Source organism: Eleutherodactylus coqui, chromosome 13 (genome assembly GCF_035609145.1).
Source record: "Eleutherodactylus coqui strain aEleCoq1 chromosome 13, aEleCoq1.hap1, whole genome shotgun sequence".
Lineage (NCBI taxonomy): Eukaryota > Metazoa > Chordata > Amphibia > Anura > Eleutherodactylidae > Eleutherodactylus > Eleutherodactylus coqui.
The window spans coordinates 117,373,843-117,445,931 of NC_089849.1; the positions used below are offsets into that span (position 1 = coordinate 117,373,843).

The 72,089-nt window shown below is 48.4% G+C and overlaps 2 protein-coding genes across 2 annotated transcripts; one reads left to right on the forward strand and one right to left on the reverse strand.

The window, feature by feature from the left end:
* Positions 1 to 20,443: 20,443 nt before the first annotated feature.
* LOC136587438 (adhesive plaque matrix protein-like) lies at positions 20,444 to 27,567 on the reverse strand. The gene is made up of 4 exons (XM_066586006.1): positions 27,383 to 27,567; positions 25,497 to 25,596; positions 22,929 to 25,391; positions 20,444 to 20,548 (listed from the first exon to the last, which is right to left on the reverse strand). Exons 1-4 carry the CDS (start codon positions 27,565 to 27,567, stop codon positions 20,444 to 20,446), a joined length of 2,853 nt encoding a protein of 950 aa, XP_066442103.1.
* Positions 27,568 to 50,976: 23,409 nt separating this feature from the next.
* On the forward strand, positions 50,977 to 55,683 carry ACTG1 (actin gamma 1). The gene is made up of 6 exons (XM_066587159.1): positions 50,977 to 51,120; positions 53,110 to 53,240; positions 53,341 to 53,580; positions 53,900 to 54,338; positions 54,423 to 54,604; positions 54,692 to 55,683. The coding sequence occupies exons 2-6, from the start codon at positions 53,115 to 53,117 to the stop codon at positions 54,833 to 54,835; spliced, it is 1,131 nt and encodes a 376-aa protein (XP_066443256.1). The 5' UTR covers positions 50,977 to 51,120; positions 53,110 to 53,114; the 3' UTR covers positions 54,836 to 55,683.
* The last annotated feature ends 16,406 nt before the right edge of the window (positions 55,684 to 72,089 follow it).

Below are 72,089 nucleotides of genomic sequence, written 5' to 3' on the forward strand. Positions count from 1 at the left end.
GGCTTTGTTCTTTTCTAGATTTAACCTCATAGTGATGTATCTCCCGGAGGCTAAGAATGTCAAGGCTGATGCCCTGTCGCGGAGTTTTGGGGTGCCAGAATGTGAGTCGCTGCCTCCCGAAAATATCCTGGAACCTGGGGTTGTGGTTGCGGCTGTAAACTCTGGTCTCATTCCCCGCCTTCAGAGTGCTCAGCAGGACGCTGCACCAGGGGTGCCAGAGGGCAGATGGTTTGTGCCAGAATCTTTACGCCTCACGGTTATTGAAGAGTCCCACTCGTCAGTTTTCGCGGGTCATCCGGGAGTGCAAGGGACTCTGAATCTTTGCTCCAGGCTCTACTGGTGGCCTGGTATGTCTCGTCAGATACGTGACTTCGCAAGGTGGTGCTCAATTTGCGCTCACGGCAAGAATCGCCGGCACGTCCGGAGGGGCCTCTGAGACCGTTGCCTGTGCCGTTTCGCCCCTGGTCGCACCTTTCGGTAGATTTTGTTACTGACTTGCCAGAGTCACAAGGGTTCACCACCGTTCTGGTGGTGGTGGACCGTTTCTCTAAGATGGCCCATTTTGTGGCGTTGGAGAAACTCCCTTCGGCGATTGAATTTGCCCAGGTCTTCGTTAAAGAAATTGTTCACCTCCATGGAGTTCCTGAGAACATTGTGTCCGATCGTGGGGTTCAGTTCGTGGCGCAGTTTTGGCGGGCCTTCTGCAGAAATCTGGGAACTTCGCTTTCATTTTCTTCAGCATTCCACCCACAGACTAATGGTCAAACTGAGCGGAAGAACCAGGATTTGGTGCAATACTTAAAGGGGTGGTCTCGCGAAACAAAGTGGGGTTATACACTTCCGTATGGCCATATTAATGCACTTTGTAATATACATCGTGCATTAAATATGAGCCATACAGAAGTTATTCCACTTACCTGCTCCGTTGCTAGCGTCCTCGTCTCCATGGTTCCGTCTAAATTCGCCGGCAGCTTGCTTTTTTAGACGCACTTGCACAGTCCGGTCTTCTCCATTCAGCACGAGCCGCTTCAGTGTGCTCCCCGCTACAGCTCTTCTGCGCATGCGCAGACGAGCTGTCACTGCTCGGGAGCGCGCTGGAGCGGCCATTCTGTACCTTCCTCTGTTAGAGGAAGGTGCAGAGCTGCCGAGCTGTCCGGAGAAGCCGCCCAGCTGTCCTGGTAAGTGATGGGTCGGGGGGGCTGCCGCTGCGCCGGGCTGCGCCGGGGGGGGGGGGGGGGCTGCCGCTGCGCCGGGGGAACTAGCGCTGGGCCGGGGGGGGGGGGCTGCCGCTGCGTCGGGGGAACTAGCGCTGGGCCGGGGGGGGGGCTGTCGCTAGGCTGGGGGGGCTGTCGCTGCGCCGGGGGAACTAGCGCTGGGCCGGGGGGGGCTGTCGCTAGGCCGGGGGGGCTGCCGCTGCCCTGGGGGAACTAGCGCTGGGCCGGGGGGGGCTGCCGCTGCGCCGGGGGAACTAGCGCTGGGCCGGGGGGGGCTGTCGCTAGGCCGGGGGGGCTGCCGCTGCGCCGGGGGAACTAGCGCTGGGCCGGGGGGGGCTGTCGCTAGGCCGAGGGGGCTGCCGCTGTGATGGGGGAACTAGCGCTGGGCCGGGGGAACTAGCGCTGGGCCGGGGGGGGGGGGGGCTGTCGCTAGGCCGGGGGGGCTGCCGCTGTGATGGGGGGGGGGCTGCGCCGGTTACCTGCTGCCTGGCGGTGGGTGACAGGTCGGCCATGTTCATTCCTGGGGTCCGGTCGGCGGCTGCGGGGCGTCTGGTTGCCATGGAGACACAGCTGGTAGCGTCTCGGGAGCGCGCACGTCGGGCTACAGCAAGCGATGCGAAAAGAGCTGGCGGCCATCTTGGGAAAAAGTTTTATAAGTTGCTGAAACGCTGGAACGGTAAGTAGAAACCAGCTAGGAAAGTAATTTACAGGGGTAATTAGTAATGTATGTTTAATTAGGGGGACTGGGCAAAAAAAAAATTCACTGCTTCCTCGAGACATCTCCTTTAAGGCTGTTTGCCAGCGAGAAGGCTCATCGGTGGGTTGAATTTCTGCCGTTGGCTGAGTTTGCGCTGAACAACCGTACCAGTTCTTCCACTGGGGTTTCTCCGTTTTTGTGCGTTTATGGCCAGCATCCCCATTTCCTGACTTCTCTTCCTACCCCGTCTGCCTGTCCTGCAGCTGATGTCGCCACTGATGTGCTGCAGGGGGTATGGAAGGAAGTGCAAAAGAATCTAGAGGTAGTGGGGTCTCGCATGCAGCTGCGCAGTGGGAGAAGCCTCTCAGTTTCTGAACCTTACAGGGTGGGTCAGTAGGTGTATCTGTCCTCCAGGAACCTAAGATTGAAGGTCCTGTCCTTAAAGCTTGCGCCGCGTTTTGTAGGGCCTTTTACCATTAAGTGGGTAATTAACCCGCTTGCTTACGAACTTGAGTTGCCAGCCACATGGAAAGTGCATAGGGTTTTCCACAAGTCCTTGTTGAAACCCTTTGTCCCTTCAGGGCACCCCACCTGGCGCTCGGGGGGTCAGAGTGCCAAAACATCCACATTATGAATGCTAGATTTGTATCACTGTGCGATGCGTCTTTCATGCTTGTGAACAATATCGCATGCTGTTCTAATAGCTGGAATAGGAAAAAATGCATCACACTGAAAATGCTAATTATAAGGTATGCGAGTGCGATGCAATTTTTTCACACTCCCATAGGAAAGAATGGGTGATTCTCACAGCGGAGTCGCCTACAACAATGATATGCTGCGATGTTCTGACCTTGTACGATCATTGCGAGTGAAAAATCGCTCATGTACATTAACTGATTGAAAACAATAGGTTCTCTCAATGTGCGATTCTGTCTCACGGTCACAAACAGCGCGGGCGTTACTATCGCCCATGTAAATACTGCGTTAGAGGCGGAGCTTCACTTAGTGAGGCACTGGTTAATACACCTGCTACAGGCCATTGCTGTTTTATTGGATGTCCCCTTTGGTCTCCTTCCAGCAACAGCTGGCGAGCGGGAGCAGATTTGGAGGTGCCTCCAGGCTGTCACTGCCCCCTTGTCCTAGACACTTCAAGGAAATATTCCTGTCTTCAGCACAAAGTGACCCTATGGCCACCGCTATACCATGACAAACTCACTAATAGAAGTTTAATATTCCTCAAGATTTTTTTAAGATCCTTCCTTGCTGTCAGTGAATGGAAACGCTTGTATATAAAAACAAACTTGGAATTTCCCATTGTAGTTGTAGGGACATTTGCTAGCAATGTACTTCGGCTGACGCTTTACTCTATTATTACAGAAGCTACTATACTACTCACATACTAATTATTACTTTTGGTTGCATAAAAGAAAGGACACGGCCGGTTTCTGTGCGCCTTGGATGGTGACGTTCATACACCAAGTATTTCAAGAGGATTTCAATACAGAATCTGCATCAAATTTGCGCTCCATCTGCTTCCTATGCAAGTGAATGAGGTCTCCACAACCCCATCGGCACGTGCAGGAAAATGTTCCCAGTCTGTTGTCCGCACGCATAGACACAACAGGGCAGGAGGAAAGGCGGAATCAGACCAACGGGAATTTTTCCCTTTATGCAACATAACGGGGCAAAAACCAAACTACTGATCCCAATGGATTGCAGTGGTTCCATTTTCACTATCGGGATTCTCGCACGTTAATTGTATGGGCGATAAAAGCTAGGACCTGCCCAATCTTCCCTTTGCGTCATAAACACCTTTTGCAGGGGAGATCGGGCGGTACCTATCTTCCTGCATTTTTTTTCCAACTCCTGCACTCTGGCACAGAGTTCGAAAAGCCGGCGAAGAGGTACGTTTTTCCCTCATTCAGGCGCGACTATGCTCAGTACTGCCGAGCGTAGTTGTGCCCACGCTCATCTGAATAAGCCCTCAGAGCCTTTTTAGGCCGCCTGCACACAAACGGAACGGATTCCGCATTTGGGATCCCACAGCGGAATCTGACCCTGTGCCCGGCTGATGACCCCGCGTACCTGTCCAGAATCTTCTTAATCTTTACTGTGGATGGTCTGGTTGTCAGCCTCATCCCCCGGACCCTGGGAACTTTCCAAAGGTTGGGCATCGGTCACGATAAACTCCTCTGGTGGGAGAGGAACCATTGCTGCCCAATCTCGGCAGGGGCCCGAGAACAGTTCCTGGGAGTCTGCCTGCTCCTAAGAATGTGTCATTTTCATGGAGTGAGGAGGCTGGGAGGAAGGAGGAGCAGCAGCCAGAGGATTCAGAGTTGCAGCTGTGGACGGCCTAGAAGACTGTGTGGTCGATAGATTGCTGGATGCACTTTCTGCCATCCACGACAGGAACTGCTCACACTGCTCATTTTCTAATAAAGGTCTATCGGGTGGACCCATTAATTGTGAGATGAATCTGGGGACCCCAGAAACTTGCCTCTCTCCTAATCCCGCAGCAGTCGGCTGCGATACACCTGGACCAGGAGCTCGGCCTGTGCCCACACCCTGACTTGGGCCTCCGCGTCCTTGCCCCCGTTCACGTCCTCTAGGCCTCAGCATGGTGTATTACGAGACAGAACGCTGTAATTAAATGTGCCGCTTATTGGCCTATGGTTGGAGGCTGACTTCGCGTACGTAACGCACTGTAGAGGCAGGAAACAATTATGCGCAAGGCTGGGTATTAATTCACCAACTACTACCCCCAGCAGAGACGCAGTAAACTGAAGGCAGTGACAGGCAGGCCATAATACAGTATTTTTTTGAAGTTTTTGGGAACAACCACACTGCCTGTGATATACACTGTATTTCAATTTCCCTGTTGGAGGCTGACTTCGCAAACGTAACGCACTGCAGAGGCAGGCAACAATTATGCGCAAGGCTGGGTATTAATTCAACAGCTACTACCCCCAGCAGAGACGCAGTAAACTGAAGGCAGTGACAGGCAGGCAAAATATTGTATATTTTTGAACTTTTTGGGAACAACCAAATAACCACTGCCTATAAAGCCAGTATATCTCTTTCACCTTTCCCACTGTCCCTGCCTCACCAGTACTGCCCCTATACTCTGTAAAATGACTGCAGACTGAGGACGCAATGGTCTGCACACCGGATATACAAAAAAAAATTGTGCAACACTGCTAAAAGCAGCCTCAACAGTACTGCACATGGTCAGATGTGGCCCTAAGAAGGACCGTTGGGGTTCTTGAAGACTAAAATAACACCTAACACTCTCCCTATAGCAGCAGCAGCACTGTCCCTGATCTATGTCAGCATTCATCTGTGGTGAGCCGCGAGCGGGGCAGATTTAAATACTCGGGTGTCATCTGATCTCCCCAGCCACTCACTGCAGGGGGTGGTATAGGGCTGGAACGTCACAGGAGGAAGTTGTAATGCCTTCCCTGTCTTTCTATTGGCCAGAAAAGCGCGCAAATTTCTCAGAGATGAAAGTGAAAGTAACTTGAACATCGCGTGGTGCTCGTCTCGAGTAACGAGCATCTCGAACACGCTAATACTCGAACGAGTATCAAGCTCGGACGAGTATGCTCTCTCATCCCTAGACTCTAACTGTGCCTGATCCCTATCAGGAAATCTATTTAGATAAGGTACCATCACTAGAAGCTTCACTGGTTAGTCATCATCCCTCTGGTTAGCATTAGTAGATTCTCTTGCCCTTTCTTTTTCTGTAGCAATGGGATGACCTGTGAGAGGTTCCACTGCAGTGGGAGCAAACATGCTTGAACTTGCTGTTGGCCTCAAACTTGCATTGGCTCTCATTAAACTGCCAAAACAGGCTGACTTTCTGTCCCACCAATTCCCCCAACTGACCAGCACTAGAGCTTTCAGAGGCCCTGGAAAGGGCTGCCACAGGCCGATGCACATGCAGTCCCAACGTATATTTGGCTAAACCGCTTTCTGTTGCCTAAATTGCTTGTCATACCAGATCCATGTTTGATCCCCATAAACCTAGTAAGCCTCTCCTATTGGATCTAGATAGCAATTTTCCGGTGCCTTTTCTCATATCACACTAGCCAAAATAGCAAATGCCTGTAAGAAATTAGTAAAAGTCTGCGGGATCAAACACCATATCTTCTCCTCCTCTTTTCACTCTTGGATCTCTTCTCTTTGTACAAGTTAAACTTTTCCGAAGAGAGGAGCGAAAGAATCTCGACATATTCATCCCGACTATGTATAAGCAGACTTATACCTCGCCCTTTGCTTTGTCATCTAACCCAATCCTGTCACACTCCTTTTCAGTTTGCACTGCAATGGTCAAACTCAACTCACGCATCCCTACTTCTGCTGACTTCTCAAAATAGGTCCGCTATCAGGCACAGATGTCGATGCCTGAGACTTCACCCATTCCGAAAGGGGGCATAAACCTACCAAACCTCCCAATCCCTTTCTCACATTGGGCCAACAATTCCCTCACATTGCTCAACAATTATCGCAAATCTTCCCCATCTTGACAACTGCTGGGCCTGACCGGTACCCGAGGGAACTCCTGATGTAACTGACTCCCTCGCATATGTGTAGCAACTAACAGAGGGAATCAACAACACATAAATACAAGCTGCGGAGAAGCTGTGGGCCCACCAGCTGGAATTCCGGAATTCAGATGTGCTTGTTGACGACCATATTCCTGCTTGTATTCCTGCTGGACCTGCGGAATATCTTTGAACCTTCTTCATCTTCTGGACCTGCGGAATATCTTTCTTCTGCACCTGGATGGTACACGAGAACATAGTAACATAGTATGTTAGGCTGAATGAAGACAATGTCCATCTAGTTCAGCCTGTTTCAACCCTCTTGTTGATCCAGAGGAAGCCAAAAACCCCAAAAGGCAGAAGCCAATTAGCCCTTCAGGGGGAAAATTCCCTCCCGACTCCATAATGGCAGTAAGAATAATCCCTGGATCAACCTTTGATAGTTCCTACCTAAATGTAAAACCCGGGACAACAACCCGCTAACCTAATGTCTATATCCTGTAATATCATAGTACTCTAGAAAGACGTCTAGTCCCCTCTTAAACTCCTCTATGGATTTTGCAATTACCACTTCCGCAGGCAGAGAGTTCCACAGTCTCACTGCTCTTACAGTAAAGAACCTCCTTCTGTGTTGGTGATGAGACCTGCTTTCTTCTAGACGTAGCAGATGCCCTCTTGTCACCGTCGCAGTCCTGGATATAAACAGATCATGAAAGAGATCCTTGTATTGTCCCCTCATGTATTTATACATAGTTATTTGATCGCCCCTTAGCAGTCTCTAGGGTGAATAATCCTAATTTGGATAGCCTCTCTGGGTATTCTAGTCCTCTCATTCCATGTATTAGTTTAGTTGCCCTTCTTTGAACCCCCTCAAGTATTGCTACATCTTTCCTGAGCACCGTGTCCAGAACTGTACACAGTTTTCCATGTGAGGCCTGACAAGTGCCTTATATAGTGGGAGGATAATGTTCTCGTCCTTTGCCCCTATACCTCTTTTAATGCACCCCAAGACTTTATTAGCTTTTGCAGCAGCTGACTGGCATTGGTTACTCCGGTTTAATCTACAATCCACTAGTACCCCCAGGTCTTTTTCCATATCACTTTTCCCTAGCAGTACCCCATTTAGTGTATATTGGTGACATCCGTTTCTCCTGCCCATGTGCATACCCTTACATTTATCAACATTGTACTTCATTTGCCATTTTGCTACCCAAGCCCCCAGTTTATCCAGGTCCTTTTGTAGCCGCACATTGTCCTCTGTTGTATTAATTGTCTTGCATAGTTTTGTATCATCTACAAATATTGATATTTTGCTGTGCAGCCCCTCTATCAGGTCGTTGATACTTATATTGAACAGAATAGCGACCTAATACTGAGCCCTGTGGCACCCCCCTAGCGACGGTGGCCCAATCAGAGTATGAACCATTTATTACTACCCTCTGCTTTCTATCTCGGAGCCAGTTCTTTACCCAGATACACACGTTTTCGCGCAGACCGAGCGGCCTCATTTTATATATCAGCCTATTATGTGCCACGGTGTCAAATGCTTTAGAAAAATCCAGATATACGACAAGGCAGGCAAGGCTGGGTCAGCCTGCTGCATGGGTTCCTCTACATGGGGGAGGGGTGTTGGCATGAAGCTGCCCGTCAATATCAGGCATCTGAACCACTGAGTGGATCGCTGGGGACATACCATGCTGCTCCTCTCCACTGTGATTGGACTGACATTCATGAGCCCTGACTAGGACATCACCAGGGGAGCTCACAGCAGGGCTGGTGATCCACCACTGGGCCTTGTCGTCTGGTAGGATTCCTCCTAGGCGGAGGCTTACAGCCCGAGGGAGTTGATCAAGAGGCCCTGCATGGAGGATCTCTAGTGGGGCTCCTAAGATGTCCCCAGGGTCCAATGTCGGGAATAAGGCAGGTTGAAGGCTAAGCCCGCCTTCGGCCGCACCACTGAGGGCTCCAGAAACTTAAGCCTGTAGCCAGCACGGAGCTGCTCCAGGTTATCCTCAATGTTAGTTTGGGGGGGGGGGGGGATGAGTTCTGTGGGAAGGGTATCATATGTAGCAACACTGTCACTCTCTGTCCCTGCTCTAACTGTTCTCCTGCATGGGGAGCAGGAGTTTTATTAACACTAAAATCCCCAATGCTCTCGAACCAAATCCCTTAGCTTCCAAGTCCTGGCCTATAAACCCCGCCAAGCGGGACTTCTCTTAGAGCTTCTGGCCTCGGGACTGACCCTTCCTTTTTCCTATACACAAATGGTGGCTTATTCTGGCTTCTATATTGAACAGATGATAGTCTTCAATTTATTGACATCTCTTTTAATTTATTGACATTCCCTCATGTGCCCCAAAGTGCATCCCAAAATGACTCCATTTCTTCTATCCAAGAAAAGAGAAGGACGGAGCAACTTCTAGGAACCCGCCATTCCATCTTTCCTAGGTGTATAGGACATGAATATCCAGTAACAAGTCTGTATTCTTTCTGGACATTTCTAAAGAAGGGGCTGTGTCCCCAAAAAGCGTTATTTGTGCTGGCTATCATAAAGAAGAAATTGGGTTAATCCCTTTGCTTTTATCCGCTTTACATTACAAGGGTTGCGCCCACAGTCCATCATTTTCTCCTTTTTGCAATTAAGCATTTCCCTCTGTTCTATGTCACTATACTGCTTACAATATGTCTGTTAACAATAATAATCATGTGGAATGAGTGGATGCCCAGTGGTCTGTCAACTCTTATCTTCCTTGGGTACCTACTGCACCTACTACGTTAATGCAGTAAATGCTTCTAAAGAGGTCTGCCTTGGAATCCAGGCCCGATCTGCATTTTGCTTACAACCTCTATTTGAGATTTGAGGGCTGTCTATTAGTCCGCCAGCGCTCTAGCATTTCTGATAATCCAACACCATGGTGGCGAAAGGGTCATGGAATATTAGAACTTAACTATATACTGTAAATGGCTTATTCTTATAAAGCAACTAAAAACCAAAATACATGAACAGGAAATTCCCCAAACTGTATTAAAGTATACTTGTCTACCTCCCCTCTCCCGCCGTATCTCTGTACATCCCCTTGGGATATCAACTACTGTAACTTGCATTCCGAAGTGAAGTCATCACCACCATGTAAGGATTACATGCATTTTGTGCACACTCATTACCTTTATTCTATATTTTTATGTTTTTTTGTTTTTTTTGTGTGTGTGTGAGGGGGGGGGGTCAGAACAAAAGCGTTCTGAATATTTTTGATAAACATTAACACTTATTTCTTTTTGCAAACAGTAGACCTTGACAGATCCCCCAGATCCAACTCTATCAGATTAAATTGTGCAGATTTTTGTATCTTTTTTAATTAAGTGAGAAAACATACTTTTAGAGCATAAGGGGTGAGGATTTATTTAGCCTGCCGCTTCATACGCCAGCCTTAGGGTACATGCACATGGGCCATTTAAAAGTCGAGATTCTCAGACAGCACTCGGCCATCCCTTTTGTATGCTGTCGGATGTGCTCAACACCGCACACTGACGAGTGCTATTCGCATCCGAAAATTGTACAGGATTAGGACGTGCCGCGAAGATAGGTCATCAATATTGTAGTAGTAGAAAATCCCTTTAATATGGGGTGGGCTGTAGTAGGATACATGAAGTTTATTACGAGGCACAAGCATTTTCAAACCCCAAAAATTAAATAAGATCTTTTAATTAAGTAACAGATGCCCAGATGACCAATGTGGTTGATGTCCCCCAAAACGTCTTTCAAGGACCTGAGTACTATTTCTATTAATTAACTAATAGGATAAATGACAATAGGATTTCTTACCTGGATAACCCTTTACGGTGCTTTTAGACGAGCCGATACATATGGCGCCACCACTAACTTGTTAGCGATCGTGCGATCTGTTTAGGCCGGCTGCGCATCAACGAGTTGGATTCCGCAGCGGCAGCCTGCAGTGGAATCTGACGCCATGCCCGGCCGGCGTCTGCGAGTACCTGTCATTTTTATTCCTTATCAGCACCGCGGATGGCGACAGCAAGCCGCCGTCGGACGTGCGCGGCACAGATTTTTTTCTCAAATCTGCTTAGGGAAGGGCAATTTAAAAAATGTTCAAATCTGTCTTTTTTTCTTGCGACCTTTCCACAATGTCAATTGCGGAAGGGTCACGGGTCGGACATCTTCCATTGACTTCAATGGAAGTTGTCTGTGCGGAATCCGTGCAAAAATAGAGCATGCTGCAATTTATTTTCTGCAAACGGAAATCGCAATCTCTGTGCGCTCATGTGGCGGACATGCGAATGCTCTATTTTTGCTAATGAATGTGGAATGCCGTGGATTGACGATTGCGGATCCAAATCTGTTTGTGTACAGCTGACCTTAGACAGGCAGATGCATTGCTGGCGCGTTTAAATGAGAATCGTTTAGAATAGTTCAGTCCCCGTATAAGTAATGAGAACGACTGAACGAGCGCTGTTTAAACCGAATGATAAGTGAACGGGCCAACATGGCTTTTACGCCTGCAGAACATGAATGCCAAACAAAAAGCGAGTGACTCTTGTTCGTCGCTCAGTCCTTGGCTCGTGTTTAGGGCTTATTCACACGAGTGTTTATCGGATGCCGTTTTCACGGCCGGACGATATATGGTACAAACTGATGCATTAGATTCCAATGCATCAGATCACACAGACATATTGCCGCGGCGTAAAAGCGCCCAGCCGGGCCAATATAGCACCAGGCAGCAAAGATAGTCCTGTAACTATCGTTCCGTCTGGAATGCGTCGGCCACTGCATGGGCTCCTATGGAGCTGGAGAAGGGAGATGGGAGGGAGTTTAGCAGCGTGACTGCTACACTCCCCCCCCTCTCTCCTCCCGTTTGGCTGTTTGCAATGGGAGGGGGCAGGAGGGAGGCGGAGCTAAGTTCCACCCCATCCCCTCCTATTGCTGGCTACAGACAAGGTGCTTAGCACTGCCCCCTGTCCCACGTACTCCCATTGCAAACAGCCAGAGGGAAGGAGAGAGAAGGTAAGCCGGTGAGGGGGAGGGAAGGGGAGGCAACAGTATTGTGGTCTTGGCGTATATGCGCCGGCCCTGTGCCGTTAGATTTGCGTGCCCGTTCACGCTTGTCTACAGAGCCGGCGGGTACGAGTAAAAATGCCTACGCTCGTGGGAAAGAGCCCTTAGACTGAGTGATTATTGTTCACTTTTGCTCGTTTGGATAATTTTTTGAGTGATAATTGTTTTTAGGGCGTCATAGTTACAGATAACAAGCTAGTTCTCAGGTCACAGGTTCATAAGGTGGACAGTTACTTTAGATTTTACATCGGGTGACATTCAAGAGGTTGAGTAATGTCAGAGTTCGCTCGTTTGCACAGGCCGTTAATCGTTGGCTCGTTTACTTGCTGAATCATTCATATTTGCTGTATAAGATACTGAGAACGACTGAGCAATCGGTATTTAAACCGCACGATTAGCGAACGAGTAAACGATGGCTTTGATGCTTGCATGAAATGAACAATGAAGATAAGCAAACGAATTATCTGTTCATCGTTTGATGGTTGGCTGCCTTTACACGGAACGTATCATTCATTTTCGCTTGTTTAAATGATTTTTGTAATAATAATCGTTCTGTGTAAAAGGGCCCTAAGAACCAAGAAGGTAACAGTGAAAGAGTGCAAGCAGTGTGACCATCACACAGTACAAAGTTCCTCACTTTGGTGGAAGTGCTAGTGACCACTTGTCCGTTCATCCGTGTGTGCTGTGTGAGTTACATGCAGAGCCTGACTGCACCTGTGATGATGTCACCATCATGAAATCTTAGCTCTGCCCCCTGATCACATGACGGTGATGTCATCACAGGTTCTTTATTCTTTTGCACTGAATGAGGGATTATGGGCGGACTACATCCCCCACAAACCCCTGTGGCCTCAGTTGCTATGGATACAGCGGTACTCAGTCTGGCAGTTTGTAGCTGGTTGTGAGACTTCTGCACACCTGTGTGGAGACTCCAATAAATGACACCTCACAAATGTCCAAAGGGTTCAACACCACCGTGAAGCTAACGCAGCTAACATTACACAGCGCCAAGCCACGATGTCACCTCAGCTACCAGCTGAAGTTCGTAAAACACGTGTAGCTCATATGCGAAAGCAACGTAGCACAGTTGTGTGTGTTACGTACATGTAGCAGAGCTGTGTGTGTGTGACATGCATGTTACCGCGCTGTGTGTGTGTGACGTCCATGTAGCAGAGCTGTGTGGTGTATTGCACCACCAGAAACACTGGTACTATAATTTCCTAATTACTAGTACTACATAAGGGCAAGACGGAGAGGGCCATGAACATCTAACACCACGCAAAACCTTAAAAGCCAGCGGTGATTGCTGTGGTGTATGTTTTCACACTGGTGGTTCCATGGCTGATAGAACAAAGGTTCTGCTGGGTCAAAAATGTATGTTTTACTCCATAAGGCCAGCTTCAGACAAGCGTATTATAGGGGCACCTTATTATGGAGTGATGACCTTGTAAAAAACACTTGGAGAGATTGGGCTAAGCAGCAGCACATGTGAAAAAGACTTGGGTATACTAATAGATCATAGACTGAACATGAGTCCCCACCACCTCCATACTGGCTTAGGGAAGGAGCAATTGCTAAACGTAGCATTGAAGGTGAAGCCTCCCATGCACAGAGCTTTATCTGTAGGAAGCTGCGTCTGAGAATTTTGGACTTATGTATTGTAAGATATTTTGCTGAAACTTTTCTTGTTTTGCTGGATGTTTAGTAGAGGAGACGGGACACTTCTTGTTGTGTAAGCTCTTGCTTTTCTTGAATTTCCTCATTTTCTCTTTCTCTTCCTCATTTTAGCTGTGGCTTCCTGCTTCATGACAGCGAACAGGTCTCCACCCTCATTGCAGGCCGTGTTCCGTCAGTTCTGTACTTCTCTGTTGTGAACGTTCTAGAAATTCTGTCTCTTTCACAAAAGTCCCGATACAACTTTGTACATTTTACCCAATCAGCTGGCTGACTTACTGGCCACGGCTGTTCCTGGTACATGCATTGTAACTGATGTGCGGAGCTCAACGCTCAGCGAGTGCAAATTGGAAGAGCAGTCCGAGGTTTAAATGGGAACTCGTCCGTAAAAGCCGCGACGGGGAAGTTTTGGGGAAAAAAAGGTCAGATTTCCATGAGCATAAGTGTATTTGCACACATTTTTGCAATGGGCAATTTGCGTATTTGCTCATTGTTCTGCCCCACATAAACCGAAGCTACATAACATTCCATTCTAGGTGTTTAGTGGTTACAGCACCATCTAGCTGTGTTGCAAATGTATTACAACTTGTTTTTCTACCTTAAAGGGGTTGTCTCGTGGCAGCAAGTGGGGTTATACACTTCTGTATGGCCATATTAATGCACTTTGTAATGTACATCGTGCATTAAATATGAGCCATATAGAAGTTATTCACTTACCTGCTCCATTGCTAGTGTCCCCGTCGCCATGGATCCGTCTAATTCTGATGTCTTCCTGCTTTTTTAGACGCGCTTGCGCTGTGCGGTCTTCTTCCTGGTGAATGGGGCCGCTCGTGCCGGAGAGCTGGTCCTCGTAGCTCCGCCCCGTCACGTGTACCGATTCCAGCCAATCAGGAGGCTGGAATCGGCAATGGACCGCACAGAGCCCACGGTGCACCATGGCAGAAAACCCGCGGTGCATCGTGGGTGAAGATCCCGGTGGCCATCTTGGTGAAGGAAGAAGAAGGAAGAAGGAAGACGTCGCAGAGTGGGGATTCGGGTAAGTAATAAAAAATTTTTTTTAACACATCCTTTGGGGTTGTCCTGCGCCGAACGGGGGGCGTATGGAAGAAAAAAAAACGTTTCGGCGCGAGACAACCCCTTTAAAGACTGATGTATTATGGGTAGTTTGCAAGGCATTGTGGGAAGAAGGAACTTCCAGCCAGAGATAGACAGAGTTCAGACTTGCCTTTGCTCCCTCCTCTTCAAAATCCACCATCTTTGTAAAAGCATATCTGGTAAGAAAGCTACCTTTGTTTCAGAGACAGTATGTTATGCAGAGCTGTTTAGTGGTCAGTTGTGTTGTTACTCAGGGAGTTATAACTGTATAGTTAGCCATGCAGCACTATGTGTAGCAGCCATTCTGCCATGTACCTCCATGTTGCTGTTATGTAATGCTATGCATGCCTCATACTTATGTGAATTATCTGTATTCTTATAGTTTTACCATCATTATCATCGATCTGTTAACCAATAAACCTGTCAGATTAAGAAGAACAGTTTGTTTATTTGGAAGACAGAAATGGTTAAGCTGAATGTCGGACGGCACACTGTGTGATTGTGTAAGAAGACAGAACACTCATGCATTGGCATATTTTACTCTACGTTTTGTGCATGCAAAAAAAACACACGCTGATGCCCAGCCAATGAAATGGCCAATAGTTTTAGGAGTTCAAAATGTTCTCAAATTAGAGCATACTGCATATTTTTTTTCGTGACCAAATTGCGCAGGCTAAATACACGCATGTGCATGAACCCATTGCAATCAATGGGTTCTATTTTCTGCATATCGTATGTGCAAATTTTTTTTGCACAAATACGCTTATGTGAATCTGGCCTAAGGCATCTAGGGCGAGCACTATGAAGGGATCTGCCGCAGACACTACATGGGAATCAGACTCAGAGACTATAAGGGCCATCCATGCTGGGTACTACCTAAGAATCAGGCTCAGGCACTATAAGGGGCATCCATGCTGGGTACTACCTGGGAATCAGACTCAGAGACTATAAGGGACATCCATGCTGGGTACTACCTGGGAATCAGACTCAGAGACTATAAGGGCCATCCATGCTGGGTACTACCTAAGAATCAGGCTCAGGCACTATAAGGGGCATCCATGCTGGGTACTACCTGGGAATCAGACTCAGAGACTATAAGGGGCATCCATGCTGGGTACTACCTGGGAATCAGGCTCAGGCACTATAAGGCTATCCATGCTGGGTACTACCTAAGAATCAGGCTCAGCCACTATAAGGGACATCCATGCTGGGTACTACCTGGGAATCAGACTCAGAGACTATAAGGGGCATCCATGCTGGGTACTACCTGGGAATCAGACTCAGAGACTATAAGGGCCATCCATGCTGGGTACTACCTAAGAATCAGGCTCAGGCACTATAAGGGGCATCCATGCTGGGTACTACCTGGGAATCAGACTCAGAGACTATAAGGGACATCCATGCTGGGTACTACCTGGGAATCAGACTCAGAGACTATAAGGGCCATCCATGCTGGGTACTACCTAAGAATCAGGCTCAGGCACTATAAGGGGCATCCATGCTGGGTACTACCTGGGAATCAGACTCAGAGACTATAAGGGGCATCCATGCTGGGTACTACCTGGGAATCAGGCTCAGGCACTATAAGGCTATCCATGCTGGGTACTACCTAAGAATCAGGCTCAGCCACTATAAGGGACATCCATGCTGGGTACTACCTGGGAATCAGACTCAGAGACTATAAGGGGCATCCATGCTGGGTATTACCTGGGAATCAGGCTCAGGCACTATAAAGGCATCCATGCTGGGTACTACCTGGGAATCAGACTCAGGCACTATAAGGGTATCCATGCTGGGTACTACCTGGGAATCAGACTCAGGCACTATAAGGGTATCCATGCTGGGTACTACCTGGGAATCAGGCTCAGGCACTATAAAGGCATCCATGCTGGGTACTACCTGGGAATCAGACTCAGGCACTATAAAGGCATCCATGCTGGGTACTACCTAGGAATCAGGCTCAGGCACTATAAAGGCATCCATGCTGGGTACTACCTGGGAATCAGACTCAGGCACTATAAGGGTATCCATGCTGGGTACTACCTGGGAATCAGACTTAGGCACTATAAAGGCATCCATGCTGGGTACTACCTGGGAATCAGGCTCAGGCACTATAAAGGCATCCATGCTGGGTACTACCTGGGAATCAGACTCAGGCACTATAAGGGGCATCCATGCTGGGTACTACCTGGGAATCAGACTCAGGCTCTATAAGGGTATCCATGCTGGGTACTACCTGGGAATCAGACTCAGGAACTATAAGGGTATCCATGCTGGGTACTACCTGGGAATCAGACTCAGGCACTATAAGGGCATCCATGCTGGGTACTACCTGGGAATCAGACTCAGAGACTATAAGGGGCATCCATGCTGGGTACTACCTGGGAATCAGACTCAGGCACTATAAGGGCATCCATGCTGGGTACTACCTGGGAATCAGACTCAGGCTCTATAAGGGTATCCATGCTGGGTACTACCTGGGAATCAGACTCAGGAACTATAAGGGTATCCATGCTGGGTACTACCTGGGAATCAGACTCAGGCACTATAAGGGGCATCCATGCTGGGTACTACCTGGGAATCAGACTCAGGAACTATAAGGGGCATCCATGCTGGGTACTACCTGGGAATCAGACTCAGGCACTATAAGGGTATCCATGCTGGGTACTACCTGGGAATTAGATTCAGGCACTATAAGGGGCATCCATGCTGGGTACTATCTGGGAATCAGGCTCAGGTACTATAAGGGGCATCCATGCTGGGTACTACCTGGGAATTAGACTCAGGCACTATAAGGGGCATCCATGCTGGGTACTATCTGGGAATCAGGCTCAGGTACTATAAGGGGCATCCATGCTGGGTACTACCTGGGAATCAGGCTCAGACACTATAAGGGGCATCCATGCTGGGTACTACCTGGGAATCAGACTCAGGCACTATAAGGGGCATCCATGCTGGGTACTATCTGGGAATCAGGCTCAGGTACTATAAGGGGCATCCATGCTGGGTACTACCTGGGAATCAGGCTCAGGCACTATAAGGGGCATCCATGCTGGGTACTACCTGGGAATCAGACTCAGGCACTATAAGGGCATCCATGCTGGGTACTACCTGGGAATCAGACTCAGGCACTATAAGGGCATCCATGCTGGGTACTACCTGGGAATCAGACTCAGGAACTATAAGGGTATCCATGCTGGGTACTACCTGGGAATTAGACTCAGGCACTATAAGGGGCATCCATGCTCGGTACTACCTGGGAATCAGACTCAGGCACTATAAGGGTATCCATGCTGGGTACTACCTGGGAATTAGACTCAGGCACTATAAGGGGCATCCATGCTCGGTACTACCTGGGAATCAGACTCAGGCACTATAAGGGTATCCATGCTGGGTACTACCTGGGAATTAGACTCAGGCACTATAAGGAGCATCCATGCTGGGTACTACCTGGGAATCAGGCTCAGGTACTATAAGGGGCATCCATGCTGGGTACTACCTGGGAATCAGACTCAGGCACTATAAGGGGCATCCATGCTGGGTACTATCTGGGAATCAGGCTCAGGTACTATAAGGGGCATCCATGCTGGGTACTACCTGGGAATCAGACTCAGGCACTATAAGGGGCATCCATGCTGGGTACTATCTGGGAATCAGGCTCAGGTACTATAAGGGGCATCCATGCTGGGTACTACCTGGGAATCAGGCTCAGGCACTATAAGGGGCATCCATGCTGGGTACTACCTGGGAATCAGACTCAGGCACTATAAGGGCATCCATGCTGGGTACTACCTGGGAATCAGACTCAGGCACTATAAGGATATCCATGCTGGGTACTACCTGGGAATCAGACTCAGGCACTATAAGGGCATCCATGCTGGGTACTACCTGGGAATCAGACTCAGGAACTATAAGGGTATCCATGCTGGGTACTACCTGGGAATTAGACTCAGGCACTATAAGGGGCATCCATGCTCGGTACTACCTGGGAATCAGACTCAGGCACTATAAGGGTATCCATGCTGGGTACTACCTGGGAATTAGACTCAGGCACTATAAGGGGCATCCATGCTCGGTACTACCTGGGAACCAGACTCAGGCACTATAAGGGCATCCATGCTGGGTACTACCTGGGAATTAGACTCAGGCACTATAAGGGGCATCCATGCTGGGTACTATCTGGGAATCAGGCTCAGGTACTATAAGGGGCATCCATGCTGGGTACTACCTGGGAATCAGGCTCAGGCACTATAAGGGGCATCCATGCTGGGTACTACCTGGGAATCAGACTCAGGCACTATAAGGGCATCCATGCTGGGTACTACCTGGGAACCAGACTCAGGCACGATAAGGGTATCCATGCCTAGCTTCTCACAAGTATAGGCACATTTATATAAAGGTACGTTTAGTGGCTTACTCAGGAAAATTGGTTACAGCAACGATTGACCTGATGGGGTGCAAAGGTAGCAAATGTACCCTGCCCTGGTGCTTAGGAGAGCACAAGGACCCCTCTGCCTCATAGGAAAGCACCAGTAATAAAAATTGTGGGTAGGTGGCCCTATTACTGATTTAGGATTTTGGTCCAGGAGCTTCATATTATGCATCTGGTGCCAATAAAAACAGTATACAAAAAAAGTGAGGCTTATGATGCCAGAAGGATTGAGGTCAGAAAGAGGAAGTTGTGAAAAGAGGAACAGCGAGGAGCAGGTGACTGTAGTAGTTACTCGCACTTTAAAGGGAACCTGCCACATTCCCACAGCACCACAAACTAAGTTACGGTGCCGTTAGGGGAGGTGACAGGGAGGGGGCGAGCATAAAAAATGCCTCCCCCCGTTTCCCCATAACTGAAGAGGCTTGTACACGGAACAATTATCGTTAAAAAACAACAACTGCTGGATTGTTCAAATTTGAATCATTCAGTGTAAACGCCGCCAACGAGGAACGATAATTCGTTTGCAAATCATTCTTTTTCTGCAGGCATAAAAATCATTGTTGGCTCATTCACTTACCGTTTGGGTTAACCAGCGCTTGTCCAGTCATTCTCAGCCACTTACGCAGCGAATGTGTAAGAATGAACGATCCTGTTAAAAACTGTGAAACAGACCATTGGGTCGCAACGTCGCTGTTTTCATGTCATGGGAGAATAAAGTTTATTAAAGGAGATGTCTCGAGGAAGCAGTGAATTTTTTTTTTTTGCCCAGTCCCCCTAATTAAACATACATTACTAATTACCCCTGTAAATGACTTTCCTAGCTGGTTTCTACTTACAGTTCCAGTGTTTCAGCAACTTATAAAAATTTTCCCAAGATGGCCGCCAGCTCTTTTCGCATCGCTTGCTGTAGCCCGACGTGCGCGCTCCCGAGACGCTACCAGCTGTGTCTCCATGGCAACCAGACGCCCCGCAGCCGCCGACCGGACCCCTGGAGTGAACACGGCCGACCAGTCACCCACCGCCAGGCAGAAGGTAACCGGCGCAGCCCCCCCCCCCCCCATCACAGCGACAGCCCCCCCCCCCCCCGGCCCAGCGCTAGTTCCCCCGGCCTAGCGACAGCCCCCCCCGGCCTAGCGACAGTTCCCCCGGCCTAGCGACAGCCCCCCCGGCCTAGCGACAGCCCCCCCCCGGCCCAGCGACAGTTCCCCCGGCCTAGCGACAGCCCCCCCGGCCTAGCGACAGCCCCCCCCCCGGCCCAGCGACAGTTCCCCCGGCCCATCACTTACCTGGACGGCTGGGCGGCTTCTCTGCTGGGCTGGGCTTCTCGGCTGGGCGGCTCTGCACCTTCCTCTAACAGAGGATGGTACAGAATGGCCGCTCCAGCGCGCTCCCGAGCAGTGACAGCTCGTCTGCGCATGCGCAGAAGAGCTGTAGCGGGGAGCACACTGAAGCGGCTCGTGCTGAAAGGAGAAGACCGGACTGCGCAAGCGTGTCTAAAAAAGCAAGCTGCCAGCGAATTTAGACGGAACCATGGAGACGAGGACGCTAGCAACGGAGCAGGTAAGTGGAATAACTTCTGTATGGCTCATAATTAATGCACAATGTACATTACAAAGTGTATTAATATGGCCATACAGAAGTGTATACCCCACTTGATTTCGCGAGACAACCCCTTTAAGTTACTTCTTGCAACCTGGATGCTGCCATATCATATCATCATTTGGACTCTGGGAACGGGTTCAGGTTCCGGACGGCCGTTACATATTTGGTCTGGCCACAGAGTGGTGATGAAAAGTGCTGCTGGGGATCGACTTCATATACCTAGAGAATACAACCCATTGATTTCAGGTAACTGCAGCCATGGCTTGCGTTGTTTTCAATGAGTGCCATGCCTGCAGTTACATGCGCTGGCCACTTCACAGAGGTTGGCGCAGAGACTTCCGCTGTTTCCACTCCAACCCCTGTGTAATTGTGGCGCTGTCAGCGGGCGCACAATCAGCTGATTGGTCAGAGAACGGAGCGACGGACCCCAACTGATCAACTAGTAATGACCTATCTTGAGGATAAGTCATCAATCATATTTTTCCCTAAAACCCCCTTTAAGCTGGTAGTACACTATGGATCCCTTTACACACTGGGGCATATTTGCTGGGAAGAGACATTGATCCCTAATTTGGCACAGATTGCAACAAATGCAGGATAATTGCACCTGCTTTTGATCTCTACTGACATGTTGTAATGTTTTCCCCCCACAGCCCTGAGCTAGGAGGAAACAGATGATGGTACATAGCCCCAAACTACTCCACAACGCTGTTATCACAGCTCCTACCTGATAGAGACCACAACAAAAAATCAGTTTTAATCCCAGGAAAACCCGCAATGTACTGTGTCGGCGGCACGTATTTAAAGGGAAACTCCCCCCCCCCCCTGGCATTACCCTGCCCCCTCTGCCAAAATTTACAAACTATATAGTAGAATTCCCCATAACCAGCATTAATCTGATCATTTGTATCACGTTTTATGGAATCCAGCGATCTGCTAATACGGCATATAATGAGTTCAGTCGATTCCACTTTAAAGATTTAGCATTGCTTAGATACATCGATGGATAAATGAGTTTTTGCCCCGGCACGATGGATGACTAAGACCCAAGTGATGAGATGAGACTGTAGCGAGAAGCTTTGTTTGCTGTAACACAGTTTATTTTTTTTCCTTCTCCTTACACTTTACGAAACAACCAAGAACATGAAGTTCCGTAATTAAGCCCAAACCACAAATTAGGTTGTTGTGCTGACAGTAATTATGGCCGACGCTGGCATTATCTATATATCAGTGCGTGATCTCAGCAAGACACAACTGTCTTTTCTAGAATCCAGCAATTTCCATGTTGCACGGCTGCCACACATTGCTCAACTCCGAGGCACTGAGAACCGGCTTGCTTCATCTTGTGAGGTCTATTGCTTATGGAGGTTACGGGAATTATTTGCACATGTGGTCCCATGTTGTAATATGGGGGAGCACATAACAATATAGAGGTCTGTGCCAGTGGCATCTAATATGTGCAGGCGGCACTGCCACGTTCTCTATGTCCCACCCGCCCGGCCTCTGTCTTTAGCTGGCCGAACACATCTAATGGGGACACGTAGCAAATGTGCCCAGTTATTCAGGGGTCTGTTCCTCAGGTTCAACACTTAAGCACTGTAGCTAGCAGTAGGGGCGTAGCTATAGGGGATACAGTAGCCCCCCGAGCCCATAAGGCCTTACTTAGCGAATTTCATGCCATTCACACGGACAGCTGATGCGTATTGGCAAAAAAATACACTGATGCGACAAAACCATCGATTGGCAAAAATCCTTGGAATGACTACAAATGCGTAAATAGAGCCAGCTGGGTTCTTTTCCCAGCAATGTACGCCGAGTAACTCCCTCCCCCTCCATTTTTTCCTGCTTCCATAAAAGTCTATGGGAGCTTGCAGTGTATTTCAGCAATAGATAGGGCAAGACCTAGCTTTTGGCGCAGCGTATAAAATGTGCTATTTTTCCCGGCACAATTTTTTTACATGCCCAAAAATTGCTCACCTGAATGAATACATTGGAATGAAATGGTTCGGATGGGCGTGATTTTTGGGTGATTTTTTTTGCGTGGCTAAATACCAGTGTAAATTAGGTCGTTTGTATGGAAGAGCCCTGAGGCTGGCTTCACATGGGCACATTTGCTCGCACAATTCGCAGAACATAGAACCCACGGATGTCAATAAGCTTGCTCACATTTCCATCCTGCACGTGCAACCCCCCCCCCCCCCGCAGCTTGCTCTACTTTACTGCGTATTTGCGCACCATCGGTCCCCATAGACGCCTACGGGAGGCGCGCAGATGTGCAATACGATGCACAATTCTGTGGGAAAAATAACACCTGGCACTCATTAAGCTAAATAGCCAATTAAATCGCTTATGTTCAAAAAACCACGTCCTGTGATGCAAAAAAATACAGTAAAATATGCTGTGGCACTTGCAAAAAATACTAATTTACAGTGCAAATACGTTGCACTAAGGCGTGCAGAATTGCACATGCACCTGTGCGAAGCTGCCCTTTTCTCCTGACTTTTGATGCTTGGCCTTTGGGTCACTGTGACATCCTAGAACAATTTCTCTCCATCCCTGAAGGCTGTTTGTACTGATTGCTAAAAAAAAGCTGCAGCACCTTGCTGGCACTAACGAGGGGTCTGTACACTTTACTGGCATTAACGAGGGGTCTGTACACTTTACTGGCATTAACGAGGGGTCTGTACACTTTACTGGCACTAACGCAGGGTCTGTCCACCTTGCTGGCACTAACGAGGGGTCTGTCCACCTTGCTGGCACTAACGAAGGGTCTGTCCACCTTGCTGGCACTAAGGAGGGGTCTGTACACCTTGCTGGCATTAACGAGGGGTCTATACACCTTGCTGGCATTAACGAGGGGTCTATACACCTTGCTGGCAGTAACGTAGAGTCTGTCCACCTTGCTGGCACTAAGTAGGGGTCTGTACACCTTGCCGGCACTGAAGGGTCTGTCCACCTTGCTGGCACTAACGAGGGGTCTGTACACCTTGCTGGCATTAACGAGGGGTCTATACACCTTGCTGGCATTAACGAGGGGTCTATACACCTTGCTGGCAGTAACGTAGAGTCTGTCCACCTTGCTGGCACTAAGTAGGGGTCTGTACACCTTGCTAGCACTAACGAGAAGTCTATACACCCTGCTGGCACTAACATAGAGTCTGTACACCTTGCGGGCACTAAGGAGGGGTCTGTATGCCTTGCTGGCACTAACGAGGGGTCTGTACACCTTGCTAGCACTAACGAGAAGTCTATACACCCTGCTGGCACTAACATAGAGTCTGTACACCTTGCGGGCACTAAGGAGGGGTCTGTATGCCTTGCTGGCACTAACGGGGGGTCTACACACCTTGCTGGCACTAACATAGAGTCTGTCCACCTTGCTGGCACTAACGAGGGGTCTGTACACCTTGCTGGCACTAACACAGGGTCTGTCCACCTTGCTGGCACTAATGAAGGGTCTGTACACCTTGCTGGCACTAGGGAGGGGTTTGTACACCTTGCTGGCACTAACGAGGGGTCGGTACAACTTGCTGGCACTAAAGAGGGGTCTGTACACCTTGCTGGCACTAAGGGGTCTGTCCACCTTGCTGGCACTAACGAGGGGTCTGTACACCTTGCTGGCACTAAAGAGGGGTCTGTACACCTTGCCGGCACTGAAGGGTCTGTCCACCTTGCTGGCACTAACGAGGGGTCTGTACACCTTGCTGGCACTAAGGAGGGGTCTGTCCACCTTGCTGGCAGTAACGTAGAGTCTGTCCACCTTGCTGGCACTAACGAGGGGTCTGTACACCTTGCTAGCACTAACGAGAAGTCTATACACCCTGCTGGCACTAACATAGAGTCTGTACACCTTGCGGGCACTAAGAAGGGGTCTGTATGCCTTGCTGGCACTAACGGGGGGTCTATACACCTTGCTGGCACTAACGTAGAGTCTGTCCACCTTGCTGGCACAAACGAGGGGTCTGTACACCTTGCTGGCACTAACACAGGGTCTGTCCACCTTGCTGGCACTAATGAAGGGTCTGTACACCTTGCTGGCACTAAGGGGTCTGTCCACCTTGCTGGCACTAACGAGGGGTCTGTACACCTTGCTGGCACTAAGGAGGGGTCTATACACCTTGCTGGCATTAACGAGGGGTCTATACACATTGCTGGCAGTAACGTAGAGTCTGTCCACCTTGCTGGCACTAAGTAGGGGTCTGTCCACCTTGCTGGCACTAACGAGGGGTCTGTACACCTTGCTAGCACTAACTAGAAGTCTATACACCCTGCTGGCACTAACATAGAGTCTGTACACCTTGCGGGCACTAAGGAGGGGTCTGTATGCCTTGCTGGCACTAACGGGGGGTCTATACACCTTGCTGGCACTATCATAGAGTCTGTCCACCTTGCTGGCACTAACGAGGGGTCTGTACACCTTGCTGGCACTAACACAGGGTCTGTCCACCTTGCTGGCACTAATGAAGGGTCTGTACACCTTGTTGGCATTAACGAGGGGTTTGTACACCTTGCTGGGACTAACGAGGGGTCTGTCCACCTTGCTGGCACTAACACAGGGTCTGCCCACCTTGCTGGCACTAACACAGGGTCTGTCCACCTTGCTGGCACTAATGAAGGGTCTGTTCACCTTGCTGGCACTAGGGAGGGGTTTGTACACCTTGCTGGCACTGAGGGGTCTGTCCACCTTGCCGGCACTGAAAAGGGGTCTGTCCACCTTGCTGGCACTAAGGAGGGGTCTGTACACCTTGCTGGCACTAAAGAGGGGTCTGTCCACCTTGCCGGCACTAAGGAGGGGTCTGTACACCTTGCTGGCACTAACGAGCGGTCTGTACACCTTGCTGGCACTAATGAGGGGTTTGTACACCTTGTTCGCACTAACGAGGGGTCTGTACACCTTGCTGGCACTAACGAGGGGTTTGTACACCTTGCTGGGACTAACGAGGGCTTTGTACACCTTGCTGGCACTAACGAGGGGTTTGTACGCCTTGCTGGGACTAACGAGGGCTTTGTACACCTTGCTGGCACTAACGAGGGGTCTGTACTGGATGCCAGTAGGTAAGCACTGGGCAGGTAATAGCAGAGGCCTGTAGGGTTAATCCTGAGCTGCTGTCAGCTGTGATTCATGTGCCTGGGGATGAGCGCAGCACTGGAGGTGAGGTGTGGTCACCTGAGCCACCAGCTGCTTCATGTCCTTGTATGGTGCTGACATCCACTGCTTGCCGTCTCCTCCCCGGGTAGGCACACACCTAGCTCCCACAATCCTCTGCCTGAGAAAGCAAACAAACATGTGTTCGGCGGGCTGTAGGCGGGTTGTCATGAGGATTTCTGAACAATTTCTCATGTTGTATTCCTGGAATATAGGCCATGACGATAAGGTGTATTACTGACGGCACTATCAGTGATGGTGCGGCACAATGAGGACACCTAGAATATTCGCATGCCGTGGGATACCGCTCAGACACACATTGCTGCAAAGCTTCCCGAGTTTTAGCATCAATTGATATTAAATATATATCATAATTAGGGTGGTTTCACAGCGGCGCCCCCGGGGTTCTGCTTTCAGGGAGCAGGAAAGGGGAGTTCCCACAGCCAAAAGGAGGGAACTGAAGAGCGCCGAACAGACCCCATGCACTATAATGGGGTCCGTTTGCTTTCCGCTCAGCTGCCCGCCTTTTGGACGGAAGAAAAAGTGTATTTTGATCCGGATCTGCAATGGAACCTCCGCTCGATCCGATGATTATCTGAATGTAAAAGGGCCCTAAGCCATCAGTCCAACTTCACCGACAGTGAGACTGCAGCATCTATATACCGTGATATGCAGAAGCTGCAGAAGACAAACAGTGCAACATTTTTAATAAAACCCTATTGCAAAAATAATTGTCAGCCCAAAATGCAAGCATGAATGAAGAATATGTAATGTAATCCCGATCTTAATTAGCGCTTTATCATCCATTCACACGGGCGGCTGCTTCCTATCGGCAAAAAAATAAGCTGCTGCGCGAAAATCCCACAGCTCCGCAGAAATCATCGGAATGACTACTAATGCTTAAATAGTGAAGTCTGTCTTCTTGGTGATGCAGCTAAACTCTCTCCCCCTCTCTCATAATAGCCTATGGGAGGTTCCGGCGTATCTTGTTAAAAGGTATGGCAAGACCTATCTTTTCACGCGCCGTATGAAATGGGTCACCTTTTTGGGTTGGCGATGTGCTACTCTTCCAGGCGTGATTATTTTACCCACTCATCTGAATGAATACATTGGAATCCAATGCTTCGGGTAGTCGTGGTTTTTGGACGCAGTGCAGTCGTGTGAATAAGGCCTAAAGCTGGCCGTATTACATGTGTAGGATATCCTGGGCGTCCTGCAGGTACAGTAAAGCGGATTTTTGAACCCATTGGGGTTCTGCTGGTGATTTGCATGTGGATCTGCATACAGATTCGGCCCCATTCCACACAGAAACCCTGGTGATTATTTTTTGAAGATATGAACCGCGGCGCCGATTTCCATGGCAATCAGTTGAAGACTAAATGGACGGAATCCTTTCTGAAAACACGCTGTGTGAATGAGGCCTATTTCACACGGAAGACAGCGATATCGCCGAGAGAAAATTGCGTCGATATCGCACCTGCGTTCCCACAGTTTTTGTGCAACAATGAAAACATTGCGGTTGCTCGTGATTTTTTCACGCAACTTTCTAGTGCCATTTTGCTGCAGTGTTTTTATGAGAAAGAGAATAGGAGTTTTTAATATTAAAGTCCCATCGCACGAAAACCGCGATTTCATGCGATTCTATGCAACAAAAATGAAGGTTCCATAGGGAAATATTTGCAATAATTTGCGCACATAAGAAGTACTCTAAAAGTCACATATGCACAAAAATTTGCAACGCACATTGCAAAAATATGCAGGTAGGTGTGCACTAGTATAAGCATATCTCTCACTAGCTCTTCGGCACTCGGGCTAGTGCTGACATCATCACCAGCTCCTCGGCGTTTGGGCCGGTGCTGACATCATCACCAGCTCTTTGATGCTTGGGCCGGAGCTGACGTCATCACCAGCTCTTCAGCGCTTGAGCCGCTGCTGACATCATCACCAGCTCTTCGGCGCTTGGGCCGGTGCTGACATCATCACCAGCTCTTCGGCACTTGGGCCGGTGCTGACGCATCACCAGCTCTTCGGCGTTTGGGCCGGTGCTGACATCATCACCAGCTCTTCGGCACTTGGGCCGGTGCTGACGCATCACCAGCTCTTCGGCGCTTGGGCCGGTGCTGACATCATCACCAGCTCTTCGGCACTTGGGCCGGTGCTGACATCATCACCAGCTCTTCGGCACTTGGGCCGGTGCTGACGCATCACCAGCTCTTCGGCGCTTGAGCCGGTGCTGACATCATCACCAGCTCTCCGGCGCTTGAGACGGTGCTGACATCATCACCAGCTCTTCGGCGCTTGAGACGGTGCTGACATCACCAGCTCCTCGGCGTTTGGGCCGGTGCTGACATCATCACCAGCTCTTCGGCGCTTGGGCCTGTGCTGACATCATCACCAGCTCTCCGGCGCTCGGGCAGCTGATCGTTCAGCATTTTACGTTCTTATGAACGATCAGCGTTTAAACTGCACAAGAAGTGAATGAGCCGGCGATGATCTTTATGCCGTCTGAAACTGAACGACATACAAGAACTGCGCAATTCTTGTTAGTCATTAGCTCACGTTTAAACTGAACGATCACCCAGTTTCGCTCCTTTGAATGATTTTCGGAAAGATAATCATTCCATGTAAACGCAGCACAAGGCCGGCTTCACAGAGGATTATCTAGAGTGGATATAAGGGCTCTTTCACACGGATGCTGCAATATTCAGCCGCCTGCATCACGGCCGAAAATCGCATCAGCGAGAGGCAGCCATGACCAAGTCGTGGCTGCATATCCTGTTTCTCGCCCATTTAGATGGCCGGTATACGCCACACCCGGAATACCGTCGGCCGGGGGGAAAGAGTTCAGCTCTACCAAACTGCCTCCCCCTTTCCACCCCTTGACGGCTGCTGAGCTAATGCGCTAAACTCCCTAGCCCTCTCCATCTCAGCCTATGGGAGCTGCTGGCTAGGTAAGGGGGAGGAACTTCAGCAATGCGGGCCGCTGCTAAACTCCCTCTCCCTCTCCGCCCCAGCCTACGAGAGCTGCCGGCTAGGGTAGGGGGAGGAACTTCAGCAATGCGGGCCGCTGCTAAACTCCCTCTCCCTCTCCGCCCCAGCCCACGAGAGCTGCCGGCTAGGGTAGGGGGAGGAACTTCAGCAATGCGGGCCGCTGCTAAACTCCCTCCCCCTTTCCTTTTCTGACAGCTCCTATGGGAACGGACGGCGTATTCCTGCAAAAGATAGGACAAGTCGTATCTTTCCTGTTTGCACGTAAAAGCAGTCAGCCAGAATGCGCACCGTATGCGCTATCTTTCCTGGACGGTTGATTTTACAAGCTGGAAATTGGCCCGCGTGAACAGAAGCATTAGAATCGGACGCTTCAGATGGTCGTGATTTTTGAGTGGCGTTTTATCACAGCACAATATCCGCGATAAAATGTTGGTGTGAAACTATCCTAATGCCTACAACTGTGAATCCTTCAGGATAATGTGCGCATGAACCAACGGGCAATACGAAATACCTGCACATCCTTGTAAGGCTAATGTCACACGGGCGAGTGCGATATATTTGCCTCATATCGCGTTCACCAACGTGTGATTTCCATGTGGATGCGAGGTGCATTTGGGTAAAAAATGTCTGGCATCACTTCAGGGAGCATCGCAGAGTATTTCCCAATGTTTTCAATGGGAAACATTGCATCGCACTCGCGTGCGCCTCACGCGCCGTACCATGCTTTGCTGGCCCCATTGAAAACAATAGGTAAGGTTTTCCGAGGAAACGCCAAAGATAGGACATCCCGTGATATTTATCCTGCATGGCAATCGCTTAAAGGGGTTGTCTCGTGAAACCAAGTGGGGTTATACACTTCTGTATGGCCATATTAATGCACTTTGTAATATACATCGTGCATTAAATATGAGCCATACAGAAGTTATTCACTTACCTGCTCCGTTGCTAGCGTCCTCGTCTCCATGGTTCCGTCTAAATTCGCTGGCGGCTTGCTTTTTTAGACGCGCTTGCGCAGTCCGGTCTTCTCTTCTCAGCACGAGCCGCTTCAGTGTGCTCGCCGCTACAGCTCTTCTGTGCATGCGCAGACGAGCTGTCACTTCTCGGGAGCGCGCTGGAGCGGCCATTCTGCTACCATCCTCTGTTAGAGGAAGGTGCAGAAACTGGAGCCGCCCAGCTGTGCCGAGAAGCCGCCGAGCCGCCCAGCTGTCCCGAGAAGCCGCCCAGGTAAGTGATGGGTCGGGGGTGATGTGTCACTAACAGGTGAAGGTCCCGGGCCACAGCGGTAGGCCCCGGAGCCCAGCGCTATGTTCCGGAACCTAGCGCTGGGCTCCGGAGCCTAGCGCTGGGCTCCGGAGCCTAGCGCTGGGCTCCGGAACCTAGCGCTGGGCTCCGGAACCTAGCGCTGGGCTCCGGGGCCTACCGCTGGGCCGAGGGGCCTTCGTCTGTTGTCAGGGTCTAACGCGGGGGAGCCGGGGTGTAGCGCGGGGGAGCCGGGGCGTAGCGCGGGGGAGCCGGGGGTTAGCGCCGGTTACCTGCTGCCTGGCGGTGGGTGACTGGTCGGCGGCGTTCAATCCAGGGGTCCGGTCGGCGGCTGCGGGGCGTCTGGTTGTCAGGGAGACACAGCTGGTAGCGTCTCGGGAGCGCGCACGTCGGGCTGCAGCAAGCGAAGGGAAAAGAGCCGGCGGCCATCTTGGGAAAATTTTTATAAGTTGCTGAAACGCTGGAACGGTAAGTAGAAACCAGCTAGAAAAGTCATTTACAGGGGGGCTTAGTAATGTTTGCTTAATTAGGGGGACTGGGCAAAAAAAAAAATCCACTGCTTCCTCGAGACAACCCCTTTAAGTGCAGGACCCTATTCAAAAGAACGGGGTTCATATTTTGCATCTCGCAATGTACAAATCTTGCGCAATTTGACACCCGTGTAAAGTTTTTCCCACAGATCTACAGCTGATCGCTGGGAATCTTGTAGTGCGACAACCTGAGAGCAGCTCATTATTTAACCCCTTCAAGGGATCCTCCAGTCCTTCATTAATAAAGTTGAATCATTGCACAATGAAAAGTTCTGTAACTTTCTAATATACTTTATGTATCAATTACTCAATCCTTTCAAGATCTCTGCTTGCTGTCAGTGAATGTGCATGGGTAGAGGTGCAGGCCTCATTACAAGGGGGAGTTCCAGGCTGTGAAACGTGCTGTTTGGTGCGGTTTTCAATTGATTGTTAGCGGCCGTGTGTTGTTTTTTTTAGGTAAACCACTTCTTACCAAAATCGTGTGCCAGTTAGGGGTCTATTCATTAACCGACACATGATTTTGCGGGTAAGCGAAACTTTACCCGCAAAACTGTGTGACTTCGGCCGGTTTCACACGTGTGTATTTGTATGCAGAGAATAGAAACCATTGATTTCAATGGGTTAATTCACATTTCCAAACTTCGTGTGCGCATTTTGTTTGAACATGTTCTTTCTTTCTGCGTATTTGTACACCAAAGGCCCCCATAGAAGTCAATGAGGGGGTGCACAAATGTGCGCTCAATACGCAAGGAGATTCGTGAAGCACTGCGTAATTACACTTGAAAAAAAGAACACGTCTGGAACTAATGAGCCGTTTCAATTGGTGCGTTTGTTTGCCGTGCGCAAATCTACATGCCTTGTGGGCTAAAAAGCACAGTACACTATGCCAATATGTGCGCAAAAAAGCTTTATTCAATGCACAAACATATTACACTGACACATGCGCAATTGCGCTTACGCTTGTGTGAACTGGGCTCGCGGTGGCATCAAACAACAGTGTTTGATCTCAACAGGCTCGTCCCTTTTAGCGTGTTTTGCAAAAAAAAAAGTAGGACCTGCTCTATTTTCCTGCGTTTTGTGCAGCAAAAAAACCCATAGAAGTCTATGGGATGTGCGTAAATACACAAGGACATACGTTAAACACTGCACAAAACCACGGAAAAAGGAACACATCTCGACCTCATTAGGCTAAATAGCCATTTAATCCATGGAAGCATGTGTTGTGCACATGTGAACTTACCCGGGCTGAGCAAAAAGTACAGTACTATGCGCAGACATGTGCAAATCAGCCTCGTTCGTGCATAAACATGTTGCACTGCGATAAGCGTTTTTGGGCATATGGTCGTCTGATTAACCCTTTCCAATCCAATTTGTATCCTGGTTTTCCTAGGGGGCTTTCTCTTTTTCTGCTGTTATACAACAGCGCTATATGCTGGCTAAAGCCAGTACTGCATGAGGTGACACATTGGATAGGCTCCGACAGCAGAGAGGCTGGCAATATACAGTAAGAGAACCCCGACAAATGTCTTCCAATATCAGAGCTGTACAGCCTTAAATCATAATGTCTTCAGAGGTCAGACAGTGGATTGGAAAGGGTTAAGCCCTAAGATACTGGATATGAATATCCTGTAAGAGATCATTCACACTGGGTGGTTTGGTTGCGGTAAAAAACTCACCAAAAACGGCATCGGCAAAACCATGTGTGTTTCACCGGAGTTCTACTATGTTTGTAGTAAAATGTGGCACAAAAAAAAAAAAACGCGCGCAGCTTTGTACTTTTTGGTGCAGTTTTTCTTGCCCCGTGTGAATGCAGCCTTAGTACAAGAGACGGAGCGTTCTGATGCCACGGTCAGCCGTCACGGTCAGCCGTCACGGTCAGCCGCTGCAGGCAGATTGTCCGGAGAGTTTCCAGCTATATTTTGACACAGATTTGGTTTCCGTCTAGACCGAGTCACCGGCATGACGGCGGCAGTAAATACCTGCAGCACTGGTTTGGCGAGCTCCTCCCGGCAATGCAAGAAACCTCCTGCCCTGCTTTCAGTTGATATGAATCTAGGGACAGAGAATGTCCCTCTTTGTTAGGCCGGCTTCACGTGGGCCAAAATCTCACATTGCGAGACGCGCAAAACTTGTGCGAATATGAACTCCATTCTTTTGAATGAAGTCATACACATGAGTGCTGTTTTCCCTCCGAGGTAAAAAAAACCCCGCGGCATACCCTATTTTTATTGTGTCTCTCAGAACCCCTTGCCTATTGTTTTCAATGGGACCTTAAAGACATTGCGTGTCATGCGATGTGCGTGCGAGGTTACCCACTGAAATCAACGGGAAACACTTCCAGTCTTCTATCGCGTGCGAACCACCCGTGAGACGATCAGAACTACACAGCAACAATGCCAGACGTTTTTGCCTCAAGATCCCCATAGAAGTCTATAGGGGGTGCAATATGCAAGGAGCTGCGTGAAACACTGCGTTATTGTGCAGGAAAAACTATTATACTAATTAGGCATTTTAGTCGGTGCATCTTTGTTTGCCGCGTGGCAATAAACACCCCTTGGGCACAAAAAGTGCAGTAAGATGCAGCCGTGCACGTGCAAGAAAGCATCACTCATTACGGAAGACGCTACGCTCATGTGCGCACAAATACACATACAGCGGCGTGGAGCCGGCCTTAGGCTGCACTCGATAAACTCGGCCCGCCATTGTGAGATTTTCACGGTGAAGCAAAGCATCTTGATTAAAAATTGCATTGCTTCTGTGAAATTGCGATCCTCAGGCGCGTATTTCTCACACATGTTAGGATCGCAAGTATTTGCCATTGACTTTAATGTGAAACCGCATTGCACTTGCATGCAGACCGTATGGTCCCATTGACAACAGGCGAGGTGTTCCTAGGAACGCCCAAAGATAGAACGTGCTCTAATTTTTTTTCCTCGCTCGTGTGAATAAATCCATTCAATAGATTGAATTTCATATTCGTGCGAGTTTTGTGCGCGTCGCATAAAACCTGTACAAGAATATCAAAAAGCCCTTATAGGTACTCTGTTTCCCCTATAATAGGTCTTACCCTGATAATAAACCCTACTCTGGTTTTAGGGGGAGGCGTGAAATATAAGCCCCAGCTAACCTGCATTTAAAAAAGAAAAAAAAATCAATAATCACCTGGTCCGTGGCGTCCCAATGCCTCGTGATGGTTTCCGGTGGCGTTACGCGTCTACAGCGTCCTCCGCGCTGATAGCTCAGCTTCATTCTTGTGATGGGGCTTTGAATACCCCACCTCCAGCAAAGCGAGCGCTGTGATTGGATCGAGCACCAGCCAATCACAGCCGTCGCTCGATCATTCACAGCCATTCAGTGAATGACATCACTGAATGGCTGTGATTGGCTGGCACTCGATCTAATCACAGCGCTCGCTTTGCTGGAGGCCTGGTATCCAAAGCCTCATCACCAGACAGAGCTGCAATACCACACACAACCCTCTTGGCAAGGGTGGCGCTATGGTTGGAAGAAAGCAGCCATATTTTTCAAACCCTAGACAATCCCTTTAAATAGCAGATCTTTGCATTATTCTGTCATATAGACTGCATGTAATTCTGCCTTTATAACAGTGCCATACTGTATGTGCATGTTGTTTCCTCATACAAGGTGTAGTCAGAAAGTCGGATCCAGCTGTATCTCAGTACTGGTGTCTTATATTGAAATCACAATAGTGTACATGAATAGGAAGTCATAAATGTGCTACACATGACACATGGATCCCTAGGGGCCCCGGAACATGGATTTCAATTTTGTGTTGTGGCACCTGTAAGAGTAAGACCCAATTGCAAAGTTGAAGAGTAGCGAGTCTTATGTGGTCTATGCACCAAAGATCAGTATTTCGTGGACACTGTACGGTATTGTATTTATTGTGCCACATCACGGTATTATATATGCACCATCCAGTATTTGGGCACTTTACAGCACTGTGGAGTAATATTGCATAAGTACACTATGGCAGTATTGTGTTGGCACTGCACGGTACATTTCTTGCCACTGTCTAACACTATTATATTGGTACCACATGACAGCATTATTCTGCTCAGTCTGCAATATATCACACATTATGGTACTGTCTTGGATTTCTGTCTGCTTGCTGGGCCTTGTTGTCCTCCCCGATTCTGCTTTGTGCCTGATTTTTTTGCTCTGAAGATCCTTGGCTTTGGCGCTTTCCTCGGAGCACTCGGCACTAACCCCTGCCTTGTTCACTTGCATCCTCCTGGTCCACGCTCTTCCCATCTGAAGTTACTCTGTGGACATAACCAGGGGGTTCATTTCAGCTACCGTGTTTTCCCGAAAATAAGACCCTGTCATATTAATTTTTGCCCTAAAGAGGCACAGGGTCTTATTCACCTAGCAGGCACCGTCCGGGTCCCTCCCGCTGCTCTCCGGTGTTCCTGCAGGCATCCGTGCAGTTGTCAACCTCCAACAGAAAAACTCTTGCTGGTAACAGGGTATGAAGAGATTGCTCTGATTGGCTCTCAAGCGCCGCAGCTCATCCAATCAGAGCCAGCGCTTGATGCACCAATCACAACCATTCATTGGGACCCAGACTGCGCCTGCTAGGTGAGTATCGCTTTTTTATGTAGTGCAGCTAGGGCTTATATTTCAAGCAACCCACCTTCCCAAAAATCAGTGTAGGGCTTATTATCGGGGTAGGTCTGATTTTCGGGAAAATACAGTAAATCCAACTCCCCATGAGGGGGCAAGGGAGAAGACCAGGAGCCACAAAGACTCTACTAATCAGGGTGACTTGTCAGACTACTGTGGCCTATTTCAGCAGACAGACTGGATCTATCACATTACACATGGATCCCCACCAATCTATACTTCTGACTGGATGACTCAGGGGAGAAAAAAGTAAATGTGTCCTAAACTTACATTGTGTTTTTAATTACTGAGGAAGGCGGGTGTTGACCAGCTGAGTCATATTTGCACCATTCTCCTGGGGCTGGTCTCCTGCTATTGCCATGTAACAGGTATATCGCCTAAGACAACTACAACAGAAAGTCACTCTCATGAACATGGGCGGAAGTGATGACGGCGGATCTGTTATGCAGATTCATGAATGGTTTCGACATTCACAGGAAGCACTGTTGGCACACAGCAAGAGCCTCTCTAGATCTTTTGTACGTGTGTAGAAGCTCTATAAATGTCATATTACCTGCTGGACAAGCAGGGTGCACCGGGTCTCCAAGCAATCTAGCAGTGCCTGAGGGCCTGGATACTGAAAGCCCCATACTGGTCGATCCCTGTCTATAGCAGTCAGTGGAGCCAAATACGTAAGGCTGAATGCAACTTTCAGGCTTATAATAGGACTTTATACTTATTGTAGGACTCTAATAGATTTTACCATACAGCGTGAAAAATGTAGAAAAGGGAAGAATCAGGCCCAAGCTGCAATAATAATGTCATTCCAGAATCTAAGGGGTCTTTCCGCATCTCAATCTACTCAGAAGTAAATATAAAAGTATCAACTGTCTAATTAAAGGAGATTCAATAAGACATGTCAACCTCAATCGATCTAGAAAACCAGAGGGTTACGGTCTTATTTGAAGTTATAGTGATCAATGAGTGTGTACTGGCACTAGATGTGGATCTGCTGTTCCTCAGAACTGATTTGACTTTGGGCTAGATCCAGGGGCAGCACTGGGGTTGTCCAGTTTTTACCCTCTCGCCCCACCAATCGAGATATGGTCTTTGCTGTGGAGACCCCCTGTCCGTTACCTTAGAAATAGTCTCAGTTAAGAGGCAGCTGATGCACTTGGTCAGGCTTTCCATAATGCGGTACCAGAGGGTGTAGACAGGGACATAGTTATAGAAGAGAGCTGGAGTCAGGGTAAGCGGAATACTTTCACAACCTAGATCAGGCCAATGGTCAGGACAAGAAGTAGACAAGGAAAGCGTAGTCAAGTAGTGAGCTAGGGTCAGGATTGGAGAGGTCAGAAAAGCTGGGTGATTTAGACAGATCAATTACCAGGAGATCAGACAAAAACAACCTTCACACAGTATGGAGACTTGTTACTCAGGTACCTGTCGATGAGCAAAGGAACCCAGAACCTATCAATATTGGTTGAGGACTGGAAAGTTGGGTGTGCATGCTGGCCCTTTGACAGGTGGGGGACCAAAAAACTGCCAGGAGATGCGGTGTCTGCCATAGACAACACGGGGGACATGGCGCTGTCCATGCTTTACGACTAGAACAGCCTCACCATTATCAGTAAATGTTTCTCAAACCCCTCAGTCAACAAACCACTTATGGTCTTCATGCTGGACCTGATTCTGTACATTAGGCTGTACACATCCATGCTGCAAACTCTACTTTTGGTGCTGATTATAGTTAGAAAACTCTATAAGTGAATTATAGGCCTGTGGCCAAATGAGAGTGACAAGGCCAAAGCATTGCTCAAGCTGTAGATCTAAAAGGGTCATGACTGGTGAACAACATACTTCAGACTTCCGAGATTCTTGAGTACACCTCTTAAGAGTGATAATCCAACAACCTTTGAGAAGATGTATGAGTCATAACTGTTATCTTTGAGAATTAGGGAGCACTAAAGAATTCCAGCTCGATGTATATATCCATCTGAATATTGCCTACACGTATTCATGTAACCATTTGAATTATGCTGACCATGATTTCCATCTACGATTGCCTTATTTAGCTCTATGTATCACACATCCACTTTTCATTATCATATATACTCACTGCTGAATCTTCCAAGTGACAGTAAAAGTGTGAGTCAGTAAATAACTTGTGGCATAGAAGGTATATGACCTGTAAGCTACTAGTGCCAAGCCTCAGTTTTGGATTTCATATCTGTATACTAGACTAACGAGAATCATGTCTACCATTGAGCAACAGGGCAATATTGTTTTCATCTCCCATGGCTGAATGTCATTTCTAGTAGCGAGGCAGACAGGAAGATGCTTCGATGCACATGCAGTGCTGCCCTGAGTATTGCAGGCACACTGATGTGCAGATTAGTGGGTGGAATCAAGGCAGGGTGCAGCTCAGTGATTACAAGAAAAAATGGTCCTCTGATAATGCTGATGTGAAACCAGATTTGTCTGGGTGCCAGGTAGGGCGTAGGCCTGGCTCTATTTGCGCATTCTGATGAGTTTCTACAAAGTGCTTGTGTAGTCATGAATGTGCTATGGAAACTGCCTCTAGAGGTGTACTCCGGAAACGTGATTATTCACCAGGTCTATCCAAGAACATATGTATCACTGGAGAGTAATTAAATCCCAGTCTCATGGTTGCCAGGAAGAAGCTTAAGGTGCCATACAGTATATCAGTAAGCTTATGTTCCTATTATAACACTATGGGCAACTATTTCACAGGATTGGGCAATTTGGACAACTGTGGGATCTCTCTGAGAAAGTGCTTCGGTAGGGGAGGTTTTTGCTGCCGGTAGCCCCAGTAGACATGGACATAGTCATCGGTCAGGGCAGGCAGAATACTTTCACAACCTAGATCAGGCCAAGGGTCAGGGCAAGCAGCAGACAAGTCAAGTAGTGAACCAAGGTCAGGATTGGAGGGGTCAGAAAAGCTGAGTGCTTCAGATCAATTACCAGGAGATCAGACAAAGACAATCTTCACACAGTGTGGAGAATCTGCTGATGAGTGAAGTAGCTCAGAACCCAGTAGTGTGGGTACTGAATCGTTGACGTTTTCCAGTGTAATCATTGGACTTTCATACCACCCATTCTTTTACACTAAATGTCCACTTCTGATAGCCGTCCCGCAGGTGGCTCTTGGCTTTACTCACAATGGACTTCCATGACATCCATAGAGCTGCTTCAGAACTAGAGTGTCGAGCTGTGAGCGAGGTGGCTCTTGGCTTTGCCACATAGAAGAAGGTCCAAAGCAAAGGATGTCGCTTAAATGAGCTAAGCAGCCTTGGTCATTACACAATTTATTTCCAAGATGTTCCCATTCATATTAACTGAGTTGCTGGGTTGACTGGAACCTGTTAACAATCTTGAAGTTGGGACAAACGGAATTGAAAGGATGGTGTTCCCAATACATAGGGCAGTAAATGTACTTTGTACAACTGCTTACTTCCCCAATATACTGTACAGCAGAACTAGGATAGGTGCCTTCAAGACTTCTGATTTGCATTGCAAAAACATACCGAAGCAACAAAATGAGGGGGCACTTTATAACAGAGCACCACACCTTCTCACAAGTCCTCCTGTATGGATGCTTTCCCTCACAGCCACACGTGCTTGTCTGTCTCGATCTATATATTTATAAAGGCATCCGCCCAGTATATTACTGGTTTGATAGTTTCTAAGTTTAGTAAGCTTTCTTTTTTTATGATAATTAATATGCAGAAGCTGCCAACTAGTGTGGGAATATCTGCAAGAAAATCTTGCTACCCAAAAGCTGGCCATAGAGAGTATTGTCAAAAGATCTTCTGCAGCCCATTACGACCAAGGATTCAAGTACCGACATACACGTATGGCTTGTCCGAGCTTGCATATTAGCAGAGTTGTCCGATTTAGAATCCCCTTTTTATATGGTGTTGCCCTACAGCTAAGCTGACTTGTACAAACCCTTGTCATCACCAGTTGTTATCACAGGGGGAAATGGAATGTGAACAGAATTCACTGAAATCAATGGCATTCCATTATTTTTCAGGTCATCTCCTCCTTACGCCCAAGGAAACCTTAAGTGGGGCCGGTAGTAAGGAGTATGCTGCAAGGGTCGGGTAGTATAAACCTAAGGAAGGCCCTCTACTCTACAGACACAAGGGAGGGAATGGACAAGGATATGTGTCTTGTAAATGTCTGTGGGAACAGTATGGTAGATTGAGACTAATGAGGGTAGCTTTATTCTAATGTCTGTTATGGGCCCGACTCTTCTATGTACTATCCCATTGCTTTATCTGTTACGCAATGTGTAATATGGAGGGGTAATAATGAGCTGCATGGTGTCTGGAGGCTATGGGGCCAACACTTAAGTCATGGCAACTTCTACATGGAAGTTGTAAGTTCTGCTTCCAGATAAAATACCGATGATATGCTATTAGCTTCCTGTAAACTTGCCCATATCATGTATATGTTTGAAACAGAGACGTGACTTTATGAGCTCCACAATGGGGCAGGCGCTGATGTGAACAGATACTTTCTCCATACAGAGCTGTGGAATAATTCAGTGTTAAATAATAAAGGACATTGATACACCATGTGCTATCTTCTTCCTTCCGTCTTCATGTATCTTCCTACTATTTTTTGTGCATAAATGTGGCGAGATACACAAGGGTAATGCATATGGGTTTCATCCGAGCAAGGAAGTTTATTTATTTGCATATGCATAGCTATGTGGGTATAGTATTGCTTTGAGCTCAATGGCAAGTCCATGTAAAAAGTGTTTTCTGCCAGGCATACATGCACGATGCCGCTTTATGATGCCGCTACTCCACGCTCTGTCTGCTACTCTGTGTATGAGCAGAAATCTCTATGAACGTTACTGTATAGGGGCCAACGCAACCATGGGCAATGTGCCATATCTTGATAATTGGTAGCCACCTCAGATATATATGAGCTTTCAGCTGCTGTCTTTTGCTGGTTTTACGTCTATAGATCCACCCAATCGGATGTATATTTGAAAAATTATCATGACTTTAGGTTGGCCATACGCCTTGAATAGCAGTCTGCCAAACGCCAACTTTCCCAATACACATGCATGGTTGGGTCAGATCGGTATGCATTTGTTCTCAATGGGGCCAAGGGAATGATCTGCTGTCTGATACCTCTGGTGGTTGCCTCTCTAATGTAAGTGAAAAGAATCGGGCATATAAAATTACAGCACACCCTTCCTTCTTTTCCCCAACAGAGTCATAACACCCCTATATACATAAGACAGTTGGTTAATTCTGCCAAAATTGTCTGGTTTGGCCAACTTGGCTCATATGTATATGGACACTTTTATCTTCATTCACATGTGGGAAGAAGTGCCTCCACCTTAAGATACAGTATAAACTACTGCAGAAACTTGCAGCAGATTTGATGCAGAATCTGCACGGATTCTGCATCAAATCTGTGGCAAATTTCTGCAGTGTGAACATACCCTAACCATACATCTAGACAATTCTCCACCTACTCCTTAAAGGGGTTGGCCTCCAAACAACATTTATCACCTATCCACAGTTTAGAAACTTTGTCAATACCTTAAAACAAGGTTAATAGAAAGTTCTGCATAGGTGACAATCTGCCTCCCCAGTTGATGTTACAGTTGAGTGCACCGTATTTGTCCTCATTTCCCATATGTTGGAGCCCTTTGTGACATGTCCCTCATCCGTAGACCCAAAGATATGGCAAACCTGGGTTAAGGCCCATTTAGAGCAACGATTCTCGCTCAACAATCGCTCAAAGCCATCTTTTGAGCAAGAATCGTTGGGATTAACCTCACGGACATCCTGCAGTTTTTGTTAACGAGTCGTTCATCGTTCTCTTTCAGTTGAGTTCTCTGAATTCAATGAATGGTCGAGCACTGCCTGTGATTGACTGAGCGCTCAGCCAATGAGATACAGCTCTTTCAGCAGGCAGGTTTTAAATGCCCGCATGATGAAAGAATTTTGGAGCAGCGCAGGGAGAAGACGCGGCTACACGTGGCTGAGCCCCAGCAGCAGCGGACAGGTGAGTATATATATATATATTTTTTTTTATTTTTTTTTTTACACATGCTATGGATGATTTCCAGAGAAGGACTTATATTTAAAGCCCTTCCCCGAAAATCACTGTGGGGTTGCCTGTGTTCTGCATACCCCGCTCAGAGCGCTCAGCTGTATACCAGCTGAGCGCTCCGAGAAGACGACAGCTATATGCAAAAGATAGCGGCCCTGCTTGTCTTCTGCATACAGCATGAGCCTTCATTTACACACTTATGCAAAGTGAACGCTTAAAACTGTCACTCAAACTACTACTTTAAGCAAATTTTGAGCGATCATCTTGCTGTATAAATGCACACAACGATTATCGCTCAAAAGGCATTATGTGTGCTCAGCACTGCACTATGGACCATGTAGAAGTTGGAACATCTCAGCAAACCGTGAGTTGCGCCTCTGTCCAACTATCAGCGCCTATGGGATGCTGAGCTCTCCAGAAGCAAAATTCCTGACCAAGTATAGGACGGATGAATTTAACCAAATAAAGAAAATCTAAGAGCATTCCTCTGCCAGGGCTCATCTCACATGCTGCCATCTACAGTGGAAATTTATCTCGCCGTCGCCCCCCTACTAGCTCAGAGCATGTCAGGAATGTCTTGCACAGAAAACAATGTTTTCCTTTTTGCAGCCGATTTAAATTACTAAAACTTTTCCTCTGGCTGCTTCCTTAAGCAACCTAATGTCAGAGCTGATCAGGTCTCCTCCTCTACAAGTTAGAACTTCCACGCATGGTTGCACCTACTCCCTGCCCTCTTATCGCTGCGCTATAAGAGAAGGCAAGGGATACAGTGGGCTGGCGGCCCCATCGCAGGGGCCGCGCTTTCCTCTCTTCAGGAATAATAGCTGCTGAACATTGATGAACTTAATTGTTTATTAGGAATCTGTCACCTAGGCTAAGCTTATGGGTTGACAGTAGGTGACCCACTGAGTTTGGGGATATAAGTGCTATACTTACCTCTCCTGTCGTTCCCTCCGTTACCTATACTAATATGTACTACATGACATCTGTATATAGGTAGCATCCTGGGCTAGTAAAGAAAGTGACATTTTGAATAACTGCAATATATATGCCCACTTAAGGAGAATGCATATTCTAAAGTTGATTAGCATCTGGGGTATGCTTTACCCGTAAGAGGGTTTGGTGATAGATATGGACATGCCCCCTGGTTGTGATAAGCGTTCCGCTGATTCCTCTGAAGGACTGCATATACACTACAGCGTATACGCGAGAGGTGGAATGACAGGTCTCACGATACTACGAGCGGTGCCCAGTACATCACTCTGGAGGACGCATTCTGATGACTGAATGACGGGGCAGCGGCGCTAATATAGTGACTAAGCATGGTCACTGGACTACAATCAATGCTCAAAGCTGCCAACAACTTTGGTGCCTGTGTTGGATTGGGCGGTGAGAGGGCTTGGTTTTTATGGGAGATGATGATTGGTGATAGTTGTAGTGAACTTTTATTTAAGTTGTAATATGTCTGTATGTGTCATTTGACTTGATGAAGACCATGGACAGCGGTCGAAACGTTGTCTGTCTTTTATGGAGGAAAATAAAGAACTGTGCTTTAACTAAGGGGATTACCCTTTGAGAAGTTCTTCTTTTGCACCCAGCATGCTGCTCTAACATTGAAAAGGTTTATAGGGAATCTGTCACCTACCTTTAGCTCTATAGGCTAATCTTATGGGCTGAAAGTAGGTGACCCACTGAGTTTGCGGATGTAAGTGTTATACTTACTTCTCCTGACGCTCCCTCGGTGTGAGCGCTGGAAGCCACCACTTAATGCATTGAGCCATGTAGTCAACTTGTTCTAGTTTTAAAACGGACAGACTACTTAGCAGCGCTACTCAATGCATGGCGGCTTCCAGGGCTCACAACAGGGGAGGTAAGTATAAAACTTACATCCCTGGATTCAGCCTGGAGTCACTGACTTTTGCCCCATAAGCTTATGCGGCGTTTAAATTGAACGATAATCATTCCGTTTTAACGCAAGCCAACGATGAACAGGAATCGTGCTTCAACCGGCATAAAACTCATTGCACCGGCAGTTCAGACGCTAATCATTCGGTACATCCCATAGGAAACACTGAACGCCAAGTGAATGAGAACTGTACAAGTCACAACGATAAGCGAGCAGTCTAAACAGGCAGCCCAAGCGCAGAAAAGCTGGTGATGACGTCAGCTCTGGCTGAGCGTGGATGAGCTTGTGATGATGTCAGCACCAACTGAGCGTGGATGAGCTGGTGATGACGTCAGCTCTGGCTGAGCGTGGATGAGCTTGTGATGATGTCAGCACCAACTGAGCGTGGATGAGCTGGTGACGATGTCAGCACCGGCCTGAGCGCGGATGAGCTGGTGACGATGTCAGCACCGGCCTGAGCGCGGATGAGCTGGTGATGATGTCAGCAACGACTGAGCACGGACGAGCTGGTGATGACGTCAACAGCGGCCTGAGCTGGTAATGACATCAGCACCAGCCTGAACGTGGATGAGCTTGTGATGATGTCAGCACCAACTGAGCGTGGACGAGCTGGTGATGATGTCAGCACCAACTGAGCGTGGACGAGCTGGTGATGATGTCAGCACCGGCTTGAGCGCGGACGAGCTGGTGATGATGTCAGCACCGGCCTGAGCGTGGACAATCTGGGGTTGACATCAGCACCAGCCCAAGCGCGGATGAGCTGGTGATGACGTCAGCAGCGGCACGAGCGCGGACGAGCTGGTGATGACATCAGCAGCGGACGAGCTGGTGATGACGTCAGCAGCGGCCTGAGTGCGGATAAGCTGGTGAGCAATGCAAGTCAAGTCAGGAAAACTCAAGAAATCCAATGAACGTACACATTGTTCATATGCCCACGTGGTCCTCCAGAGTTGCACGTTATCCGTGATGTGGGATTGCTTTCTTCCAAAACAGCGCCACACCTGTCCAGGTATGTGTTACGTATTGCTGCTCAGCATTGAGATAAGCTTGTAAAACCACACAGACACCCTGTGGACGGGTCGTAGTTCTGTTTTTAGAAGAAAATAGCCATATTTATCCTGGGCCACCTCCATTTTAAGGGATTTTCTATAAGACCTCTAGAGGATGGATACAGGGCAGTCCTGACCTTGTCCTATCCTAGGGGGGGTTAGAGGATCAGTAGACCATCAGTCTATGCATTGAAACCCTTTTGAACATGTTAACCTTTTACAGGCTGAATTTGTTTTCTACAATAGTGGTAAAATTTAGGGCACTAAAAAATGTGAAAAGTAATGATCCCATTTGGGAACAATGGCATGTAAATTAATGAACATGCAAGCAATTGCTCCCAGTTAGCAACCAGTTCAACCAGCTGGCATCCTCCATCCTCTCTGGTATCTGCACTCTTTAGAAACTCCAAAGACATTTCCTTACGTAGGTCGTCCTCTAAGGCTACTGCACCGTTTTACTGCTCCTTTAAGGGAAGAGGCGAGATGACTGTAAAAATGGATCAGAGCACTTCCCCATGCCAAGGCTTAGTGCAGCGGCTGCTGTGTCACCGGGTGAGATAATCGTATGTATGTCAAGTCTGATGCAAAGCCTGGACTGCAGCATCTCCAAGGGTGTGTTCGCTGCTCCTCTGCTGGGGTCATGTGGGGTAGATCTAGGCATCCCATTTCTACATGGGGCCACAGTATATCTGATGTATGATGCATCCAACATGGGGCCAGAAGGGTTAAACAGGCAGGAAATGGTGCACGAATTTTAAAAGAGAAGTAGTGCATCCTTGCAGCCTGTCGCAGGAAGTGAAGGTTAGGCCTGAAGTGATACATCAGCTAGAAGAGATTGCCCGGTTTTTACCAGTTGGCTGCCAGATAAGTGAATGGCTGCCGACGGTAAAGAATGAGGTGTTCGTATAGGTAAGAGAGCGGCCATTGTCTCGGCAGCAGCCAGCACCTGCTCAGGACCGCGTGGTGCAAGAAGACAAAAAGGAGGGGGGGCTGGAAAACTTTTCTACATCATTTCCATCTTGCAAATCATTTAGGCAAATGCAGACTGACGACCTTGTGCGACTAGACAGGTCATCACACTGCAACGGCCAATGCTGGAGCCCAGGTAAAGGATTGCACTATGATATCTCACAGATGCCTCTTCCCATTCTGTATGTGACCCGTGGCAGGAAACGGGATGGAGCAGACGTTCCCCTGCAGTTTCCTTTCAGGCTTATGTATTATGGAAAAAGAAAAGCAGATTGAGACGTCCGTGCGTCTGTACATGGGCAGCTAGCGCTTTATGTAAGCCCCTCTCCGGGGTCTAGTTCACACGTCACACACAAGGCCCGCGGGCCAAATCCACACCGCCGCATCGCTTTATGTGGCCCGCCAGCCATGCATTAAACCCTATAGGGGTTATCCAGGCAGCACCAGCTGTGGTACACTCCGGGATCGGAGTGGAAGCACTGCTGCTCCGCCTCCTGTGTAGTGGCCAGCACTTGTAATTGCAGGCGTAGCTCTCATTAAAATCTATGGGACCCCAGCCTGCAGTAACAAGCGCAGCTTCCATTGGTTCATTACACAGGGGTCGGAGCAGCGGCTTCCGCTCTGACCTGGTGTATCTCGGCAGGCTGGACAACTCCTTTAAGGGAATTCTCACCCCTCCTGCAGCTCTCGTCTGGTGGTAGAGTGCAAAGTCTCTGACCGCTGATGTCTGCACCAACCTGAGAGGTCAGCGGTCACAGACTCAGCAGTGGGTGCCGCCGGATCGGAGCTGCAGGAGTGGTGAGTGTAAAGCCTGTAGGCATGCGGCCCAGCCAGAGGCTAATAGGGGAGTTGCTAGGACTACTATGGGGGTCACTATTACTACCAGGGCCACTATAGGGGACACTGTTACTACTGGAGCCATCATGGGGGTCACTATTAGGGCTTGCTCACATGCAATTTGTTTTGTGCAAATACGCTGCATATCTGCGCAACCAAAAATCTCTTACACCGCGTTTTTTGGCCGGTCTGGCGTATTTTTATGTGCGCAAATACACTGTGTAATTGTGAACGTAAAAAAGAATGCAGACAGATTCATTTAAATGTTGCGCAAATACCATGTGCTTAATATATGAAGAGACTTCTGCTCGTGCCTGCACAAAAATTTACGACAGCCACATAAATGTGTTGGAGCCACCACGCCACCTCTAGAAGGTCACGCCCCCCCCTTTTTTTAGGGACGGTGGCACACAGCGGCATACCGCTCAAAAGTCTAAAAATAATGATAATCCCCCCCATAAAGTATCCAGAATGGTGCCTGGCCATGGTACTACAATTACTGATTGGGATTCTAGGTGATCATGTGCGTCTGTCACCACTGCTCTCATTTCATTATTACATTGGGTCCTGCAGGTGAGGTACCAGCCGCACCCATGGAAGTGACCTACAAACAGCGATTACTCACACTCCCCGACACACAGGGACTGGATGTATCACATGCAGAGTCAGAGGTGTCAGGGTGGCTTCACATCTGCAGCAGGGATTCCACTTCCCTGGACGGAACCGAACAACGTCAGGAGGACCCCACTGACTATAAAGGGGTCCACCCGCTTTCTGCCCAACTGCATGCTGCGCTTTTTCTTGCGGCATTTTCAGCCGGGTCTGCGATGGAACCTCGGGCCTAACTTAGAGAGCCTGGACCCCGGTGTTATTTATAATACCCAAGGACTGTTGCCACAAGACCCACATACACCTGCAGTTGACCCTGCTATAGCCATCCTGCCTCGTGCCATTTAATACTCGGTTGTCCTTCTATGTGACATAGTCCCCAACACTGGGTCACTTTTTACTCTCCCGTTCATATGTGGCAAGCCCCCTCCTCCGAGTATCACTTATAGTGCTCCTGCCCCCTTATGCGGCATGGTCCCCCCTAGTGCCCCTCACTATACTGCTGTCCTCCCACATTGCACAGCCCCCCAATGCCGCTTATACTACCCCTGCTCTCAGACCTGCAACACACGGGAGAATTTGCGCGACTAATATGCAGAGAATAGAATCGTTGGTTCACATGCGTGGATTTTCCCTGCGCATTTCACACAACATGCTCCATTATCCTGCGCATTTATGCATTACAAATCCCCATAGAAGTCATTGGGGATATGCCAATGTTCTCAAAATACGCTAGGAGATACGTGAACCACGGTGTAATTGTGCAGGAAAAAGAACACATTATTATAATAAGCAGCAATTTCAATGGGTGTTTTGTTTTTCCTGCCTGCGCATGCAAAAAAATACTGTAAAATACGCAGAAAAGTGCGCAAAAAAGCTGCGGTCGCTCCACTTACTTTCTTTGCAGTGGTCATGTGGTTCTTTACCCATGTGACCGCTGCTGCCGGAGTTCCTGACATTATCAGTAATGTTGCATCTACAGGCCAGGGTGACATGTTTAGAGGGTGTCACCGAGCCAGAAGACCTGATGACATCATGGGTCAGAGCACCAAAACGACTCAACTGTGGTGTGACCATGATGTCAAGAGGCTATCCGCTAGTCATGTCATGCTAGCAGTAAAGGACCTTCACTGAATAAGTCGTGTGACCAGCTGCTCCGTGCAATGGAGGGGATAGCGGGTGTAAGCTGCGTGACCTGAACGTGCCGCTGGATACACAGCTGTCGGATGCTATCTCCTCCCTCACTGCGCAGCGGGTCACATATGATGTCAGAGAAGGTCCTTTAGGCCTGGTGATGGCAGAAAGGGCAAGCAGACTAGCGCCAGGTTACAAAGGATGGTTCTGCTGTGAACTAGATTTTGTATTGAACTAAGATACTCGCCGAAGCTGTATGCACTGCTGGACTCCCGGCAGGCAAGTCCGCCAACGAACCCGTGAAGGGCCAATTGTATTTCCAACTCTCCGTCAAGGAGGAGCACAGTTATTCACTTTCACCAAAGCCAGTACTCGAGCACGACCCCCAACCGAGTTGCATCACTTGTCCATCTGTCACCATACCAGCTCACTCATTCCACGTCTTGCCATGTAAGCGACAGGTAGACAGCGCCACCGACGACCGGAGCAACTCCATCAGCTGACCTCCACCAGCTCCCATAAATGCAGAGGACTTGTGCGCCCCTCTGCCTCCACTGATGGGAGATAAGCCCGGAATCCCTGTCTACGGAAACAAGAAAGATTATCGGCAATGACATTGTCAACATTCAGAACCTGGCGAGCCCTGAACCAGAAGTGTTATTCTAAGAACCGCAGGACCAGATGGTGTAACAGGCGGAGAATCGGAAGAGAAGAAGTGGGCAACCCATCAGTGCAGTGGACAACACTCAACTTGACTCAAGAATGAACTTGTATTCACAAATTCGGAACCCTAAATCCCTACTGCTAGCACAATTAGAAGAAGCTCCATCAGGGTCAAATTCTTGCACAATCCTGCCTTCTGCCGCACCACATCCCAATCTGTTCTTCTGAGACATCATTAGACACAACCGGACATTTATAGCCTTCACCCCCAACCCATTTCAGGACGCAGAGCCACACACCTCTGAAATTCCTCCATCATACTTCCACCAACCTGACCCACCATAGGATAAGAGTTGTAGTTCAAATCATATGTATACATGAACAGCTCTGAGCATCTTTCCAGGTGCTTTTGGCCCATGACACCCCCAAAACAGCAAAGGCCCATAACCAGTTATTCAAGCTTTTAGCCACCTTGGGTTTCCCATCGTAGGGATAATCGGCATGCTTGTGCTCCATTGTCTGTTGATCAGTAAAGATTAGGGACTAAATATCAATATACTGATTGTCCCAAATTTTTTACCACGTCTTGTCTAGATGAGAATCCAAGGGGTTAACTGCATGAAACATGGAATCCTAATGTACCCCCACCCAAACCGGCATAGACTTCTCACTCCCCTGGGCAGATGGGGGTGCAAAAGGAGAAGTGGAAAACTGTTGCAAAAGTACTTTAAAGACTAGAACCAAACCCACACCCCATGCCCCTGAAATGGTACACTCTCCAGAAACAATGGGCGTTAGATTAGGAACCATTGGATCACACAGCACCTTGCACTTGGGAAGACACCAGGCTCCCGCTTCTTCTATGATGCTCAAACTAACCAGCCGAAATCTCAGAAGCACCCAAAGATTCAGAGCACAAGGAAGGGGACTGCCATCTGAAGTACGATCGGTGCCTAGGGGACCTACAGTGCCCTGATGACTGGCCTGCACGTCTCCTGCACCAACCACATGAGTGGTCTGCTGCGTCACTCCGAATGGGGCAACCCAGAAGTAGAGGAGTTTGCACTGGCGAATATCACATGGGTGAGGGAGTACAGGTAGGTGAACACTGGCACACTACAAGCTACCAGCAGTCGTGGCTTCAGTAGTGGGAGCTGCCGGTGGATCCAGAATAATAGCTTGATGCACAGCTGGAAGGGGTGCAGGCTTCTTCTGGGAGTCAGAACTACCCACCTGACCAACTACAACTCTACCAGCCTATGCCTACCAGATATGGGTGAAGGTAGCGTGGCCAGAAGAGGGGGAGGAGCCAAGGGTGCCACAGTCTGAAACCTGGCTGAGGTTACAGCAGTCGGGGGAAGGGCGGCTAGGTATGCCTGGCGGCCGCGAGAGGGCTGCTGCTATTGGCCAGCCAGTGACGATACTAATTTGGGCAGCTAAGGAATGGGGAGGTGGAGGATAGGAGCTAACCACTGGAAGGTCGGATTCACGCGGGCGTATGTTTGCGCATGCATTTCCACTATGTTTTTGCATATCGGGTGTTGCGTATTTGTGCACGCAACTGATTTTTTACTGTACTTTTTAAGCGGCAAAGTCATGCACAATTGAAATGTCCAATTAGTTTAATGTGATCTTCGCCTGCCCAGGAAAATAGAGCATGCTGCGCCAAATACGCATGTGAACGATCCCGGTGAAATCAATGGGTTCTATTTCCTGCATATCGCACACACAAATTTTTGAAGTGCAGATACGTGTTCAAATAAGTTTGTGTAATCCAGCCAAAAACAGCCGAGGGTGGCAGGCGCATGGTAGAGCTAAATTTAACCCTGCGTTTACTACAGGGCCCATTTGCTGTAGTGCCCTGCTATAAATATACACTTATATGTGGCACTGTTTTGGCGCTCCGGTATCATAGAATCCGGCTGGGTCTTCTGGTCCGGTGACGACCCGCAAACAAGTCACGTGGACTTCTAATGTAGAAGCCCTGGACGTTACTCAATGTCCATTGTTGGGGCCTCCTATTGGCTGCAGTGGTCACTTGGGTGAAGAACCATGTGACCGCTGCAGAGAAAGTAAACAGAGGGACCAAGCCTAGTGGAGTATTTTGTTTTAAATATACACCCCCCTTTACCCAAGCATCAAAGTATCTACTAATTGGAAATCCCTAAATGTTTCCCTCCCGCTCTTTCTACACTTGTCCAGACTTGTAGATTTGTTTTATCCTCTTTTGCAACTTCTGACTTGGAGTGAATGTAACAAACAATGACAGACCAGCTTCATTAGACGGCCCCTCCCTGCAGGGACCCAGCAATGCCAGACAACGTGCTGCCTGCTTCCCGTCAGTGCAGAAGGCCCCTGAGCGGTCGTCTGTTGGAAATCCCTCAGTGGCCCCCCGTGTATAATGTGGCCCCCTCCTGCTATACCTGCTGCAGGGCTCAGTGGAAGGTTTACATAAAATAACCCTTAAAGCTCCCAAGTAATACTTGTGTTCCCACTGCAGCAGTGAAGGGGTTACAGACAGTAACTTCCAGCACACTGGCAGATACTGCAGGTCAGTACGGGGCCCCGTGATCATACATGGCGAGGCTGCTGGTAACACCGCGTTAGTATTAATCGCAGGCGGTTTGGGAAGTCGCAAAGTATTTTTTTTGAACTGAGTCAAATCCTGCAGGTCACCAAAACGAGCGAGAATTCCCATCACTATCATGCAGCTTCAGGGGTTCCGGGAGGGGCGTGGTCTCCGCCCACAGCCACGCCTTCTCCCCCGCCCCACCGGCCAATGGAGTTTCTTGTTTCTGAAAGATGCCCATATTTGGCGATGTTCTGTCTGTGTGCGGTGGGCGGGGCCTCCAGCCGGCGAACTTAAATAGCATAACGGCCAGTAGTGAGTCTCATTCAGCCGGCGGCAGTGGACCTAGCAGCACCTCCTCTTCCAGCGTCTCCTAAGGAACCCTCCAGCTCTTAAGGTAAAGGAAGCCCTAGAAGTGTTTTATTGCTGGCGCTCGGATGGCCGGCGGTCCTGCCTGAGTTGTGTGCGGGACTGCGGTAGCTGCAGCGCGCGGTGTAGGACGCGTGTGACGCTCTACTCCTCACTAACGGCCGTTTACTGGCTTCGTACAGCTGTGGGGACTGAGCGGAGCTTGTGGCGCTAGAAGTTTCTGGAAGTGTGAGCGCGGGCCGCGGTGGTAGCTGTGCGGCCGCCGCACTACAAGGCCCAGCATGTGTAATGGCCGCTCGCCCGTGTACCATGACCGGATTATGTGGTGTTGGCAGACTGACGGGGGTCTCTGCAGGGCGCGGCGCTCACCGGCTTTTGTCCGCCGAGGGTGACGAGGCCCCGGCAGGGAGGGGGTGTGAAGGGCGGGGGTGAGTGATTCCGCGCGGGCTGAGGCGCCAGTTTAGCTGAGGGGACTGCACCACTTCCTAGAAGAAAAGGCTGCCTGCGTCACGAGCGGACACACCCCTCCCAGCCGGGACCGAGGCGTGAGGTCATCAGCCCCCCCCCCCCCCCCCCCCCCCGCTCATGCCGTGAATGGACTAGACCACGCCCTGGCTTTTTAAAAGAAGCTGGCTGCCTGGTGGGCGTGGTCAACGAGTCTGTTGCTGCCATATATGGGCACAGAGCTGCTGATTGACTGTGGGGTGGGAGGGAGATTCAAACGTCCGGTGTGGTGGGCGGGAGCGCTGTGGTTTCCGGTGTCTTGTCTGGAGGACTAGGTGTGGTCAGAGCTGGAGAAGGCTAATGCTGGGTGTGGCTGCTGGGCGGTGACACTGCAGCGCCATCTGCAGAGCACAGCTGTTCCAGCAGCCTTGTCATGTGCTGGGGGGGGGGGGTTATTAGTTTTGGGTAAAAGCTTTATTCTCTGATCTGGTGGATTTGTGTACCCCTGTCTGCCATGTGATGCCACGCTAGGCCCTGGGTGTGTGGACCACTGGTGCCCTCAGCCTCACATGCACTCCTGTGCTATGGTGTATGCCCTTGTGCTGGGGGCTGGTGTGCACTTCTGTGCTATGGTGACTATCCTCCTAAGGGGGAGGAGGCTCGTGTGCTAATGGTGCAACTAGCCTTGTGTGCTATCGGCACACCTATCTTGGTGTTGGAGGCTTGCATGCACCTTGGTGCTCATGTGCACTCGTATGCTATTGTGCAACTACCCTAGTGCCGGAAGCACTTGTGTGCTATGGTGTGCATGAGGCTCACCTGCACTTATGCTACGGGGCACGCTTATCTTCGTGTGTGTGTGTGTGTGTGTGGGGGGGGGGGGGGGGGTCACTTGCACTTAAATGCTGTGGTGTACAACTGCCCTGGGGCAGGAGGCTCATGTGCACGCCTGGGTAGCTGCAGCCTAGAGCCAGAAGCTCTTGTATGCTATGGTGCGTGCTGGAGGCTCACATGCACTTCTGTGCTACAGGGCACACCTACCTGCGTGCTGGAGGCTCACATGCACTTCTATGCTACAGGGCACACCTACCTTAGTGCTGGAGGCTCACATGCACCTCTGTGCTACAGGGCACACCTACCTTAGTGCTGGAGGCTCACATGCACCTCTGTGCTACAGGGCACACCTACCTTAGTGCTGGAGGCTCACATGCACCTCTGTGCTACAGGGCACACCTACCTTAGTGCTGGAGGCTCACATGCACTTCTGTGCTACAGGGCACACCTACCTTAGTGCTGGAGGCTCACATGCACTTCTATGCTACAGGGCACACCTACCTTAGTGCTGGAGGCTCACATGCACTATGGCGCTTGCTCATGTGCACTTGTATGCTATGGTGCATGCTTGCGTTAGTGCAGGAAGCTCACATGCACTTTCATGCTATGGTGTGCACTCCTGTACTATGGTGCAACTACCCTAGTGCGCTCATGCACTCTTGTGCTACATGATGTCATCAGACCTCGCACTCCTGTGTTCTCATGACCCTAGTTTCTAACTCCACACTTTCTCTTGCAGTAAACATGTGTGATGAGGAGATTGCCGCACTTGTCGTTGACAATGGATCTGGTATGTGCAAAGCTGGCTTTGCTGGAGATGATGCTCCCCGTGCTGTCTTCCCCTCCATTGTTGGGCGCCCAAGACATCAGGTTTGTTTTGTGTTCAATTTTATTTTTATAACCTCCCTTAAGCTTTCTACTATTTCCTGTAATGACTAGTGGCTATAACAGTGTCTTGCCCCCCCAACAGGGTGTCATGGTTGGCATGGGTCAGAAGGACAGTTATGTAGGTGATGAGGCCCAGAGCAAGAGAGGTATCCTGACCTTGAAGTACCCCATTGAACACGGCATTGTCACTAACTGGGATGACATGGAGAAGATCTGGCATCACACCTTCTACAATGAGCTGCGTGTTGCCCCTGAGGAACACCCAGTCCTGCTCACAGAAGCCCCCCTGAACCCCAAAGCAAACAGAGAAAAGATGACACAGGTTTGTTCCTCCAACTGTGAACTTCCTCACAGGCTACCTTTGGGGCACCTTCTTCTGTAAACTTCATTTTCCATTTTTTTTTTTTTCCTTAAGATTCCACGTTTTTCTTTCCAACATTTCCAGGGCTCTCTACCTCTCCTGGCATTTCCCTCCTGAAGCCTCAGGTTTCTGTTCCATTATTTTTGGTTTCTGCTTGTTCTGTTCTTTCTACACTGACTTTTCTATAATCTTAGCTGCATGGTGGCATGTTCAGCATGGTTTGGGGTGTGACAGTGCATGCTGCATTAAGTAACCATGCCTTTTTCTCCTCCCCTCATAGATCATGTTTGAGACATTCAATACCCCAGCCATGTACGTTGCCATCCAGGCCGTGCTGTCCCTGTATGCCTCTGGACGTACCACTGGTATCGTGATGGACTCTGGTGATGGTGTGACCCACACAGTGCCCATCTACGAAGGTTATGCCCTGCCTCATGCTATCCTGCGTCTGGACTTGGCTGGCCGTGACCTGACAGACTACCTCATGAAGATCTTGACCGAGAGGGGCTACAGCTTCACCACCACAGCCGAAAGAGAAATTGTACGTGACATCAAGGAGAAGCTCTGCTACGTAGCGTTGGACTTCGAGCAGGAGATGGCAACTGCTGCCTCATCCTCATCCCTGGAAAAGAGCTATGAATTGCCTGACGGTCAGGTCATCACCATTGGAAACGAGAGGTTCAGGTGTCCAGAAGCCCTCTTCCAGCCATCCTTCCTTGGTATGTATCTGGTATTCTCAGGAGGGTGTTATAAGCCCAAGCCTTGCTGATATTGGGGGCTCTACTAATGACTGTCTTCCATAGGTATGGAATCTTGTGGTATCCATGAAACCACCTTTAACTCCATCATGAAGTGTGATGTAGATATCCGTAAGGACCTGTATGCCAACACTGTCCTGTCTGGTGGTACCACAATGTACCCTGGAATTGCTGACCGAATGCAGAAGGAAATCACTGCCCTTGCTCCTAGCACAATGAAAATTAAGGTAAGCTGCATCTTGCGTTTCCTCCTCTTCAGATAGTTAATGTCCTAGCTGCTGCTACAAGTACTAATGGCCTCTCTTCATCCACAGATTATTGCACCACCAGAGCGCAAATACTCTGTCTGGATTGGTGGCTCCATCTTGGCTTCCCTCTCCACCTTCCAACAGATGTGGATCAGCAAGCAGGAATACGATGAGTCTGGCCCATCCATCGTCCACCGCAAATGCTTCTAAATGGACTGCTAGCAGATGCCTTGCATTTGCTGCATGAGTTCTTCAAGTATTAATTTGCCTCGGCAAATGTGTACACCTCATGCTAGCCTCGTGAAACTGGAATAGAGCCAACTTCCAAATGAACTTGCCCTTGGAATGTGAGACACTCGAGTCACAACCTTGTTGGGGATTTTTTTTAATTTTGTTTCCTTTTTGTAATGCAAGATTTGGACCTGTCTCTCAAACTCATTCCTGTGGTGTCAGTGCTAGCATATCTATACCCTGTACACATCTTTGATACCAAACCTGATTGGCATTCAGTCTGGGTGTTCATTTAAGCTAAGTTTTTGCATAGAAAAGAAGTATTTCTGTGAAAGGCTGCCAATCCGTGACAGTATTGTTAATGACACTTTACCCTCTCTGGGGTAGTCCCAGGGGTGAAGTTGAGGTTGCTGATGTGTACAGGGTATCTCGAGGTTTAGGCTTCCAGGTATCCAATTTCCTTAGCGCTTAATATTCCAGAATTTCATTTCTGAGGCTGGTAGGAGTTCATGAAGGAATCTTCACTTCATCTTGCCACACTATATTTCTAGTATGGTCAGGAATTAAAACCATGGCATCCAGGCCTTAGAATCAAGTTTTTTTTCTCTTCTCTTAGCCCAGTTTGTATTCCCAACATTGAACATGGTCTGAAGTTACACCTGTAAATTTATTCATCCAAGTTAATTTATGTAAATTTTTTTGTATGTTGCCTTAATGTTCACACACGACAGTAGAAAAACCAAAATCTGTACGTCATCCTGAAGTTGAGAAATTGTAACTCCCAGAAACACTTTGTGTAAGAGAAATAAAGCGCTGCAGTAAAGAGACCCTGTCTGATCGTGTTCTTGCAACCTCTTCAACCACTAAGGGAGCTCTTGATCCACACCTGGGTAGGAACGTCTAGATGTCTTAGGTGGGTTTTTAACTATCTGCTAGAAGATGCCCGCACCACAGCAGACTAGCTTGAAATATGTAATTTGTAGGGGAAGCTTTATGGTAAGTTCAAGAGCAGCAAATTTGCAGTCTTAAGCTACACTCTTCACCCTTTCAATTATAGTGGTGAAACTTGGAGCTGCACCAAATACAGAAAAATGCAGTATGTGAACACGCCCTGTTGCATTAGCACCCTTAATGGGACGGTCCCACTTTGCCATGTTGCAGGAAGAAAAGCAGCATGCATTGCATAGTAGCCCAGGTTGGTATTGGTAGCTTAGTCTCATTCACTTCGAAAGGACTCAATCTGAATTACCAATCCAGTCCACTAAGCAATGTATGGAGCTGTCTGCAGCCTGCAGTAAAACTGCTAGAAGTGGAACACTCTTTAAAGATTCATTCTCTTTGCACTCCTGAGGGCAGCATACAATAGGCTACACTGATGTCTGTAGTGGCCTGGGAGGAACATATTGGTAGCAGCAAATGCATAGAGGGAGGACTACAGTCTGGATATTCATGAGCTGCAGGTTAGCCACTCCCACCCTCTAGCCAATAATTGTTAGCTCTTACTGTGCATAGAGGGCTGCTAATCACTGGCTGTGGGGTAGGTGTGGCTAGCCTGCAGTTCATGAATATGCAGGACTAGGTTCTGTGGCTGTTGGGAACTAAATGCAAGTTTGTCAAACTACTGCAGACTTCAGTGTGACAGGCACCATATGGGAGGGCTGCAGAGATGGCGAGTCTCAGGCTTTGATCATGGGTATGATGGACTTGCTGTGGGGTTTCTGCAGCTTGGTACAGAGCTGCAGGGTTTCCTGTTCTCAATTGAAGGGGTGAAGTCCAGTGGATCTGCTGCGCAAACTGCACTCAACAGTGTAGAAAGCTTGCTGTGGGTATTTATCTATATAAATGTATAATTTTATTAGACTTTCAAAATATTTCCTACTTGCCTGCTCCCATGATCCAGCAGTTGCCCTCTGAAGTTGGTATGGGTTCTTTTAAGAGTCCCATGTGCATTTTCCCATAGAATTGCATGGGACTCTGACTAGAGTAGGATTTTTGTGCCACAAGATGGGAACACTGCTGGATCATGGGTGCATAGATGGATATCTATATCCCACATGGCTGTCACATCCGAACGCATGATTTAGTAGTTGAATCGATGTGCAGTTGCAGTCTTATTCCTGGCTACAAAATCCTCAAGTGGTCTCAATCTGCCCTGTTAAAGGGACTCTGTGATTGTTCTCAGCAAGAGAAACAACGTAATCTTGTAGATATGATACCCATCATAGCTACAAGATTACGTCGTTTCTCTTGCTGAGAACAATCACATTTTGCTCTACTGGCTAACACGGTACCAGATCTTTTGTTTTCATTAAAGGGACTGTCACCATCTTTTTGCAGCCAAAGATGGTGGCGGCAGGCTTGCTGACTAGTTGTAGTAGCTTATATTCAGGAGGCTGCAGGCTAGCCACATCTGCTCAACTGGCATCTCCCTGTGGACAGTAGTGGACAAGTCTCAGTGGCTGGAGAGCTAGTATGCAGCTCATGGCTATCCAGGAAGTAGTCCTCTATGCATGTGCTGCTACTGATCTAATGTAAGGCTCTCCTAAACGGATACACACAAGCTTCACTTCTGCCCTCAAGTGTTTTAAACAACAAACGAAAAACTGCCTTTACACTATAACCCTCATTTGCAAGTTGCAGTGTAGCATCAGCTATAGGGTCCCAAGCTTGAGCCATTGCTTAATATCTAATCAGGTTTTTGCATATCATGCAGGTATAGGCTCCTACTTAGGCCACCTGCAGATGATTGGGAATTCCCTGCAGAATTTCTGCCCCTGGACTCCTGCATAGGATTGTATTACAGCACGCAATCCTATGCAGACGGCCGCGGTTTGTCCGAAATCACGTGCAGCAAACCGCGGTATGCTCTAATTCTGTGCGGGGCTCTGCAAGCCCCGCACAGATACATGACTCACCAGCCGCCGGCTCCGCTCTGTTCATGTGCTGGCAGCCGGCACATAAAAGAGCCGGTGAGTCTGCAGTGCTCTCTGCAAGCGCTCGGGTCGGGTCCCGCTGTGAGTTCTCGCAGCCGGATCTGACCCGGTCGTCTGCAGGTGCCCTTAAATTGCACAAGTCTACTGCACTTGCCTTATGTTGATACAGGGAATGTCTGACTGCACTACACCACTTAACCATTTAGTGGGGCACATGCTAATTAAAGGGTTTTTCCAGAATCCAACACATCTAGCCACAGGATTATTAGATTGCAGGGCTATTGTGTCCCCGAAGTGCAAAAATAGCCAACCATAAATGTGCACAATCAATATAGCAACAACCATTCATGCAGTGGTGTAATACATATCCACCATAACCCTTCATGTTATAGCTGGCCTAACTTGCATATAGACTAAGACATGCTTCCAATATATGGGCCATTATGCCCCAATGTGTAATTTAATGCACAACTGGATTGGAAAGCATGTCTTAGTACATGTGCAAGTTGTCAGCTTTTGTAAGTGAAGTATTTTGTGTGCTCTTTTGTGCACATTTTACCTAAGGTAATTGTATAACCAACACCCAAATACAACCATGATGGGAAGTATGTCTGGCCATTTAAAGTGTAACTATAGGGGTGACCTATTCCGCTGGTAGATCGGACTGGCACACTTCATTAAACCAACAAACGCGGATTCAGACGCTTCCACAGTGGAAAACACCCCATTACTTGTGGATTATGGTGGGATTTTTGTTACCCGTTGAGCTTTCTGGTGAAAATTGTGAACAATAGCCTTTTCCAATTTCATACATATCGGCTGCAGAGAAATTTATGTGACTTGTGAAGATTTGTAAAATCTCATCCACTTGCCTTCTACTGTAAAAGCAAATTCCACAGCGTCCGCTACCTGCATGGAGGCAGCCTGAATGTGGGGGAATATCTGCAGCATTTACAGACAGTGAAGGTGGCCTATAAAGTCCCATCTAACTTTGCTTCGTGTTGCTTTTCCTTAAACGCCCTTCTACACAGAACAATTCTCGGTCAAGAAATGGTTGGGTTTTGCAAATCGGCCGACGATTGAACGATAATTCGTTCATCAATCATATACAGGCATACAAATCATCACTGGCTCAATGTGTAAACCGATCGTTCAGTCACTGCTACAATGCATGTAAATGCTTTATCTGCCTGAATGACCCTAAAATGGGTGTAATCCTGTGGAATCTCCCATGATTAAAACTTTATAGGCTTCAACAACACTCTTTAAAAACAAAAACAAGCCCCTAGAAGTTGTCGTTTTGCTGCAAAACTCGTCCTGCAGTTCCATCTCAGGCAGATATACAAATGATAAGAGTTGTGATTAGATGAACGGGCTTGTCACCTAAGGCCCTAAAAGTGGCCTATAAAAGGCTCTCGGAGGTTCCTTGTGTAGTGACCTGTTCCGCTTGTGTAGAGCTTGTTTTTGTGACTAGATGCCTCTGTGTCGCAAATTTTACCCCATCACCAGAGTCTGAGAGGGGCGCATCATTGGGATGTGAGAAGCTGGATGGTCGTGTCAATGAATTGCCCCCCCACCGGCCGTTCTGACCAGACTGGTAGGAGGCGTTGGGGCCAGTGGATGTGTGAGGGCACACAACGTGACCGGGCTCAGGACGCCCCCTACAGACCACCAGTAAAGAGGAGCATCTGACCAGGCTGTTAGGAGGTGTTGGGACCACAGGATGTGTGAGGGCACACAAGGTGACCGGGCTCAGGACGCCCCCTACAGACCACCAGTAGAGAGGAACAACTGATCTAGTAAGCACAAGCAGCTCCAACCGTTTAGTTGTCTGCCATCCAGAGACAGGGGGCGCCATCATTACACTCCTTTGTTGTGTCAGAACCATTTCCAGGCCCTGAAGGACTTTGGTCTCACGGCCCCTACTACGTGCACAACCTTTGACACCCAGAGTTGCCTCCGTATGCAGTGTTTTTTTTTGAATAACGAAAATGAAAACGGGTTGTCTTCAGTGATGAATCCAGGTTTAGTTTGACGACAGCTGTGTTCCTGTCTGGAGACCATGGGGTGAGCGCCTCAGTCCTACCTTTGCTATGTAGCGGCACACTGCCCTCACTGCTGTGATGGTTTGGGGGGCTATCGCACATGACAGTCAGTCCCCCCTAGTAGTGGTACGAGGGACAATGACAGCTCAGCAATATGTCAGGACATCCTGCAGCCACAATTGTTCCTCTCATGGCAGCAGGATAATGCTGGGCCGCATACATAAGGGGGTCACAGGAACCCCCACAACATTGTCACACGTCTGTGGTCGACAGATTTATCACCATGTATGGGACCATCTGGGATGCCAACTTCAACAGCCTATGAGTTTGCACGATCTAGAGGCTCAGCTACAAACCTGCATTCCTACACGCCTGCCTGTATCACATCTTGTATCCAAGCTAGATGTGTCCCAACAGCGTATTACAGACTCCATGCCCCTCGTACCAGATCTTGTATCCAAGCTAGAGGCGGTACAACAGGGTACTAGAGCATCTATGCCCACCCATATCACATCTTGTATCCAAGCTAGAGGCGGTACAACAGGGTACTAGAGCCTCCATGCCCTCCTGTATCACATCTTATATCCAAGCTAGCGGCAGTACAACAGGGTACTAGAGCCTTCATGTCCACCCGTATCACATCTTGTACCCAAGTTAGAGGCGGTACAACAGGGAACTAGAGCCTCCATGCCCTCCTGTATCACATCTTGTATCCAAGCTAGAGGCGGTAGGTACAACAGGGTACTCGAGCTTCCATGCCTGCTTGTATCATATCTTGTATCCAAGCTAGAGGTGGTACAACAGGGTACTAGAGCCTCCTTGCCCGCCCGTATCACATCTTGTATCCAAGCTAGAGGGGGTACAACAGGGTAGTAGAGCCTCCATGCCTGCCCATATCACATCTTGTATGCAAACTAGAGGCGATACAACAAGGTACTAGAGCCTCCATGACCTCCTGTATCACATCTTCTATCCAAGCTAGAGGCGGTAGGTACAACACGGTACTAGAGCCTCCATGCCTGCTTGTATCATATCTTGTATCCAAGCTAGAGGTGGTACAACAGGGTACTAGAGCCTCCATGCCCCCTGTATCACATCTTGTATCCAAGCTAGAAGCGATACAACAGGGTACTAGAGCCTCCATGACCTCCTGTATCACATCTTCTATCCAAGCTAGAGGCGGTAGGTACAACACGGTACTAGAGCCTCCATGCCCCCTGTATCACATCTTGTATCCAAGCTAGAAGCGATACAACAGGGTACTAGAGCCTCCCTTGAAGGGGGTCAGTTTCCCACAATAGATGATCCTTTTGCTCTGATACTGTAATCGCTTCGGCTGACGTCACACCAGCCATGAATTACACTGAAAATTTCATTCCATCCCGTCAACCTTTAGGTAAGGCATTGTTTTTTAACAACAGTCATACATGCATACAAACAAGTCCTGCTAGTTATACTTTGTGGCATTAACTCTGCAACCAATCATAAGCCATAGAAACCTGGCACCGCAGAGCCAGCCAGCACTGTCGTTTACTCTCCAACACCAGCAGTGCCAGTCTGCCACGTCCAGCATGTGAGGATTATGTGCCGCGGCTCATATGAGCTGTTTATTCTTCAAGGTATGGGTAATGACATGGGTCCAGCAGTGAGGGGGTTAATGCCCACCCCACATGGCGCTTTTTTTTTTGGAGCTGTCTGCCTGAGCGGACCCCCTGATGATTCAGCATGCTGCTCTCTGGGAATCCTTTGTCTGCGCACAAAGAACCTACATGTTATCAGGTCCTTTGGATGCCAGATGTCCCTATGTGCCCCCCTCTGCAGCGCCCAACGGTGGCCTTGGCATTACAGCTAGCCTCCAGCCCCCACAAACAGGATCATTACCTCAGCAAAAACAAGTTTGTACTCGCTTTGCACTTAATACAATGCCAGCAGGAGAAAAGCAGGTTGGTCCTAATGCACATTACTCCCCGACACGGGGGCTCGTCTCAGACATTTTTAGACCAGAAATGTAGAAATGAAAGCACTGCAGGACATTGTAGGATTCCTGGCAGACGCTGCAGCCTCATCCGGAGCCTTTCCTCGTGGGGCTGCTGCTTTAGGTTTTCCCGCTAATCCTCCTTAAATGACTAACAGCGCTGGAAATTAAATCACAAATCTGGTCACCTGACCGCGGAGTAAATCGTGTCGCCGCCACTTCATGTTATAATGATTGTTTAAGGCTTCTTTACATGAGCATATGCGCAGAAACACTGCAGCGCAACGCGTCTGCACATGAAGGAGGTTGGATGAGCGACATTTGCACGCGTGTCAATGCTTAGTACGGTACTTTTTGTGCACGCAGGGCCAGTTCACATGGGCGCATGACACACCCTTACCATGGATTAAAAGGCTAGTTAGCATAATGAGGTCCAGATATGTTTTCCCCAGCTTTTTGCGCAGTGTTTCACGCTTTCCCTTGAGTATTTGCGCATTTCCCGTAGACTTCTATGGGGCCTTTGCTGCACAAAATGCAGAAGGATAGAGCAGGTCCTAGTTTTTTCCGTACATGCCAAATACACACGCAACACACTATCATTAATGCGAACCCATTGAAATCAATGGGTTCTATTCTCTGTTTTTCGCATGCAGATTTTACGTGTGCAAATACAGCAGTCTGAATAAGCCCTAAAACAGAGATAAGTGCTGTTGCAGGGGCACTACTCATCTAAGGGCCATTTTAGACTAGGCAATTTCTTGTTTGAAAAAATCTGTGCCTCATGACGCCAGATTACCTATTCCTGATCCTATGGGGCAGCATCTCTGGGACTACTATGGTGGTCACTATTATTACTTGGGCCAATGACACTGTTACTACTGGGGCCACTGTGGTGGTCACTATTACTAATCGGGCCAATATAGGGGACACTATTACTACTCGGGCCAATATAGGGGACACTGTTACTACTAGGACCACTATAGGGGACACTGTTACTACTAGGACCACTATAGGGGACACTGTTACTACTAGGACCACTATAGGGGACACTGTTACTACTAGGACCACTATAGGGGACACTGTTACTACTAGGACCACTATAGGGGCACTGTTACTACTAGGACCACTATAGGGGCACTGTTACTACTAGGACCACTATAGGGGACACTGTTACTACTAGGACCACTATAGGGGACACTGTTACTACTCGGGCCAATATAGGGGACACTGTTACTACTAGGACCACTATAGGGGACACTGTTACTACTAGGACCACTATAGGGGCACTGTTACTACTCGGGCCACTATAGGGGACACTGTTACTACTAGGACCACTATAGGGGACACTGTTACTACTAGGACCACTATAGGGGCACTGTTACTACTAGGACCACTATAGGGGACACTGTTACTACTAGGACCACTATAGGGGACACTGTTACTACTAGGACCACTATAGGGGCACTGTTACTACTAGGATCACTATAGGGGACACTGTTACTACTAGGACCACTATAGGGGACACTGTTACTACTAGGACCACTATAGGGGCACTGTTACTACTAGGACCACTATAGGGGCACTGTTACTACTAGGACCACTATAGGGGACACTGTTACTACTAGGACCAGTATAGGGGACACTGTTACTACTAGGACCACTATAGGGGCACTGTTACTACTAGGACCACTATAGGGGCACTGTTACTACTAGGACCACTATAGGGGACACTGTTACTACTCGGGCCAATATAGGGGACACTGTTACTACTAGGACCATTATAGGGGACACTGTTACTACTCGGGCCAATATAGGGGACACTGTTACTACTAGGACCACTATAGGGGCACTGTTACTACTAGGACCACTATAGGGGCACTGTTACTACTAGGACCACCATAGGGGCACTGTTACTACTAGGACCACTATAGGGGCACTGTTACTACTAGGACCACTATAGGGGACACTGTTACTACTAGGACCACTATAGGGGACACTGTTACTACTAGGACCACTATAGGGGCACTGTTACTACTCAGGCCAATATAGGGGACACTGTTACTACTAGGACCATTATAGGGGACACTGTTAATACTGGGGCCACTGTGGGGGTCACTATTACTACTCGGGCTGCTGCATATTTGCGCATGTATAAAAGAACGTAGACAGGCTCATTGATATGGTGTGCAGGTAAGTCGGTTTCCTGCGTACTCGCTGCGTATTTGTGCACTGTATAATACGCCCCAACAAGGTCATGCTGCGTAGTTTTTCATGCAATTGTACATCATGCGATAAAAAATACGCTCATGTGAACGAATGGGCTCTATTGGGTTCTAATCACTGCATATTCCGCACACAAGACATCTCGGTCATTGAAGGGAAGTACAATCCGAATATGATGGGCGACTTTTGCTGGTTCTTACAGACAGAAAGTAATGCTTCTTCCAGGAGGAAGTCAAGATCCAAGCGTCCTTTTCCGCCAAAAACCGTTGACCAGTAATATTACGGCGCGTCCAAACCGTTACCATCCTACATAAAGGAAATGGTTCGTAACCTGAAAGTGAGATGCTGCGAGTATTCAGTGTTACCAGCGGGATCTGCAGGTTTACAGAAACGGGTCAATTACTTTCTGTTATGAAAGATGTAAAGAAATTTGTTGCCCAGCGTTATTGTTCGTCATTCGCTGTATTTAGACCGAACAATCTGTTCACTTTCGCTCGTTTCAATGTCGTTCCATCTAAAAGCACCCTTAGGCCGGTTTCACACAGCCGAGAAAATTGCGCAAAATTTGCACGTTGTGAGACAAATCTCACATGACTATGAATAATGCAATGCAGTTAAAAAAATGCGACATGTCCTATCTTTGGGCGTGCCTTTGCATCGCCCATTGTTTTCAATGGAGCCGGCACAGCATGCTAGGTGCACACGATGTGATGCGAGGTTTCCTATTAGAAACAATGGGAAACACTCAGCGATTCTCTGCCGCAGCTATCAGCCGCACGGCAGGATTTCAACTTCCATGAAGTGATGCGAGGAGGGTTTAACACAAAAATGCCTCAGATCCACGGGGATATCGCACGTTGACAAGCGCGATATCGGGCCGAGTTTCGGACCTCCAGGGTCATCTGCTCAGTGCAGGATTCAGTAGTAGTTCTGCTATTTGGTACTATGAAGTTCATGTTTCCTCTTCAAAAGAAGTTCTGCAGCAGGAGTGTATAGTACAGTTTATGGTCTCATGTACACGAGTGTGAAAATCATAGCGAAGATAGCCTCGCAAAAATAAAAAATCACAGCTAACTGCGCTTAAAATTGCATGAATGGACGATTTAGCACTATCAATTCACGTGATTGGGAGCTGCGTGTTGCTTTAACAAAGCGCTCCTGCTCCAGGAGGAGAGAGAGATGAAGGAAAGCCTTGGGGGAACCTCCTTCTCTGTGGACCTTCGCTTCATCTGAGCGGGGCTGGAGGGATATCCCTGCTGTGGGGAGAGAAAGGTATCCCTGCAGGGGAGAATAAGGGATTCCTGCACTGCTGAGGATTCCCTTATTCTCCCTTGCAGGGGAACCTCTCTCTCCCCGCAGAGGGGATATCCCTCAATTTCCCCTGCAGGGAAACACTCTCTCCCCGCTATGGGGGAATTCCTCCAGTGGGTTTGGGGACTTACTTCATCTCAGCGGGGCTGGAGGAAACCCCCAAGGGATTCACCCATAGCAGTGAGAGAGAGGGCAGGGCTAGAGGGGTTCTCCTAGGGATTCTCCTATAGCGAAGAGAGGGTGGGGCTATAGAGAGAGCAGGGCTAGAGAAAGGATGGGGCTAGCAGGGGAGAGAGAGAGCATGGCTAGAGGGGTTCTCCAAAGGATTCCCCTATAGCTGAGAGGGCAGGGCTAGAGAGAGGGCAGGGCTAGAGGGGTTCTCTGAGGGATTCCCACATAGCAGAGAAAGGATGTGGCTAGAGGGGGGTGGCACTAGCGGTGGATAGGGATTCCCTTGTAGCTGGAAGAGAAGGGTTCCCCTGCAGGATGTAATTATACTGACTGTCATTAAGCCTTTCAGCCCATTAACATCTATGCTGATACTGGATAGTTTAAGGGCTAAAGCGCATATTATCAGTCAGTGTAATTACATCCTGCAGGGGAATCCTTCTCTCCCCGCTACAGGAGAAAACCTCGTTCTCCATTTGCCCGCCCTTTCCCATAGGAGTCTATGGAGGTTTCTGCGCATTGCGCACCAAAGGTATCTTTTCACGCAGCAGGGAATTTGAGTTGTGTGCATTGCATTCACGCATGTCCTATCTTTTTAGGAGCAATATTTTTGCGCGGCTAAAATTCCTTCATCTGAACATTTCCATAGGAAACCATTGGTTCTAATAGTTGCGTTTTGTTTGCGCATGTAAGTTAGCTCCTCTCCGAATTCCGCCAGGTCTATGGAGGCTTTTGTCACATGGGAACACAAGCACTTTCTATGGCCTCCAGCATGAAGCCTTTATCACCCTGCAGTGCTTTTCTACCTCTACCTGCACCCACACTTCAGGACGATCCTCCTCCTCCGCTTCTTGCAAAAGCGCTAGGGACTGCAACCTGTTCTGCAATGCCGGCTCCCTCTGAATCAACTGCTCTCCACTTCTCAAACAAGAACCCCAGTTCAAGCCCCTGTGTCACCACCTCCATGACGGACGCAGCACAACAGGGATCTGTGGACCTCAAGGTGCCACTACCAAGGAGCCCACCCATTGCCTCCTCCAGCCCACCAGTGCAGTCTGGGTCTCCAATTCAGTTTGGTGCCACAATATCCAAGTCAGAGGAGTCTTATAGTCCACTGATGATGATGATGATGATGATGATGATGATGAAGATGTGCGAAATATCCTTTGCACAAATGTTTTACTTAGGCATAGTGCGCATCACACTTTACAACTGAAAATAGCTGAAGATTCCCCTTGTGATATCATCTGTTGCATAATTGAACTCAAGGAGGACATTAAGACCAGAGCTCACACCTTATGCCACATTGATTACCACAGCTCAAAAATCATACTATTTCAGGGTCTCTCTCGGCTTTCTCTTCAACAATTTAGGGCGTTGTGTCCCCTTCTCGGTCTTCTAAAGGAACCCGCCATTCCATATAGATGGGATTTCACTTTTATTTTGATGGCCTGCTAAGATGGCCACTTGGCCATCCTATGCACTCTGGAGAAGTTATAGCTCTTCTCTGAAACCAGGTGGATTTCTCCACTGGGCCTCCTGTGATCTTGTATGGTCGTTTAGCCAACTATAAATTAAACCCACCTAAATCTTCCCATCAATATACCCCAGACACTGATGGCTACAGTTCAGGCCTCTTTCCCTTATTCCTAGAAATTTTCTTCCCTGAAATATTTGGGAATACATATTTCACTTTTAACTCTTCTAACTTTCCCCCTCTTCTGCGTAAGACTAATCGTCTTATTTCCAAATAGAAAAATCTCTTCCTTTCTTTCCTGGGTCACACTGCAACTCTAAAAATGGGAATTCTCCCAAAGTATCTATATTTTTTCAAGACCTTACCAGTTCAGGTACCTGACTCTGCCCTTAAATTCATCCAAACCTCCTTCCTACACTTTGCATGGATGTGTAAGTGACACCGAATATCGAAAACTTTCTAAACAGCTAACATCTCACAAGGCAGCCTGGCTTTCCTCAATATCACTCTCTACTACTACGTTATCCATCTCCGACATTTAGCCTCTTGGACTATTCTACTGTCCTATAATAAGTTGACCAAAATTGGAAAACTTTGGTTATCTCCTGTCCACGCCAGCTCCTTGATCTGTGGTCTGAGCCCAAATATTTCTCAAAGCACTCTTCTTGGCCGATCTGGTTCAGCAGAAAGATATGGCAGTGCCGTATGGACTGGTACCAACTCACTACCCTACTCTCCCCACTGTCAGCTTTTTTTTTATACCGCTCTACTTCCAGACAGCCATACCTCTTCTCTGTTTAGAGCATGGTACGCCGTGGATGAACTTAGTCTCAAGCTCACCCACTATCCCACTTGGTGTCTTTGGTCTAATGTCAGATCCGACATTACTACCTCTGTGTATGGAACAAGCACCTTCCCCCCATGACTCATTTTGAATATCTATGTGCGCAAGGTCCATCTACCAAAGGCCTCATCCATTTACAAAATTCTCTCTGCATTTTGTATTGGCCCTCCATACAAACACTCTTATATACATGAATGGGAGAGGTGGGTTTGAAAGGAATTTCCCCTTTGGTCCAGGATCTGGTCTGGGGCAGCTAAAAGTTCCTTTGGTTCCTTATACAAGAAAAAACAGTACAAAATTCTCATGGAATGGTATCATACCCGTTCACTCCTTCATAAATTTAACCCTACCATTCCCGATAGCTGCTGGTGCTGTATGATTCATAAAGGCAACTTACAACACCTGTTCTGGGTCTGCCTCATCATACAGACATTTAGGTCCTCTATACGTTCTCTCTTGCAGGACATTTTCAGATCTGATGTATTCCTTGATCCTCTGACCTACCTACTGAATTCCTCCCCTAAGAACTTCGGTAATACCAGTGGCAGGCTGATCCTTCAAATTTTGACAGTGGCTAAGTGCCTTATTGCCTGTTACATTCATGTGCGCAACTAAGCACAGGGCCCACACGAACGTGCCCAAAACAGGCTGGGGATAACACAAATAACGGAAGCTAAAACAGATTTCAGACTGGACGTGCTGACGGAAACACCAACTAGACAGAGAACTGCATACTGCGGACTGGAATGACGAACAAACATAATATAGCGACTGACAAATGACTAAAACACCCACCTTGGATACTTGTAAACATAAGCAGATGTAATAGCTATAAAAGTACGCGGTAGTGGTTCGTATATTGGCCAATATACTTAAGCCGACAAGCCGTGATCAAGGCTCCTCGTTGTCTTGCAGGTCCCTACACTAGCAAGACAACATGTACCAGAAGGACCCTAAGGGCCACCCAGCCCAGATATGGCAAATGACTCAGCAGGACAAAGCAAAGACAAACTGACATAAAACTGACAGAAACGTAAGAACGGCCATGAACCAACAAGACACCAAACACACAGCAAGCTGCAATGGACAAGGATACATGATTGCTCACCCTGAAAACCAAACAGACATTGACAGGAGCTGGGTAAATATGTGAGCAAGGACCCAGGGGATTGGCTAGCAGGAAATCACCACACCCAGTCAGCTCAAATATTTCACACCTGTGGGGCTGTGCTGCTAGAAACCATAGTACTATAAGTCCCAGCAGCACAACCTAACATTGACCTTTTTTGAAAACACACAATCTCCCCTTTTATTGTAGACCTATATGCCCGTATGAAGACCATACGCCCGATGGAATACCTTACGGTTTCTGTACATAACTCCATTGACTAATCTAATTCCATTTGGGCCCGATTGGATTCATTACATTACAGCTAACCTGTAGAGTTCCCTTGACGGTGCTCCGCCCTTATTTCCTCCCCTCTTTTCTGTCCTCCTATTCCATGCAAGACTTTCACTCTCTTGATTTCCTTAAATAATAATTAAAATAGTTGCTTATCTGGGAAAGATTTGTGGGCCTGGTTGACCTAAGAGGAGTTTGTTTATCCATCTGATAGTCCATTAATAACCTGGAATATTGTGTGGCATCGTCAAGCCACGCACCTGGTGGGTAATTCCCTGATACATCTTTGCCTAGTCATTTATCTCTCCTTGTTGCATCATTAGAATTTTTTACTTTACTGATTTGTCTTATTTCACAGCACTAGAGAAGCAACTGTCGAAAAGCATACATACAGTGAGAATGGCTAACATATCTTGGGGCAACTGTAGATAATACTTTGTAACTGTGGTGGCAATTGTGGGGCAGAGAGCACACAGTTTGTCAGGGTGTCTCCAAAAGAGCTTGTCTGGACCATGAGTTAAAAGTGACTAGAGGTGTTCACTTTTCTTATGTTCTCCATCTGGCCCAGACCACTATGTTGACTTCTTACAGCTACATCTTGTCTCTGCGAAGTATGCAACACAAACATCTTTGGCGCCCTGCTTATGCACCATTATCCATAGCTATTACCTACCTGCACAAACTCTCCATCCTGCTGCTACTCCAATTCTGTGCCTATTGTTGTCCCATCTACCTCTATTACCAAACAGACAGTGCCACATATTGTGCCACAGGTGACAATAGGGCACCACACATTGAAAATGCCCTCTGTTGTACCATAAACAGTAATAGTGACATCTTTTATACCCCACAGAGTAATAGTGATCCTCTAAGTGCCTCAGTAGTTCTAATTACCCTTCTGTGCTCCCACATAGTAATAATGCCCAATGTTGTGTTCCTTAGAAAATAATGCCCCTTTTTGTCTACTACAGAGTAATAAAGCTCCCTTGAAAATGATAATGCCTACTACCGGTATATGCCCCTTTGAATTTAATAATGCCCTCTGAGTAAACCTGAGAACTATTAATGCCCCTGGGTGAGAGCTCCAATAAATGTGTCAGTCATAATGTTTCCTGATAAATGTCTAGCCACAAGTGGGTCTTCAGAAGTGCCTCGATCTGCATCCTTACAAGTGCTTCAGACATAAGTGTGTCCCATTTGTGAATCAGCTACAAAGTGTAACACAATATATGACTCAGTTTTTGCATTCTATTTTCACTGTAAGTCAAATACATGTGTCCCTAATCTTTGCTTAGTAATGGCCCAGAGATCTCGTGAAAACGTGTTTCACAAGCATGGGGCCAATGGGCGGCGTCTATATACATCAACAGGCACAATGAGCCAATGAGAAGCAAAATGTGACATCTATTGAAGCCCCTCAGTGGTCCCATGCTGGCAGTCACGATAAATTGTATAGGCATTGTAGACGTCTGTAAAGTAGCCTCCAATCCTCCTAACTGCCCCCCCCCCCCCTCAAGCTCAGCACTGTCTGTAATTTGCCCCTCTCCTGCAGCCTCCACAGAGAGTAAATAAAACAAGCGCCAATTGTGTGTATATATGTCTCTGTGTATGTGGTATATGAGTTTCTATATATGTATATTTGCGCATATACAGTATGGGCCTATACACTAGCGTATGGTGAGGGGAAGCAGGGGTCGCAAAGGCGACCCGGCCCTGGAGCTGAGGGGGCCCATGGGACCTGCGCTGTCGGCCGCATGATGACTGAGAAGGGAGAGGGGAGGAGGGAGAGGAGAGAGACGGGAGGCAGGTCGGCAAGAGCAGAGGGGTGGGCTGTTACACGTGGAGTCGGCGGCCAATTACAGGCTGCAGACTCCCACAGCGCGCGGCCCTCCCACTGATAGGCTGCAGCTGTGAGTGGTCACAGCTGCAGTCTATCAGTCTCTGCCGGCCAGCGATTACCAGGGGGAGGGGCTAGTGCAGCTCTACTCACCTCCGGAGGCATATATACACATTCTGAATAGGTTCAGTAGCGCTGCTGATTAGAGCCACCTGATTGGCTCTGCGGCACCACGTGACTACACTGTGTGCACGCGGATTGCCTTAAGCAGCCGTGCACTACACACTACAGTTAAGCAGCCGTGCACTACACACTACAGTTAAGCAGCTGTTAAGCAGGGTTAGGTTTAGGGTTAGGTTTAGGGTTAGCACTAACCCTAACCCTAAAGGGGGGTCTGTGCACAGCTGCTTAACTGTAGTGTGTAGTGCACAGCTGCTTAACTGTAGTGTGTAGTGCACGGCTGCTTAAGGCAATCCGCGTGCACGCAGCGTAGTCACGTGGTACCGAAGAGCCAATCAGGTGGCTCTAATCAGCGGAGGCATATATACACATTCTGAATAGGTTCAGTAGCACTGCTGATTAGAGCCACCTGATTGGCTCTGCGGCACCACGTGACTACACTGTGTGCACACGGATTGCCTTAAGCAGCCGTGCACTACACACTACAGTTAAGCAGCTGTGCACTACACACTACAGTTAAGCAGCTGTGCACTACACACTACAGTTAAGCAGCTGTTAAGCAGGGTTAGGTTTAGGGTTAGCACTAACCCTAACCCTAAAGGGGGATCTGTGCACAGCTGCTTAACTGTAGTGTGTAGTGCACAGCTGCTTAACTGTAGTGTGTAGTGCACGGCTGCTTAAGGCAATCCGCGTGCACGCAGCGTAGTCACGTGGTACTGAAGAGCCAATCAGGTGGCTCTAATCAGCAGCGCTACTGAACCTATTCAGAATGTGTATATATGCCCTCCGGAGGCATATTTCTGTTTTCAGCCGGGGTTAAGTTTAGGGTTACCTAACC

Coding starts and splice junctions, on each gene's coding strand:
- ACTG1 (XM_066587159.1), top strand. CDS start 53,115: ATGTGTGATGAGGAGATTGCCGCACTTGTCGTTGACAATGGATCTGGT. Junction 53,241..53,340: donor TTGGGCGCCCAAGACATCAG/GTTTGTTTTGTG, acceptor CCCCCCCAACAG/GGTGTCATGGTTGGCATGGG. Junction 54,605..54,691: donor CTAGCACAATGAAAATTAAG/GTAAGCTGCATC, acceptor CTTCATCCACAG/ATTATTGCACCACCAGAGCG.
- LOC136587438 (XM_066586006.1), bottom strand. CDS start 27,567: ATGCGTCAGCACCGGCCCAAGTGCCGAAGAGCTGGTGATGATGTCAGC. Junction 25,392..25,496: donor TGAAGCAGCTGGTGGCTCAG/GTGACCACACCT, acceptor TTACCTGCCCAG/TGCTTACCTACTGGCATCCA. Junction 20,549..22,928: donor CCCTCGTTAGTGCCAGCAAG/GTGCTGCAGCTT, acceptor TGTATTCTCTAG/GTATATGAAGTCGATCCCCA.